Here is a 72,089-nt window from a genome sequence, read left to right as displayed (position 1 = left end):
ATATGGAATGCAGAACACAGAATTTAGAATATAGAACACAGAATAATGAATATAGAATTTAGAACATAGAATGCAGAACACAGAATTTAGAATATAGAATGTAGAACACAGAATATAGAATATAGCATAGAGTATATAGAATTCAGAATTTAGAACATGGAATGCATAACACAGAATTAAGAATATTGAATACAGAATCCTGAATATTGAATTAAGAACATATAATGCAGAACACAGAATTTAGAATATAGAATACTGAATACTGAATATAGAATTAGAATAAAGAATGTAGAGCACATATTATGGAATATAGAATACGGAAGGCAGAATATAGTAAGTAGAATATAGAATGGAAAACACAAAATATAGAATAGAGTAGAGAATATAGAACTCAGAATTTAGAACATGGAATGCAGAACACAGAATTTAGAATATAGAATACGGAATACTGAATATAGAATTTAGAATATATAATGAAGAAAACAAAATATAGAATATAGAATACGGAATGAAGAATATGGAATACAGTATACAGAATTTAGAACACAGAATATAGAACATGGAAAAGAGAATACAGAACCCAAAATTTAGAACATGGAATTCAGAACACAGAATTTAAATTATAGAATACAGAATACTGAATATAGAATTTAGAATATAGAATGTACAACACAGAATATAGAATATAGTATACGGAATGCAGAATATAGAATGTGGAAAATAGAATGAAGAAAACAGAATATAGAATATAGAAAGAGAATATAGAACCCAGAATTTAGATCATGGAATGCAGAACACAGAATTTAGAATATAGAATACAGAATAGAGAATATAGAATTTAGAATATAGAATGAAGAACACATAATATAGAATATAGAATACGGAATGCAGACTATAATATGTAGAATATAGAATGAAAAACACACAATATAGAATAGATTAGAGAATATAGAACCCGGAATTTAGAACATGGAATGCAGAATACAGAGTTTATGTTATAGAATACAGAATACTGAATATAGAATTTCGAATATAGAATGTAAAACACAGAATATTCAATATAGAGAACCGTATGCAGAATATAGAATGTGGAATATAGAATGAAGAACACAAAATATAGAATATATAATAGAGAATATAGAAGCCAAAATTTAGATCATGGAATGCCGAACACAGAATTTAGAATATAGAATACAGCATACTGAATTTAGAATTTTGAATATAGAATGTAGAACACCGAATTCAGATTATAGAATACAGAATCCTGAATATAGGAATTAGAATACAGAATATAGAACACAGAACATAGAATATGGAAAATGAATGCTGAATATAAAATGTACAATATAGAATTAAGAACACAAAATATTGAATATATAAAAGAGAATATAGAACCTAGAATTTAGTAATGGAATGCAGAACACAGAATTTAAATATATAATACAAAATACTGAATATAGAATTTAGAATATAGAATGTAGAACACAAAATAGAGAATATGGAAAACAGAATACAGAACCCAAAATTTAGAACATGGAATGCAGAACACAGAATTTAGATTATAGAATACAGAATACTGAATATAGAATTAAGAATACAGAATATAGAACACAGAACATAGAACATAGAAAATGAATGCAGAATATAGAATGCAGAACACAATATAAATAATATAAAATAGAGAATATAGAACTTAGAATTTAGTAATGGAATGCCGAACCCAGAATTTAGAATACAGAATACGGAATAGTGAATATAGTATTTAGAATATATAATGAAGAACACAGAATATACAATATAGAATACGGAATGCAGAATATAGAATACAGTATATAGAATGTAGAACACAGAATATAGAATATGGAAAACAGAATACACAACCCAGAATTTAGAACATGGGATGCAGAACACAGAATTTAGAATATAGAATGTAGAACACAGAATATAGAATATAGCATAGAGTATATAGAATTCAGAATATAGAACATGGAATGCATAACACAGAATTAAGAATATAGAATACAGAATCCTGAATATTGAATTTAGAACATATAATGCAGAACACAGAATTTAGAATATAGAATACTGAATACTGAATATAGAATTTAGAATATAGAATGTAGAACACAGAATATAGAATATAAAATACAGAATTTAGAATATGATATGCCGAACACTGAATATTGAAAATAGAATACAGAATACTGAATATAGAATTTAGAACATATAATGCAGAACACAGAATTTAGAATATAGAATACAGAATACTGAATATAGAATATAGAACATGGAATGCAGAACACCGAATTTAGTATATAGAATATAGAATACTGAATATAGAAATTAGAATTAAAAATTTAGAACAAAGAATATATACTATAGACTACGGAATGCAAAATATAGTATGTAGAGTATAGAATGAAGAACACATTATATAGAATATACAATAGACAATGTACAACACAGAATGTAGAACATGTAATGCAGAACACAGAATTTAGAACTTACAATACAGAATACTGAATATAGAAATTAGAATATAGAATGTAGAACACAGAACATAGAATACAGATTATAGAATACAGAATTAAGCACATGGAATGCAGAACACAGAATTTAGAAAATAGTATATGAATACTGAATATAGAATTTAGCATATAGAATGTAGAACACAGAATATACAATGTAGAATTCGGAATGCAGAATATAGAATACAGAATATAGAATATAGAACACAGAATATAGACTATGGAAAACAGAATACAGAACCCAGAATTTAGAATATGGAATGCAAAACACAGAATTTAGAATATAGAACACAGAATAATGAATATAGAATTTAGAACATAGAATGCAGAACACAGAATTTAGAATATAAAATGTAGAACACAGAATATAGAATATAGCATAGAGTATATAGAATTCAGAATATAGAACATGGAATGCATAACACAGAATTAAGAATATAGAATACAGAATCCTGAATATTGAATTTAGAACATATAATGCAGAACACAGAATTTAGAATATAGAATACTGAATACTGAATATAGAATTAGAATACAGAATGTAGAGCACATAGTATGGAATATAGAATACGGAATGCAGAATATAGTATGTAGAATATAGAATGAAAAACACAAAATATAGAATACAGTAGAGAATATAGAACTCAGAATTTAGAACATGGAATGCAGAACACAGAATTTAGAATATAGAATACACAATTCTTAATATAGAATTTAGAATATAGAATGTAAAACACAGAATATAGAATATGGAATACGGAATGCAGAATATAGAATGTGGAATATAGAATGTAGAACACAAAATATAGAATATATAAAAGAGAATATAAAACCCAGAATTTAGAAATGGAATGCAGAACACAGAATTTAGAATATATAATACATAATACTGAATACAGAATTTAGAACATATGATGTAGAACACAGAATTTAGAATACAGAAAGCAGAATACTGAATATAGAAATTAGAACATGAAATGCAGAACATAGAACTTAGAATATAGAATAAAAAATACTGAATATAGAATTTAGAAAATAGAATGTAGAACACAGAATATAGAATAGAGAATATAGAACCCAGAATTTAGAACATGGAATGTAGAACACAGAATTTAGAAAATAGAATAGAGAATGATAAAAATAGAATTTAGAATATAGAATGTAGGACACAGAATATAGAATATAGAATACAGGATACTAAATATAGAATATAGAACATGCAATGCAGAACACAGAATTTAGAATATAGAATACAGAATACTGAATATAGAATTTAGAATATAGAATGTAAAACACAGAATATAGTATATAGTATACGGAATGCAGAATATAGAATGTGGAAAATAGAATGAAGAAAACAGAATATAGAATATAGAAAGAGAATATAGAACCCAGAATTTAGATCATGGAATGCAGAACACAGAATTTAGAATATAGAATACAGAATAGAGAATATAGAATTTAGAATATAGAATGAAGAACACATAATATAGAATATAGAATACGGAATGCAGACTATAATATGTAGAATATAGAATGAAAAACACACAATATAGAATAGATTAGAGAATATAGAACCCGGAATTTAGAACATGGAATGCAGAATACAGAGTTAATGTTATAGAATACAGAATACTGAATATAGAATTTCGAATATAGTATGTAAAACACAGAATATTCAATATAGAAAACCGTATGCAGAATATAGAATGTGGAATATAGAAAAACAACACAAAATATAGAATATATAAAAGAGAATATAGAAGCCAAAATTTAGATCATGGAATGCAGAACACAGAATTTAGAATATAGAATACAGAACACTGAATTTAGAATTTTGAATATAGAATGTAGAACACCGAATTCAAAATATAGAATACAGAATACTGAATATAGGAATTAGAATACAGAATATAGAACACAGAACATAGAATATGGAAAATGAATGCAGAATATAGAATGTAGAATATAGAATTAAGAACACAAAATATTGAATATATAAAAGAGAATATAGAACCTAGAATTTAGTAATGGAATTCAGAACACAGAATTAAAATATATAATACAAAATACTGAATACTGAATTTAGAATATAGAATGTAGAACACAAAATATAGAATATTGAAAACAGAATACAGAACCCAAAATTTAGAACATGGAATGCAGAACACCGAATTTAGATTATAGAATACAGAATACTGAATATAGAATTTAGAATATAGACTGTAAAACACACAATATAGAATATAGTATACGGATCAGAATATAGAATGTGGAATATAGAATGAAGAACACAAAATATAGAATATATAATAGAGAATATAGAAGCCAAAATTTAGATCATGGAATGCCGAACACAGAATTTAGAATATAGAATACAGCATACTGAATTTAGAATTTTGAATATAGAATGTAGAACACCGAATTCAGAATATAGAATACAGAATACTGAATATAGGAATTAGAATACAGAATATAGAACACAGAACATAGAATATGGAAAATGAATGCTGAATATAAAATGTAGAATATAGAATTAAGAACACAAAATATTGAATATATAAAAGAGAATATAGAACCTAGAATTTAGTAATGGAATGCAGAACACAGAATTTAAATATATAATACAAAATACTGAATATAGAATTTAGAATATAGAATGTAGAACACAAAATAGAGAATATGGAAAACAGAATACAGAACCCAAAATTTAGAACATGGAATGCAGAACACAGAATTTAGATTATAGAATACAGAATACTGAATATAGAATTAAGAATACAGAATATAGAACACAGAACATAGAACATAGAAAATGAATGCAGAATATAGAATGCAGAACACAATATAAATAATATAAAATAGAGAATATAGAACTTAGAATTTAGTAATGGAATGCCGAACCCAGAATTTAGAATACAGAATACGGAATAGTGAATATAGGATTTAGAATATATAATGAAGAACACAGAATATACAATATAGAATACGGAATGCAGAATATAGAATACAGTATATAGAATGTAGAACACAGAATATAGAATATGGAAAACAGAATACACAACCCAGAATTTAGAACATGGGATGCAGAACACAGAATTTAGAATATAGAACACAGAATAATGAATATAGAATTTAGAACATAGAATGCAGAACACAGAATTTAGAATATAGAATGTAGAACACAGAATATAGAATATAGCATAGAGTATATAGAATTCAGAATTTAGAACATGGAATGCATAACACAGAATTAAGAATATTGAATACAGAATCCTGAATATTGAATTTAGAACATATAATGCAGAACACAGAATTTAGAATATAGAATACTGAATACTGAATATAGAATTAGAATAAAGAATGTAGAGCACATATTATGGAATATAGAATACGGAAGGCAGAATATAGTAAGTAGAATATAGAATGGAAAACACAAAATATAGAATAGAGTAGAGAATATAGAACTCAGAATTTAGAACATGGAATGCAGAACACAGAATTTAGAATATAGAATACGGAATACTGAATATAGAATTTAGAATATATAATGAAGAAAACAAAATATAGAATATAGAATACGGAATGAAGAATATGGAATACAGTATACAGAATTTAGAACACAGAATATAGAACATGGAAAAGAGAATACAGAACCCAAAATTTAGAACATGGAATTCAGAACACAGAATTTAAATTATAGAATACAGAATACTGAATATAGAATTTAGAATATAGAATGTACAACACAGAATATAGAATATAGTATACGGAATGCAGAATATAGAATGTGGAAAATAGAATGAAGAAAACAGAATATAGAATATAGAAAGAGAATATAGAACCCAGAATTTAGATCATGGAATGCAGAACACAGAATTTAGAATATAGAATACAGAATAGAGAATATAGAATTTAGAATATAGAATGAAGAACACATAATATAGAATATAGAATACGGAATGCAGACTATAATATGTAGAATATAGAATGAAAAACACACAATATAGAATAGATTAGAGAATATAGAACCCGGAATTTAGAACATGGAATGCAGAATACAGAGTTTATGTTATAGAATACAGAATACTGAATATAGAATTTCGAATATAGAATGTAAAACACAGAATATTCAATATAGAAAACCGTATGCAGAATATAGAATGTGGAATATAGAAAAACAACACAAAATATAGAATATATAAAAGAGAATATAGAAGCCAAAATTTAGATCATGGAATGCAGAACACAGAATTTAGAATATAGAATACAGAACACTGAATTTAGAATTTTGAATATAGAATGTAGAACACCGAATTCAAAATATAGAATACAGAATACTGAATATAGGAATTAGAATACAGAATATAGAACACAGAACATAGAATATGGAAAATGAATGCAGAATATAGAATGTAGAATATAGAATTAAGAACACAAAATATTGAATATATAAAAGAGAATATAGAACCTAGAATTTAGTAATGGAATTCAGAACACAGAATTAAAATATATAATACAAAATACTGAATACTGAATTTAGAATATAGAATGTAGAACACAAAATATAGAATATTGAAAACAGAATACAGAACCCAAAATTTAGAACATGGAATGCAGAACACCGAATTTAGATTATAGAATACAGAATACTGAATATAGAATTTAGAATATAGACTGTAAAACACACAATATAGAATATAGTATACGGATCAGAATATAGAATGTGGAATATAGAATGAAGAACACAAAATATAGAATATATAATAGAGAATATAGAAGCCAAAATTTAGATCATGGAATGCCGAACACAGAATTTAGAATATAGAATACAGCATACTGAATTTAGAATTTTGAATATAGAATGTAGAACACCGAATTCAGAATATAGAATACAGAATACTGAATATAGGAATTAGAATACAGAATATAGAACACAGAACATAGAATATGGAAAATGAATGCTGAATATAAAATGTAGAATATAGAATTAAGAACACAAAATATTGAATATATAAAAGAGAATATAGAACCTAGAATTTAGTAATGGAATGCAGAACACAGAATTTAAATATATAATACAAAATACTGAATATAGAATTTAGAATATAGAATGTAGAACACAAAATAGAGAATATGGAAAACAGAATACAGAACCCAAAATTTAGAACATGGAATGCAGAACACAGAATTTAGATTATAGAATACAGAATACTGAATATAGAATTAAGAATACAGAATATAGAACACAGAACATAGAACATAGAAAATGAATGCAGAATATAGAATGCAGAACACAATATAAATAATATAAAATAGAGAATATAGAACTTAGAATTTAGTAATGGAATGCCGAACCCAGAATTTAGAATACAGAATACGGAATAGTGAATATAGGATTTAGAATATATAATGAAGAACACAGAATATACAATATAGAATACGGAATGCAGAATATAGAATACAGTATATAGAATGTAGAACACAGAATATAGAATATGGAAAACAGAATACACAACCCAGAATTTAGAACATGGGATGCAGAACACAGAATTTAGAATATAGAACACAGAATAATGAATATAGAATTTAGAACATAGAATGCAGAACACAGAATTTAGAATATAGAATGTAGAACACAGAATATAGAATATAGCATAGAGTATATAGAATTCAGAATTTAGAACATGGAATGCATAACACAGAATTAAGAATATTGAATACAGAATCCTGAATATTGAATTTAGAACATATAATGCAGAACACAGAATTTAGAATATAGAATACTGAATACTGAATATAGAATTAGAATAAAGAATGTAGAGCACATATTATGGAATATAGAATACGGAAGGCAGAATATAGTAAGTAGAATATAGAATGGAAAACACAAAATATAGAATAGAGTAGAGAATATAGAACTCAGAATTTAGAACATGGAATGCAGAACACAGAATTTAGAATATAGAATACGGAATACTGAATATAGAATTTAGAATATATAATGAAGAAAACAAAATATAGAATATAGAATACGGAATGAAGAATATGGAATACAGTATACAGAATTTAGAACACAGAATATAGAACATGGAAAAGAGAATACAGAACCCAAAATTTAGAACATGGAATTCAGAACACAGAATTTAAATTATAGAATACAGAATACTGAATATAGAATTTAGAATATAGAATGTACAACACAGAATATAGAATATAGTATACGGAATGCAGAATATAGAATGTGGAAAATAGAATGAAGAAAACAGAATATAGAATATAGAAAGAGAATATAGAACCCAGAATTTAGATCATGGAATGCAGAACACAGAATTTAGAATATAGAATACAGAATAGAGAATATAGAATTTAGAATATAGAATGAAGAACACATAATATAGAATATAGAATACGGAATGCAGACTATAATATGTAGAATATAGAATGAAAAACACACAATATAGAATAGATTAGAGAATATAGAACCCGGAATTTAGAACATGGAATGCAGAATACAGAGTTTATGTTATAGAATACAGAATACTGAATATAGAATTTCGAATATAGAATGTAAAACACAGAATATTCAATATAGAAAACCGTATGCAGAATATAGAATGTGGAATATAGAAAAACAACACAAAATATAGAATATATAAAAGAGAATATAGAAGCCAAAATTTAGATCATGGAATGCAGAACACAGAATTTAGAATATAGAATACAGAACACTGAATTTAGAATTTTGAATATAGAATGTAGAACACCGAATTCAAAATATAGAATACAGAATACTGAATATAGGAATTAGAATACAGAATATAGAACACAGAACATAGAATATGGAAAATGAATGCAGAATATAGAATGTAGAATATAGAATTAAGAACACAAAATATTGAATATATAAAAGAGAATATAGAACCTAGAATTTAGTAATGGAATTCAGAACACAGAATTAAAATATATAATACAAAATACTGAATACTGAATTTAGAATATAGAATGTAGAACACAAAATATAGAATATTGAAAACAGAATACAGAACCCAAAATTTAGAACATGGAATGCAGAACACCGAATTTAGATTATAGAATACAGAATACTGAATATAGAATTTAGAATATAGACTGTAAAACACACAATATAGAATATAGTATACGGATCAGAATATAGAATGTGGAATATAGAATGAAGAACACAAAATATAGAATATATAATAGAGAATATAGAAGCCAAAATTTAGATCATGGAATGCCGAACACAGAATTTAGAATATAGAATACAGCATACTGAATTTAGAATTTTGAATATAGAATGTAGAACACCGAATTCAGAATATAGAATACAGAATACTGAATATAGGAATTAGAATACAGAATATAGAACACAGAACATAGAATATGGAAAATGAATGCTGAATATAAAATGTACAATATAGAATTAAGAACACAAAATATTGAATATATAAAAGAGAATATAGAACCTAGAATTTAGTAATGGAATGCAGAACACAGAATTTAAATATATAATACAAAATACTGAATATAGAATTTAGAATATAGAATGTAGAACACAAAATAGAGAATATGGAAAACAGAATACAGAACCCAAAATTTAGAACATGGAATGCAGAACACAGAATTTAGATTATAGAATACAGAATACTGAATATAGAATTAAGAATACAGAATATAGAACACAGAACATAGAACATAGAAAATGAATGCAGAATATAGAATGCAGAACACAATATAAATAATATAAAATAGAGAATATAGAACTTAGAATTTAGTAATGGAATGCCGAACCCAGAATTTAGAATACAGAATACGGAATAGTGAATATAGGATTTAGAATATATAATGAAGAACACAGAATATACAATATAGAATACGGAATGCAGAATATAGAATACAGTATATAGAATGTAGAACACAGAATATAGAATATGGAAAACAGAATACACAACCCAGAATTTAGAACATGGGATGCAGAACACAGAATTTAGAATATAGAATGTAGAACACAGAATATAGAATATAGCATAGAGTATATAGAATTCAGAATATAGAACATGGAATGCATAACACAGAATTAAGAATATAGAATACAGAATCCTGAATATTGAATTTAGAACATATAATGCAGAACACAGAATTTAGAATATAGAATACAGAATACTGAATATAGAATATAGAACATGGAATGCAGAACACCAAATTTAGTATATAGAATATAGAATACTGAATATAGAATTTAGAATTAAAAATTTAGAACAAAGAATATATAATATAGACTACGGAATGCAAAATATAGTATGTAGAGTATAGAATAAAGAACACATTATATAGAATATACAAAAGACAATGTAGAACACAGAATGTAGAACATGTAATGCAGAACACAGAATTTAGAACTTACAAAACAGAATACTGAATATAGAATTTAGAATATAGAATGTAGAACACAGAACATAAAATACAGATTATAGAATACAGAATTTAGCACATGGAATGCAGAACACAGAATTTAGAAAATAGAATATGAATACTGAATATAGAATTTAGCATATAGAATGTAGAACACAGAATATACAATGTAGAATTCGGGATACAGAATATAGAATACAGAATATAGAATGTAGAACACAGAATATGGACTATGGAAAACAGAATACAGAACCCAGAATTTAGAATATGGAATGCAGAACACAGAATTTAGAATATAGAACACAGAATAATGAATATAGAATTTAGAACATAGAATGCAGAACACAGAATTTAGAATATAGAATGTAGAACACAGAATATAGAATATAGCATAGAGTATATAGAATTCAGAATTTAGAACATGGAATGCATAACACAGAATTAAGAATATTGAATACAGAATCCTGAATATTGAATTTAGAACATATAATGCAGAACACAGAATTTAGAATATAGAATACTGAATACTGAATATAGAATTAGAATAAAGAATGTAGAGCACATATTATGGAATATAGAATACGGAAGGCAGAATATAGTAAGTAGAATATAGAATGGAAAACACAAAATATAGAATAGAGTAGAGAATATAGAACTCAGAATTTAGAACATGGAATGCAGAACACAGAATTTAGAATATAGAATACGGAATACTGAATATAGAATTTAGAATATATAATGAAGAAAACAAAATATAGAATATAGAATACGGAATGAAGAATATGGAATACAGTATACAGAATTTAGAACACAGAATATAGAACATGGAAAAGAGAATACAGAACCCAAAATTTAGAACATGGAATTCAGAACACAGAATTTAAATTATAGAATACAGAATACTGAATATAGAATTTAGAATATAGAATGTACAACACAGAATATAGAATATAGTATACGGAATGCAGAATATAGAATGTGGAAAATAGAATGAAGAAAACAGAATATAGAATATAGAAAGAGAATATAGAACCCAGAATTTAGATCATGGAATGCAGAACACAGAATTTAGAATATAGAATACAGAATAGAGAATATAGAATTTAGAATATAGAATGAAGAACACATAATATAGAATATAGAATACGGAATGCAGACTATAATATGTAGAATATAGAATGAAAAACACACAATATAGAATAGATTAGAGAATATAGAACCCGGAATTTAGAACATGGAATGCAGAATACAGAGTTTATGTTATAGAATACAGAATACTGAATATAGAATTTCGAATATAGAATGTAAAACACAGAATATTCAATATAGAGAACCGTATGCAGAATATAGAATGTGGAATATAGAATGAAGAACACAAAATATAGAATATATAATAGAGAATATAGAAGCCAAAATTTAGATCATGGAATGCCGAACACAGAATTTAGAATATAGAATACAGCATACTGAATTTAGAATTTTGAATATAGAATGTAGAACACCGAATTCAGAATATAGAATACAGAATCCTGAATATAGGAATTAGAATACAGAATATAGAACACAGAACATAGAATATGGAAAATGAATGCTGAATATAAAATGTACAATATAGAATTAAGAACACAAAATATTGAATATATAAAAGAGAATATAGAACCTAGAATTTAGTAATGGAATGCAGAACACAGAATTTAAATATATAATACAAAATACTGAATATAGAATTTAGAATATAGAATGTAGAACACAAAATAGAGAATATGGAAAACAGAATACAGAACCCAAAATTTAGAACATGGAATGCAGAACACAGAATTTAGATTATAGAATACAGAATACTGAATATAGAATTAAGAATACAGAATATAGAACACAGAACATAGAACATAGAAAATGAATGCAGAATATAGAATGCAGAACACAATATAAATTATATAAAATAGAGAATATAGAACTTAGAATTTAGTAATGGAATGCCGAACCCAGAATTTAGAATACAGAATACGGAATAGTGAATATAGGATTTAGAATATATAATGAAGAACACAGAATATACAATATAGAATACGGAATGCAGAATATAGAATACAGTATATAGAATGTAGAACACAGAATATAGAATATGGAAAACAGAATACACAACCCAGAATTTAGAACATGGGATGCAGAACACAGAATTTAGAATATAGAATGTAGAACACAGAATATAGAATATAGCATAGAGTATATAGAATTCAGAATATAGAACATGGAATGCATAACACAGAATTAAGAATATAGAATACAGAATCCTGAATATTGAATATAGAACATATAATGCAGAACACAGAATTTAGAATATAGAATACTGAATACTGAATATAGAATTTAGAATATAGAATGTAGAACACAGAATATAGAATATAAAATACAGAATTTAGAATATGATATGCCGAACACTGAATATTGAAAATAGAATACAGAATACTGAATATAGAATTTAGAACATATAATGCAGAACACAGAATTTAGAATATAGAATACAGAATACTGAATATAGAATATAGAACATGGAATGCAGAACACCGAATTTAGTATATAGAATATAGAATACTGAATATAGAAATTAGAATTAAAAATTTAGAACAAAGAATATATATTATAGACTACGGAATGCAAAATATAGTATGTAGAGTATAGAATGAAGAACACATTATATAGAATATACAATAGACAATGTACAACACAGAATGTAGAACATGTAATGCAGAACACAGAATTTAGAACTTACAATACAGAATACTGAATATAGAAATTAGAATATAGAATGTAGAACACAGAACATAGAATACAGATTATAGAATACAGAATTAAGCACATGGAATGCAGAACACAGAATTTAGAAAATAGTATATGAATACTGAATATAGAATTTAGCATATAGAATGTAGAACACAGAATATACAATGTAGAATTCGGAATGCAGAATATAGAATACAGAATATAGAATATAGAACACAGAATATAGACTATGGAAAACAGAATACAGAACCCAGAATTTAGAATATGGAATGCAAAACACAGAATTTAGAATATAGAACACAGAATAATGAATATAGAATTTAGAACATAGAATGCAGAACACAGAATTTAGAATATAAAATGTAGAACACAGAATATAGAATATAGCATAGAGTATATAGAATTCAGAATATAGAACATGGAATGCATAACACAGAATTAAGAATATAGAATACAGAATCCTGAATATTGAATTTAGAACATATAATGCAGAACACAGAATTTAGAATATAGAATACTGAATACTGAATATAGAATTAGAATACAGAATGTAGAGCACATAGTATGGAATATAGAATACGGAATGCAGAATATAGTATGTAGAATATAGAATGAAAAACACAAAATATAGAATACAGTAGAGAATATAGAACTCAGAATTTAGAACATGGAATGCAGAACACAGAATTTAGAATATAGAATACACAATTCTTAATATAGAATTTAGAATATAGAATGTAAAACACAGAATATAGAATATGGAATACGGAATGCAGAATATAGAATGTGGAATATAGAATGTAGAACACAAAATATAGAATATATAAAAGAGAATATAAAACCCAGAATTTAGAAATGGAATGCAGAACACAGAATTTAGAATATATAATACATAATACTGAATACAGAATTTAGAACATATGATGTAGAACACAGAATTTAGAATACAGAAAGCAGAATACTGAATATAGAAATTAGAACATGAAATGCAGAACATAGAACTTAGAATATAGAATAAAAAATACTGAATATAGAATTTAGAAAATAGAATGTAGAACACAGAATATAGAATAGAGAATATAGAACCCAGAATTTAGAACATGGAATGTAGAACACAGAATTTAGAAAATAGAATAGAGAATGATAAAAATAGAATTTAGAATATAGAATGTAGGACACAGAATATAGAATATAGAATACAGGATACTAAATATAGAATATAGAACATGCAATGCAGAACACAGAATTTAGAATATAGAATACAGAATACTGAATATAGAATTTAGAATATAGAATGTAAAACACAGAATATAGAATATAGTATACGGAATGCAGAATATAGAATGTGGAAAATAGAATGAAGAAAACAGAATATAGAATATAGAAAGAGAATATAGAACCCAGAATTTAGATCATGGAATGCAGAACACAGAATTTAGAATATAGAATACAGAATAGAGAATATAGAATTTAGAATATAGAATGAAGAACACATAATATAGAATATAGAATACGGAATGCAGACTATAATATGTAGAATATAGAATGAAAAACACACAATATAGAATAGATTAGAGAATATAGAACCCGGAATTTAGAACATGGAATGCAGAATACAGAGTTTATGTTATAGAATACAGAATACTGAATATAGAATTTCGAATATAGAATGTAAAACACAGAATATTCAATATAGAAAACCGTATGCAGAATATAGAATGTGGAATATAGAAAAACAACACAAAATATAGAATATATAAAAGAGAATATAGAAGCCAAAATTTAGATCATGGAATGCAGAACACAGAATTTAGAATATAGAATACAGAACACTGAATTTAGAATTTTGAATATAGAATGTAGAACACCGAATTCAAAATATAGAATACAGAATACTGAATATAGGAATTAGAATACAGAATATAGAACACAGAACATAGAATATGGAAAATGAATGCAGAATATAGAATGTAGAATATAGAATTAAGAACACAAAATATTGAATATATAAAAGAGAATATAGAACCTAGAATTTAGTAATGGAATTCAGAACACAGAATTAAAATATATAATACAAAATACTGAATACTGAATTTAGAATATAGAATGTAGAACACAAAATATAGAATATTGAAAACAGAATACAGAACCCAAAATTTAGAACATGGAATGCAGAACACCGAATTTAGATTATAGAATACAGAATACTGAATATAGAATTTAGAATATAGACTGTAAAACACACAATATAGAATATAGTATACGGATCAGAATATAGAATGTGGAATATAGAATGAAGAACACAAAATATAGAATATATAATAGAGAATATAGAAGCCAAAATTTAGATCATGGAATGCCGAACACAGAATTTAGAATATAGAATACAGCATACTGAATTTAGAATTTTGAATATAGAATGTAGAACACCGAATTCAGAATATAGAATACAGAATCCTGAATATAGGAATTAGAATACAGAATATAGAACACAGAACATAGAATATGGAAAATGAATGCTGAATATAAAATGTACAATATAGAATTAAGAACACAAAATATTGAATATATAAAAGAGAATATAGAACCTAGAATTTAGTAATGGAATGCAGAACACAGAATTTAAATATATAATACAAAATACTGAATATAGAATTTAGAATATAGAATGTAGAACACAAAATAGAGAATATGGAAAACAGAATACAGAACCCAAAATTTAGAACATGGAATGCAGAACACAGAATTTAGATTATAGAATACAGAATACTGAATATAGAATTAAGAATACAGAATATAGAACACAGAACATAGAACATAGAAAATGAATGCAGAATATAGAATGCAGAACACAATATAAATAATATAAAATAGAGAATATAGAACTTAGAATTTAGTAATGGAATGCCGAACCCAGAATTTAGAATACAGAATACGGAATAGTGAATATAGGATTTAGAATATATAATGAAGAACACAGAATATACAATATAGAATACGGAATGCAGAATATAGAATACAGTATATAGAATGTAGAACACAGAATATAGAATATGGAAAACAGAATACACAACCCAGAATTTAGAACATGGGATGCAGAACACAGAATTTAGAATATAGAACACAGAATAATGAATATAGAATTTAGAACATAGAATGCAGAACACAGAATTTAGAATATAGAATGTAGAACACAGAATATAGAATATAGCATAGAGTATATAGAATTCAGAATTTAGAACATGGAATGCATAACACAGAATTAAGAATATTGAATACAGAATCCTGAATATTGAATTTAGAACATATAATGCAGAACACAGAATTTAGAATATAGAATACTGAATACTGAATATAGAATTAGAATAAAGAATGTAGAGCACATATTATGGAATATAGAATACGGAAGGCAGAATATAGTAAGTAGAATATAGAATGGAAAACACAAAATATAGAATAGAGTAGAGAATATAGAACTCAGAATTTAGAACATGGAATGCAGAACACAGAATTTAGAATATAGAATACGGAATACTGAATATAGAATTTAGAATATATAATGAAGAAAACAAAATATAGAATATAGAATACGGAATGAAGAATATGGAATACAGTATACAGAATTTAGAACACAGAATATAGAACATGGAAAAGAGAATACAGAACCCAAAATTTAGAACATGGAATTCAGAACACAGAATTTAAATTATAGAATACAGAATACTGAATATAGAATTTAGAATATAGAATGTACAACACAGAATATAGAATATAGTATACGGAATGCAGAATATAGAATGTGGAAAATAGAATGAAGAAAACAGAATATAGAATATAGAAAGAGAATATAGAACCCAGAATTTAGATCATGGAATGCAGAACACAGAATTTAGAATATAGAATACAGAATAGAGAATATAGAATTTAGAATATAGAATGAAGAACACATAATATAGAATATAGAATACGGAATGCAGACTATAATATGTAGAATATAGAATGAAAAACACACAATATAGAATAGATTAGAGAATATAGAACCCGGAATTTAGAACATGGAATGCAGAATACAGAGTTTATGTTATAGAATACAGAATACTGAATATAGAATTTCGAATATAGAATGTAAAACACAGAATATTCAATATAGAAAACCGTATGCAGAATATAGAATGTGGAATATAGAAAAACAACACAAAATATAGAATATATAAAAGAGAATATAGAAGCCAAAATTTAGATCATGGAATGCAGAACACAGAATTTAGAATATAGAATACAGAACACTGAATTTAGAATTTTGAATATAGAATGTAGAACACCGAATTCAAAATATAGAATACAGAATACTGAATATAGGAATTAGAATACAGAATATAGAACACAGAACATAGAATATGGAAAATGAATGCAGAATATAGAATGTAGAATATAGAATTAAGAACACAAAATATTGAATATATAAAAGAGAATATAGAACCTAGAATTTAGTAATGGAATTCAGAACACAGAATTAAAATATATAATACAAAATACTGAATACTGAATTTAGAATATAGAATGTAGAACACAAAATATAGAATATTGAAAACAGAATACAGAACCCAAAATTTAGAACATGGAATGCAGAACACCGAATTTAGATTATAGAATACAGAATACTGAATATAGAATTTAGAATATAGACTGTAAAACACACAATATAGAATATAGTATACGGATCAGAATATAGAATGTGGAATATAGAATGAAGAACACAAAATATAGAATATATAATAGAGAATATAGAAGCCAAAATTTAGATCATGGAATGCCGAACACAGAATTTAGAATATAGAATACAGCATACTGAATTTAGAATTTTGAATATAGAATGTAGAACACCGAATTCAGAATATAGAATACAGAATCCTGAATATAGGAATTAGAATACAGAATATAGAACACAGAACATAGAATATGGAAAATGAATGCTGAATATAAAATGTAGAATATAGAATTAAGAACACAAAATATTGAATATATAAAAGAGAATATAGAACCTAGAATTTAGTAATGGAATGCAGAACACAGAATTTAAATATATAATACAAAATACTGAATATAGAATTTAGAATATAGAATGTAGAACACAAAATAGAGAATATGGAAAACAGAATACAGAACCCAAAATTTAGAACATGGAATGCAGAACACAGAATTTAGATTATAGAATACAGAATACTGAATATAGAATTAAGAATACAGAATATAGAACACAGAACATAGAACATAGAAAATGAATGCAGAATATAGAATGCAGAACACAATATAAATAATATAAAATAGAGAATATAGAACTTAGAATTTAGTAATGGAATGCCGAACCCAGAATTTAGAATACAGAATACGGAATAGTGAATATAGGATTTAGAATATATAATGAAGAACACAGAATATACAATATAGAATACGGAATGCAGAATATAGAATACAGTATATAGAATGTAGAACACAGAATATAGAATATGGAAAACAGAATACACAACCCAGAATTTAGAACATGGGATGCAGAACACAGAATTTAGAATATAGAATGTAGAACACAGAATATAGAATATAGCATAGAGTATATAGAATTCAGAATATAGAACATGGAATGCATAACACAGAATTAAGAATATAGAATACAGAATCCTGAATATTGAATTTAGAACATATAATGCAGAACACAGAATTTAGAATATAGAATACTGAATACTGAATATAGAATTTAGAATATAGAATGTAGAACACAGAATATAGAATATAAAATACAGAATTTAGAATATGATATGCCGAACACTGAATATTGAAAATAGAATACAGAATACTGAATATAGAATTTAGAACATATAATGCAGAACACAGAATTTAGAATATAGAATACAGAATACTGAATATAGAATATAGAACATGGAATGCAGAACACCGAATTTAGTATATAGAATATAGAATACTGAATATAGAAATTAGAATTAAAAATTTAGAACAAAGAATATATACTATAGACTACGGAATGCAAAATATAGTATGTAGAGTATAGAATGAAGAACACATTATATAGAATATACAATAGACAATGTACAACACAGAATGTAGAACATGTAATGCAGAACACAGAATTTAGAACTTACAATACAGAATACTGAATATAGAAATTAGAATATAGAATGTAGAACACAGAACTTAGAATACAGATTATAGAATACAGAATTAAGCACATGGAATGCAGAACACAGAATTTAGAAAATAGTATATGAATACTGAATATAGAATTTAGCATATAGAATGTAGAACACAGAATATACAATGTAGAATTCGGAATGCAGAATATAGAATACAGAATATAGAATATAGAACACAGAATATAGACTATGGAAAACAGAATACAGAACCCAGAATTTAGAATATGGAATGCAAAACACAGAATTTAGAATATAGAACACAGAATAATGAATATAGAATTTAGAACATAGAATGCAGAACACAGAATATAGAATATAAAATGTAGAACACAGAATATAGAATATAGCATAGAGTATATAGAATTCAGAATATAGAACATGGAATGCATAACACAGAATTAAGAATATAGAATACAGAATCCTGAATATTGAATTTAGAACATATAATGCAGAACACAGAATTTAGAATATAGAATACTGAATACTGAATATAGAATTAGAATACAGAATGTAGAGCACATAGTATGGAATATAGAATACGGAATGCAGAATATAGTATGTAGAATATAGAATGAAAAACACAAAATATAGAATACAGTAGAGAATATAGAACTCAGAATTTAGAAGATGGAATGCAGAACACAGAATTTAGAATATAGAATACACAATTCTTAATATAGAATTTAGAATATAGAATGTAAAACACAGAATATAGAATATGGAATACGGAATGCAGAATATAGAATGTGGAATATAGAATGTAGAACACAAAATATAGAATATATAAAAGAGAATATAAAACCCAGAATTTAGAAATGGAATGCAGAACACATAATTTAGAATATATAATACATAATACTGAATACAGAATTTAGAACATATGATGTAGAACACAGAATTTAGAATACAGAAAGCAGAATACTGAATATAGAAATTAGAACATGAAATGCAGAACATAGAACTTAGAATATAGAATAAAAAATACTGAATATAGAATTTAGAAAATAGAATGTAGAACACAGAATATAGAATAGAGAATATAGAACCCAGAATTTAGAACATGGAATGTAGAACACAGAATTTAGAAAATAGAATAGAGAATGATAAAAATAGAATTTAGAATATAGAATGTAGGACACAGAATATAGAATATAGAATACAGGATACTAAATATAGAATATAGAACATGCAATGCAGAACACAGAATTTAGAATATAGAATACAGAATACTGAATATAGAATTTAGAATATAGAATGTAAAACACAGAATATAGAATATAGTATACGGAATGCAGAATATAGAATGTGGAAAATAGAATGAAGAAAACAGAATATAGAATATAGAAAGAGAATATAGAACCCAGAATTTAGATCATGGAATGCAGAACACAGAATTTAGAATATAGAATACAGAATAGAGAATATAGAATTTAGAATATAGAATGAAGAACACATAATATAGAATATAGAATACGGAATGCAGACTATAATATGTAGAATATAGAATGAAAAACACACAATATAGAATAGATTAGAGAATATAGAACCCGGAATTTAGAACATGGAATGCAGAATACAGAGTTTATGTTATAGAATACAGAATACTGAATATAGAATTTCGAATATAGAATGTAAAACACAGAATATTCAATATAGAAAACCGTATGCAGAATATAGAATGTGGAATATAGAAAAACAACACAAAATATAGAATATATAAAAGAGAATATAGAAGCCAAAATTTAGATCATGGAATGCAGAACACAGAATTTAGAATATAGAATACAGAACACTGAATTTAGAATTTTGAATATAGAATGTAGAACACCGAATTCAAAATATAGAATACAGAATACTGAATATAGGAATTAGAATACAGAATATAGAACACAGAACATAGAATATGGAAAATGAATGCAGAATATAGAATGTAGAATATAGAATTAAGAACACAAAATATTGAATATATAAAAGAGAATATAGAACCTAGAATTTAGTAATGGAATTCAGAACACAGAATTAAAATATATAATACAAAATACTGAATACTGAATTTAGAATATAGAATGTAGAACACAAAATATAGAATATTGAAAACAGAATACAGAACCCAAAATTTAGAACATGGAATGCAGAACACCGAATTTAGATTATAGAATACAGAATACTGAATATAGAATTTAGAATATAGACTGTAAAACACACAATATAGAATATAGTATACGGATCAGAATATAGAATGTGGAATATAGAATGAAGAACACAAAATATAGAATATATAATAGAGAATATAGAAGCCAAAATTTAGATCATGGAATGCCGAACACAGAATTTAGAATATAGAATACAGCATACTGAATTTAGAATTTTGAATATAGAATGTAGAACACCGAATTCAGAATATAGAATACAGAATCCTGAATATAGGAATTAGAATACAGAATATAGAACACAGAACATAGAATATGGAAAATGAATGCTGAATATAAAATGTAGAATATAGAATTAAGAACACAAAATATTGAATATATAAAAGAGAATATAGAACCTAGAATTTAGTAATGGAATGCAGAACACAGAATTTAAATATATAATACAAAATACTGAATATAGAATTTAGAATATAGAATGTAGAACACAAAATAGAGAATATGGAAAACAGAATACAGAACCCAAAATTTAGAACATGGAATGCAGAACACAGAATTTAGATTATAGAATACAGAATACTGAATATAGAATTAAGAATACAGAATATAGAACACAGAACATAGAACATAGAAAATGAATGCAGAATATAGAATGCAGAACACAATAAAAATAATATAAAATAGAGAATATAGAACTTAGAATTTAGTAATGGAATGCCGAACCCAGAATTTAGAATACAGAATACGGAATAGTGAATATAGTATTTAGAATATATAATGAAGAACACAGAATATACAATATAGAATACGGAATGCAGAATATAGAATACAGTATATAGAATGTAGAACACAGAATATAGAATATGGAAAACAGAATACACAACCCAGAATTTAGAACATGGGATGCAGAACACAGAATTTAGAATATAGAATGTAGAACACAGAATATAGAATATAGCATAGAGTATATAGAATTCAGAATATAGAACATGGAATGCATAACACAGAATTAAGAATATAGAATACAGAATCCTGAATATTGAATTTAGAACATATAATGCAGAACACAGAATTTAGAATATAGAATACTGAATACTGAATATAGAATTTAGAATATAGAATGTAGAACACAGAATATAGAATATAAAATACAGAATTTAGAATATGATATGCCGAACACTGAATATTGAAAATAGAATACAGAATACTGAATATAGAATTTAGAACATATAATGCAGAACACAGAATTTAGAATATAGAATACAGAATACTGAATATAGAATATAGAACATGGAATGCAGAACACCGAATTTAGTATATAGAATATAGAATACTGAATATAGAAATTAGAATTAAAAATTTAGAACAAAGAATATATACTATAGACTACGGAATGCAAAATATAGTATGTAGAGTATAGAATGAAGAACACATTATATAGAATATACAATAGACAATGTACAACACAGAATGTAGAACATGTAATGCAGAACACAGAATTTAGAACTTACAATACAGAATACTGAATATAGAAATTAGAATATAGAATGTAGAACACAGAACATAGAATACAGATTATAGAATACAGAATTAAGCACATGGAATGCAGAACACAGAATTTAGAAAATAGTATATGAATACTGAATATAGAATTTAGCATATAGAATGTAGAACACAGAATATACAATGTAGAATTCGGAATGCAGAATATAGAATACAGAATATAGAATATAGAACACAGAATATAGACTATGGAAAACAGAATACAGAACCCAGAATTTAGAGTATGGAATGCAAAACACAGAATTTAGAATATAGAACACAGAATAATGAATATAGAATTTAGAACATAGAATGCAGAACACAGAATTTAGAATATAAAATGTAGAACACAGAATATAGAATATAGCATAGAGTATATAGAATTCAGAATATAGAACATGGAATGCATAACACAGAATTAAGAATATAGAATACAGAATCCTGAATATTGAATTTAGAACATATAATGCAGAACACAGAATTTAGAATATAGAATACTGAATACTGAATATAGAATTAGAATACAGAATGTAGAGCACATAGTATGGAATATAGAATACGGAATGCAGAATATAGTATGTAGAATATAGAATGAAAAACACAAAATATAGAATACAGTAGAGAATATAGAACTCAGAATTTAGAACATGGAATGCAGAACACAGAATTTAGAATATAGAATACACAATTCTTAATATAGAATTTAGAATATAGAATGTAAAACACAGAATATAGAATATGGAATACGGAATGCAGAATATAGAATGTGGAATATAGAATGAAGAACACAAAATATAGAATATATAAAAGAGAATATAAAACCCAGAATTTAGAAATGGAATGCAGAACACAGAATTTAGAATATATAATACATAATACTGAATACAGAATTTAGAACATATGATGTAGAACACAGAATTTAGAATACAGAAAGCAGAATACTGAATATAGAAATTAGAACATGAAATGCAGAACATAGAACTTAGAATATAGAATAAAAAATACTGAATATAGAATTTAGAAAATAGAATGTAGAACACAGAATATAGAATAGAGAATATAGAACCCAGAATTTAGAACATGGAATGTAGAACACAGAATTTAGAAAATAGAATAGAGAATGATAAAAATAGAATTTAGAATATAGAATGTAGGACACAGAATATAGAATATAGAATACAGGATACTAAATATAGAATATAGAACATGCAATGCAGAACACAGAATTTAGAATATAGAATACAGAATACTGAATATAGAATTTAGAATATAGAATCTGTAACACAGAATATAGAATAGAGAATAGAGAATATAGAACCCAGAATTAAGAGCATGGAATGCAGAAAATAGAATTTAGAATATAGAATACAGAATACTGAATATAGAATTTGGAATATAGAATGTAGAACACAAAATATAGAATATAGAATAGAGAATATAGAACCCAGAATTTAGAACATGGAATGCAGAACACATAGTTTAGATTATAGAATACAGAATACTGAATATAGAATTTCGAAAATAAAATGTAAAACACAGGATATAGAATATAGTATACGGAATGCAGAATATAGAATGTGGAAAATAGAATGAATAAAACAGAATATAGAATATAGAAAGAGAATATAGAACCCAGAATTTAGATCATGGAATGCAGAACACAGAATTTAGAATATAGAATACAGAATAGAGAATATAGAATTTAGAATATAGAATGAAGAAAACATAATATAGAATATAGAATACGGAATGCAGACTATAATATGTAGAATATAGAATGAAAAACACACAATATAGAATAGATTAGAGAATATATAACCCAGAATTTAGAACATGGAATGAAGAATGCAGAGTTTAGGTTATAGAATACAGAATACTGAATATAGAATTTCGAATATAGAATGTAAAACACAGAATATTCAATATAGAATACCTTATGCAGAATATAGAATGTGGAATATAGAAAGAACAACACAAAATATAGAATATATAAAAGAGAATATAGAAGCCAGAATTTAGAAATGGAATGCAGAACACAGAATTTAGAATACAGAATACATAATACTGAATACAAAATTTAGAACATATGATGCAGAACACAGAATTTAGAATACAGAAAGCAGAATACTGAATATAGAAATTAGAACATGAAATGCAGAACATAGAACTTAGAATATAGAATAAAAAATACTGAACATAGAATTTAGAAAATAGAATGTAGAACACAGTATATAGAATAGAGAATATAGAACCCAGAATTTAGAACATGGAATGTAGAACACAGAATTTTGAAAATAGAATACAGAATAATAAAAATAGAATTCAGAATATAGAACGTAGGACACAGAATATAGAATATAGAATAAGGAAAGCAGAATATAGATTACAGAATATAGAATGTAGAACACAGAATATTGAATATGGAAAACAGAATACAGAACCCAGAATTTTGAACATGGAATTCAGAACACAGAATTTAGAATATAGAACACAGAATAATGAATATAGAATTTAGAACATAGAATGCAGAACTCAGAATTTTGAAAATAGAATACAGAATAATGAATACAGAATTTAGAATATTGAATGAAGAACACAGATTATAGAATATAGAATACAAAGTATAGAATCCAGAATTTAGAACATTGAATGCAAACACAGAATTTAGAATATATAATACAGAATAGTGAATATAGAATTTAGAACATAATATGCAGAACACATAATTTAGAATATAGAATATAAAACACTGAAAATAGAATATAGAACATGGAATGCTGAACACAGTATTTAGAATATAGAATACAGAATACTGGATATAGAATTTAGAACATAGAATGTAGAACACAGAATAGAGAATATAGAATCCAGAATTTAGAACATGATATGCAGAACACTGAATTTAGAAAATAGAATACAGTATACTGAATATAGAATTTAGAACATAGAAAGCAGAACACAGAATTTAGTATATAGAATATGGATTACTGAATATAGAATTTAGAATTAAGAATTTAGAACTCAGAATTTAGAATATAGACAACGGAAAGCAAAATATAGTATGTAGAGTATAGAATGAAGAACTCACAATATAGAATATAGAACAGACAATATAGAACCCAGAATTTAGAACATGGAAAGCAGAACAGAGAATTTAGAATATAGAATACAGAATACTGAATATAGAATTTAGAATTTCGAATGTAGAACACAGAATATTGAATATAGAATAGAGAATATAGAATTCAGAATTTAGAATATGGAATGCAGAACACAGAATTTAGAATATAGAATAGGTAATAATGAATATAGAATTTAGAATATTGAATGCAGAAAACAGAATTTAGACAATAGAATACATAATACTGAATATAGAATTTAGAATATAGAATGTAGAAGACAGAATATAGAATATAGAATCCAGAATTTAGAAAATGAAATTCAGAACACTGAATCTGGAAAGTAGAATGCAGAATACTGAATATAGAATTTAGAATATAGAATGCAGAACACAGAATTTATTATATAGACTATAGAATACTGAATATAGAATTTAGAATTTAGAACTTAGAACTCAGAATTTAGAATATAGAATACGGAATGCAAAATATTGTATGTAGAGTATAGAATGAAGAACACACAATATCGAATATAGAATACAGGATATAGAACACAGAATTTAGAACATGGAACGCTGAACACAGAATATAGAAAATAGAATTCAGAATTCTCAAAATAGAATTTAGAATATAGAATGTAGAACACAGAATATAGAATATAGAATACAGGATACTAAATATAGAATATAGAACATGCAATGCAGAACACAGAATTTAGAATATAGAATACAGAATACTGAATATAGAATTTAGAATATAAAATCTGTAACACAGAATATAGAATATAGAATAGAGAATATAGAACCCAGAATTAAGAGCATGGAATGCAGAAAATAGAATTTAGAATATAGAATACAGAATACTGAATATAGAATTTAGAATATAGAATGTAGAACACAAAATATAGAATATAGAATAGAGAATATAGAACCCAGAATTTAGAACATTGAATGCAGAACACATAGTTTAGATTATAGAATACAGAATACTGAATATAGAATTTCGAACATAAAATGTAAAACACAGGATATAGAATATAGTATACGGAATGCAGAATATAGAATGTGGAAAATAGAATGAATAAAACAGAATATAGAATATAGAAAGAGAATATAGGACCCAGAATTTAGATCATGGAATGCAGAACACAGAATTTAGAAAATAGAATACAGAATAGAGAATATAGAATTTAGAATATAGAATGAAGAACACATAATATAGAATATAGAATACGGAATGCAGACTATAATATGTAGAATATAGAATGAAAAACACACAATATAGAATAGATTAGAGAATATAGAACCCAGAATTTAGAACATGGAATGAAGAATACAGAGTTTAGGTTATAGAATACAGAATACTGAATATAGAATTTCGAATATAGAATGTAAAACACAGAATATTCAATATAGAATACCTTATGCAGAATATAGAATGTGGAATATAGAAAGAACAACACAAAATATAGAATATATAAAAGAGAATATAGAAGCCAGAATTTAGAAATGGAATGCAGAACACAGAATTTAGAATACAGAATACATAATACTGAATACAGAATTTAGAAAATATGATGCAGAACACAGAATTTAGAATACAGAAAGCAGAATACAGAATATAGAAATCAGAACATGAAATGCAGAACATAGAACTTAGAATATAGAATAAAAAATACTGAACATAGAATTTAGAAAATAGAATGTAGAACACAGTATATAGAATAGAGAATATAGAACCCAGAATTTAGAACATGGAATGTAGAACACAGAATTTTGAAAATAGAATACAGAATAATAAAAATAGAATTCAGAATATAGAACGTAGGACACAGAATATAGAATATAGAATAAGGAAAGCAGAATATAGATTACAGAATATAGAATGTAGAACACAGAATATAGAATATGGAAAACAGAATACAGAAACCAGAATTTTGAACATGGAATTCAGAACACAGAATTTAGAATATAGAACACAGAATAATGAATATAGAATTTAGAACATAGAATGCAGAACTCAGAATTTTGACAATAGAATACAGAATAATGAATACAGAATTTAGAATATTGAATGAACAACACAGATTATAGAATAAAGAATACAAAGTATAGAATCCAGAATTTAGAACATTGAATGAAACACAGAATTTAGAATATATAATACAGAATAGTGAATATAGAATTTAGAACATAATATGCAGAACACATAATTTAGAATATAGAATATAAAACACTGAAAATAGAATATAGAACATGGAATGCTGAACACAGAATTTAGAATATAGAATACAGAATACTGGATATAGAATTTAGAACATAGAATGTAGAACACAGAATAGAGAATATAGAATCCAGAATTTAGAACATGATATGCAGAACACTGAATTTAGAAAATAGAATACAGTATACTGAATATAGAATTTAGAACATAGAAAGCAGAACACAGAATTTAGTATATAGAATATGGATTACTGAATATAGAATTTAGAATTAAGAATTTAGAACTCAGAATTTAGAATATAGACAACGGAATGCAAAATATAGTATATAGAGTAAAGAATGAACAACTCACAATATAGAATATAGAACAGACAATATAGAACCCAGAATTTAAAACATGGAAAGCAGAACAGAGAATTTAGAATATAGAATACAGAATACTGAATATAGAATTTAGAATTTCGAATGTATAACACAGAATATTGAATATAGAATAGAGAATATAGAATTCAGAATTTAGAATATGGAATGCAGAACACAGAATTTAGAATATAGAATAGGTAATAATGAATATAGAATTTAGAATATTGAATGCAGAAAACAGAATTTAGACAATAGAATACATAATACTGAATATAGAATTTAGAATATAGAATGTAGAACACAGAATATAGAATATAGAATCCAGAATTTAGAAAATGAAATTCAGAACACTGAATCTGGAAAGTAGAATGCAGAATACTGAATATAGAATTTAGAATAAAGAATGCAGAACACAGAATTTATTATATAGACTATAGAATACTGAATATAGAATTTAGAATTTAGAACTTAGAACTCAGAATTTAGAATATAGAATACGGAATGCAAATTATTGTATGTAGAGAATAGAATGAAGAACACACAATATCGAATATAGAATAGAGGATATAGAACACAGAATTTAGAACATGGAACGCTGAACACAGAATATAGAAAATAGAAAACAGAATTCTGAATATAGAATTTAGAATATAGAATGTAGAACACAGAATATAGAATATAGAATACAGGATACTAAATATAGAATATAGAACATGCAATGCAGAACACAGAATTTAGAATATAGAATACAGAATACTGAATATAGAATTTAGAATATAGAATCTGTAACACAGAATATAGAATATAGAATAGAGAATATAGAACCCAGAATTAAGAGCATGGAATGCAGAAAATAGAATTTAGAATATAGAATACACAATACTGAATATAGAATTTAGAATATAGAATGTAGAACACAGAATATAGAATATACAATAGAGAATATACAACACAAAATTTAGAACATGGAATGCAGAACACAGAAATTAGAACTTGGATTGCAGAACACAGAATTTTGAATTTACAATACAGATTACAGAATATACAATTTAGAACATAGAATGCAGAGCACAGAATGTAGAATACAGAAAACAGAATACTGAATATAGAATTTAGATCATGGAATTCAGAACATAGAATTTAGAATTGAGAAAAAAATATACTGAATATAGAATTTAGAATATAGAATGTAGAACACAGAATATATAATAGAGAATATAGAATCCACAATTTAGAACATGGAATGTAGAACACAGAATTTAGAAAATAGAATACAGAATACTGAAAATAGAATTTAGAATATAGAATATAGGACACAGCATATAGAATATAGAATACGGGAAGCAGAATATAGAATACAGAATATAGAATGTAGAACACAGAATATAGAATATGGAAAACAGAATACAGAATCCAGAATTTTGAACATGGAATTCAGAACACAGATTTTTGAATATAGAACACAGAAAAATGAATATAGGATTTAGAACATAGAAAGCAGAACACAGAATTTAGACCATATAATACAGAATACTGAATATAGAATTTCGAATATAGAATGTAAAACACAGAATATATAAAATAGAATTCGGAATGCAGAATATAGAATGTAGAACACAGAGTATAGAATATGGAAAACATAATACAGAACCCAGAATTTATAACATGGAATGCAGTACACAAAATATAGACTATAGAATACAGAATACTGAATATAGAATTTAGAACATATAATGCAGACCACAGAATTTAGAATATAGAATACAGAATACTGAGTATAGAATATAGAACATGGAATGCAGAACACCGAATTTAGTATATAGAATATAGAATACTGAATATAGAATTTAGAATTAAAAATTTAGAACAAAGAATATATAATATAGACTACGGAATGCAAAATATAGTATGTAGAGTATAGAATAAAGAACACATTATATAGAATATACAAAAGACAATGTAGAACACAGAATGTAGAACATGTAATGCAGAACACAGAATTTAGAACTTACAAAACAGAATACTGAATATAGAATTTAGAATATAGAATGTAGAACACAGAACATAAAATACAGATTATAGAATACAGAATTTAGCACATGGAATGCAGAACACAGAATTTAGAAAATAGAATATGAATACTGAATATAGAATTTAGCATATAGAATGTAGAACACAGAATATACAATGTAGAATTCGGGATACAGAATATAGAATACAGAATATAGAATGTAGAACACAGAATATGGACTATGGAAAACAGAATACAGAACCCAGAATTTAGAATATGGAATGCAGAACACAGAATTTAGAATATAGAACACAGAATAATGAATATAGAATTTAGAACATAGAATGCAGAACACAGAATTTAGAATATAGAATGTAGAACACAGAATATAGAATATAGCATAGAGTATATAGAATTCAGAATTTAGAACATGGAATGCATAACACAGAATTAAGAATATTGAATACAGAATCCTGAATATTGAATTTAGAACATATAATGCAGAACACAGAATTTAGAATATAGAATACTGAATACTGAATATAGAATTAGAATAAAGAATGTAGAGCACATATTATGGAATATAGAATACGGAAGGCAGAATATAGTAAGTAGAATATAGAATGGAAAACACAAAATATAGAATAGAGTAGAGAATATAGAACTCAGAATTTAGAACATGGAATGCAGAACACAGAATTTAGAATATAGAATACGGAATACTGAATATAGAATTTAGAATATATAATGAAGAAAACAAAATATAGAATATAGAATACGGAATGAAGAATATGGAATACAGTATACAGAATTTAGAACACAGAATATAGAACATGGAAAAGAGAATACAGAACCCAAAATTTAGAACATGGAATTCAGAACACAGAATTTAAATTATAGAATACAGAATACTGAATATAGAATTTAGAATATAGAATGTACAACACAGAATATAGAATATAGTATACGGAATGCAGAATATAGAATGTGGAAAATAGAATGAAGAAAACAGAATATAGAATATAGAAAGAGAATATAGAACCCAGAATTTAGATCATGGAATGCAGAACACAGAATTTAGAATATAGAATACAGAATAGAGAATATAGAATTTAGAATATAGAATGAAGAACACATAATATAGAATATAGAATACGGAATGCAGACTATAATATGTAGAATATAGAATGGAAAACACACAATATAGAATAGATTAGAGAATATAGAACCCGGAATTTAGAACATGGAATGCAGAATACAGAGTTTATGTTATAGAATACAGAATACTGAATATAGAATTTCGAATATAGAATGTAAAACACAGAATATTCAATATAGAAAACCGTATGCAGAATATAGAATGTGGAATATAGAAAAACAACACAAAATATAGAATATATAAAAGAGAATATAGAAGCCAAAATTTAGATCATGGAATGCAGAACACAGAATTTAGAATATAGAATACAGAACACTGAATTTAGAATTTTGAATATAGAATGTAGAACACCGAATTCAAAATATAGAATACAGAATACTGAATATAGGAATTAGAATACAGAATATAGAACACAGAACATAGAATATGGAAAATGAATGCAGAATATAGAATGTAGAATATAGAATTAAGAACACAAAATATTGAATATATAAAAGAGAATATAGAACCTAGAATTTAGTAATGGAATTCAGAACACAGAATTAAAATATATAATACAAAATACTGAATACTGAATTTAGAATATAGAATGTAGAACACAAAATATAGAATATTGAAAACAGAATACAGAACCCAAAATTTAGAACATGGAATGCAGAACACCGAATTTAGATTATAGAATACAGAATACTGAATATAGAATTTAGAATATAGACTGTAAAACACACAATATAGAATATAGTATACGGATCAGAATATAGAATGTGGAATATAGAATGAAGAACACAAAATATAGAATATATAATAGAGAATATAGAAGCCAAAATTTAGATCATGGAATGCCGAACACAGAATTTAGAATATAGAATACAGCATACTGAATTTAGAATTTTGAATATAGAATGTAGAACACCGAATTCAGAATATAGAATACAGAATCCTGAATATAGGAATTAGAATACAGAATATAGAACACAGAACATAGAATATGGAAAATGAATGCTGAATATAAAATGTAGAATATAGAATTAAGAACACAAAATATTGAATATATAAAAGAGAATATAGAACCTAGAATTTAGTAATGGAATGCAGAACACAGAATTTAAATATATAATACAAAATACTGAATATAGAATTTAGAATATAGAATGTAGAACACAAAATAGAGAATATGGAAAACAGAATACAGAACCCAAAATTTAGAACATGGAATGCAGAACACAGAATTTAGATTATAGAATACAGAATACTGAATATAGAATTAAGAATATAGAATATAGAACACAGAACATAGAACATAGAAAATGAATGCAGAATATAGAATGCAGAACACAATAAAAATAATATAAAATAGAGAATATAGAACTTAGAATTTAGTAATGGAATGCCGAACCCAGAATTTAGAATACAGAATACGGAATAGTGAATATAGGATTTAGAATATATAATGAAGAACACAGAATATACAATATAGAATACGGAATGCAGAATATAGAATACAGTATATAGAATGTAGAACACAGAATATAGAATATGGAAAACAGAATACACAACCCAGAATTTAGAACATGGGATGCAGAACACAGAATTTAGAATATAGAATGTAGAACACAGAATATAGAATATAGCATAGAGTATATAGAATTCAGAATATAGAACATGGAATGCATAACACAGAATTAAGAATATAGAATACAGAATCCTGAATATTGAATTTAGAACATATAATGCAGAACACAGAATTTAGAATATAGAATACTGAATACTGAATATAGAATTTAGAATATAGAATGTAGAACACAGAATATAGAATATAAAATACAGAATTTAGAATATGATATGCCGAACACTGAATATTGAAAATAGAATACAGAATACTGAATATAGAATTTAGAACATATAATGCAGAACACAGAATTTAGAATATAGAATACAGAATACTGAATATAGAATATAGAACATGGAATGCAGAACACCGAATTTAGTATATAGAATATAGAATACTGAATATAGAAATTAGAATTAAAAATTTAGAACAAAGAATATATACTATAGACTACGGAATGCAAAATATAGTATGTAGAGTATAGAATGAAGAACACATTATATAGAATATACAATAGACAATGTACAACACAGAATGTAGAACATGTAATGCAGAACACAGAATTTAGAACTTACAATACAGAATACTGAATATAGAAATTAGAATATAGAATGTAGAACACAGAACATAGAATACAGATTATAGAATACAGAATTAAGCACATGGAATGCAGAACACAGAATTTAGAAAATAGTATATGAATACTGAATATAGAATTTAGCATATAGAATGTAGAACACAGAATATACAATGTAGAATTCGGAATGCAGAATATAGAATACAGAATATAGAATATAGAACACAGAATATAGACTATGGAAAACAGAATACAGAACCCAGAATTTAGAGTATGGAATGCAAAACACAGAATTTAGAATATAGAACACAGAATAATGAATATAGAATTTAGAACATAGAATGCAGAACACAGAATTTAGAATATAAAATGTAGAACACAGAATATAGAATATAGCATAGAGTATATAGAATTCAGAATATAGAACATGGAATGCATAACACAGAATTAAGAATATAGAATACAGAATCCTGAATATTGAATTTAGAACATATAATGCAGAACACAGAATTTAGAATATAGAATACTGAATACTGAATATAGAATTAGAATACAGAATGTAGAGCACATAGTATGGAATATAGAATACGGAATGCAGAATATAGTATGTAGAATATAGAATGAAAAACACAAAATATAGAATACAGTAGAGAATATAGAACTCAGAATTTAGAACATGGAATGCAGAACACAGAATTTAGAATATAGAATACACAATTCTTAATATAGAATTTAGAATATAGAATGTAAAACACAGAATATAGAATATGGAATACGGAATGCAGAATATAGAATGTGGAATATAGAATGAAGAACACAAAATATAGAATATATAAAAGAGAATATAAAACCCAGAATTTAGAAATGGAATGCAGAACACAGAATTTAGAATATATAATACATAATACTGAATACAGAATTTAGAACATATGATGTAGAACACAGAATTTAGAATACAGAAAGCAGAATACTGAATATAGAAATTAGAACATGAAATGCAGAACATAGAACTTAGAATATAGAATAAAAAATACTGAATATAGAATTTAGAAAATAGAATGTAGAACACAGAATATAGAATAGAGAATATAGAACCCAGAATTTAGAACATGGAATGTAGAACACAGAATTTAGAAAATAGAATAGAGAATGATAAAAATAGAATTTAGAATATAGAATGTAGGACACAGAATATAGAATATAGAATACAGGATACTAAATATAGAATATAGAACATGCAATGCAGAACACAGAATTTAGAATATAGAATACAGAATACTGAATATAGAATTTAGAATATAGAATCTGTAACACAGAATATAGAATAGAGAATAGAGAATATAGAACCCAGAATTAAGAGCATGGAATGCAGAAAATAGAATTTAGAATATAGAATACAGAATACTGAATATAGAATTTGGAATATAGAATGTAGAACACAAAATATAGAATATAGAATAGAGAATATAGAACCCAGAATTTAGAACATGGAATGCAGAACACATAGTTTAGATTATAGAATACAGAATACTGAATATAGAATTTCGAAAATAAAATGTAAAACACAGGATATAGAATATAGTATACGGAATGCAGAATATAGAATGTGGAAAATAGAATGAATAAAACAGAATATAGAATATAGAAAGAGAATATAGAACCCAGAATTTAGATCATGGAATGCAGAACACAGAATTTAGAATATAGAATACAGAATAGAGAATATAGAATTTAGAATATAGAATGAAGAAAACATAATATAGAATATAGAATACGGAATGCAGACTATAATATGTAGAATATAGAATGAAAAACACACAATATAGAATAGATTAGAGAATATATAACCCAGAATTTAGAACATGGAATGAAGAATGCAGAGTTTAGGTTATAGAATACAGAATACTGAATATAGAATTTCGAATATAGAATGTAAAACACAGAATATTCAATATAGAATACCTTATGCAGAATATAGAATGTGGAATATAGAAAGAACAACACAAAATATAGAATATATAAAAGAGAATATAGAAGCCAGAATTTAGAAATGGAATGCAGAACACAGAATTTAGAATACAGAATACATAATACTGAATACAAAATTTAGAACATATGATGCAGAACACAGAATTTAGAATACAGAAAGCAGAATACTGAATATAGAAATTAGAACATGAAATGCAGAACATAGAACTTAGAATATAGAATAAAAAATACTGAACATAGAATTTAGAAAATAGAATGTAGAACACAGTATATAGAATAGAGAATATAGAACCCAGAATTTAGAACATGGAATGTAGAACACAGAATTTTGAAAATAGAATACAGAATAATAAAAATAGAATTCAGAATATAGAACGTAGGACACAGAATATAGAATATAGAATAAGGAAAGCAGAATATAGATTACAGAATATAGAATGTAGAACACAGAATATTGAATATGGAAAACAGAATACAGAACCCAGAATTTTGAACATGGAATTCAGAACACAGAATTTAGAATATAGAACACAGAATAATGAATATAGAATTTAGAACATAGAATGCAGAACTCAGAATTTTGAAAATAGAATACAGAATAATGAATACAGAATTTAGAATATTGAATGAAGAACACAGATTATAGAATATAGAATACAAAGTATAGAATCCAGAATTTAGAACATTGAATGCAAACACAGAATTTAGAATATATAATACAGAATAGTGAATATAGAATTTAGAACATAATATGCAGAACACATAATTTAGAATATAGAATATAAAACACTGAAAATAGAATATAGAACATGGAATGCTGAACACAGTATTTAGAATATAGAATACAGAATACTGGATATAGAATTTAGAACATAGAATGTAGAACACAGAATAGAGAATATAGAATCCAGAATTTAGAACATGATATGCAGAACACTGAATTTAGAAAATAGAATACAGTATACTGAATATAGAATTTAGAACATAGAAAGCAGAACACAGAATTTAGTATATAGAATATGGATTACTGAATATAGAATTTAGAATTAAGAATTTAGAACTCAGAATTTAGAATATAGACAACGGAAAGCAAAATATAGTATGTAGAGTATAGAATGAAGAACTCACAATATAGAATATAGAACAGACAATATAGAACCCAGAATTTAGAACATGGAAAGCAGAACAGAGAATTTAGAATATAGAATACAGAATACTGAATATAGAATTTAGAATTTCGAATGTAGAACACAGAATATTGAATATAGAATAGAGAATATAGAATTCAGAATTTAGAATATGGAATGCAGAACACAGAATTTAGAATATAGAATAGGTAATAATGAATATAGAATTTAGAATATTGAATGCAGAAAACAGAATTTAGACAATAGAATACATAATACTGAATATAGAATTTAGAATATAGAATGTAGAAGACAGAATATAGAATATAGAATCCAGAATTTAGAAAATGAAATTCAGAACACTGAATCTGGAAAGTAGAATGCAGAATACTGAATATAGAATTTAGAATATAGAATGCAGAACACAGAATTTATTATATAGACTATAGAATACTGAATATAGAATTTAGAATTTAGAACTTAGAACTCAGAATTTAGAATATAGAATACGGAATGCAAAATATTGTATGTAGAGTATAGAATGAAGAACACACAATATCGAATATAGAATACAGGATATAGAACACAGAATTTAGAACATGGAACGCTGAACACAGAATATAGAAAATAGAATTCAGAATTCTCAAAATAGAATTTAGAATATAGAATGTAGAACACAGAATATAGAATATAGAATACAGGATACTAAATATAGAATATAGAACATGCAATGCAGAACACAGAATTTAGAATATAGAATACAGAATACTGAATATAGAATTTAGAATATAAAATCTGTAACACAGAATATAGAATATAGAATAGAGAATATAGAACCCAGAATTAAGAGCATGGAATGCAGAAAATAGAATTTAGAATATAGAATACAGAATACTGAATATAGAATTTAGAATATAGAATGTAGAACACAAAATATAGAATATAGAATAGAGAATATAGAACCCAGAATTTAGAACATTGAATGCAGAACACATAGTTTAGATTATAGAATACAGAATACTGAATATAGAATTTCGAACATAAAATGTAAAACACAGGATATAGAATATAGTATACGGAATGCAGAATATAGAATGTGGAAAATAGAATGAATAAAACAGAATATAGAATATAGAAAGAGAATATAGGACCCAGAATTTAGATCATGGAATGCAGAACACAGAATTTAGAAAATAGAATACAGAATAGAGAATATAGAATTTAGAATATAGAATGAAGAACACATAATATAGAATATAGAATACGGAATGCAGACTATAATATGTAGAATATAGAATGAAAAACACACAATATAGAATAGATTAGAGAATATAGAACCCAGAATTTAGAACATGGAATGAAGAATACAGAGTTTAGGTTATAGAATACAGAATACTGAATATAGAATTTCGAATATAGAATGTAAAACACAGAATATTCAATATAGAATACCTTATGCAGAATATAGAATGTGGAATATAGAAAGAACAACACAAAATATAGAATATATAAAAGAGAATATAGAAGCCAGAATTTAGAAATGGAATGCAGAACACAGAATTTAGAATACAGAATACATAATACTGAATACAGAATTTAGAAAATATGATGCAGAACACAGAATTTAGAATACAGAAAGCAGAATACAGAATATAGAAATCAGAACATGAAATGCAGAACATAGAACTTAGAATATAGAATAAAAAATACTGAACATAGAATTTAGAAAATAGAATGTAGAACACAGTATATAGAATAGAGAATATAGAACCCAGAATTTAGAACATGGAATGTAGAACACAGAATTTTGAAAATAGAATACAGAATAATAAAAATAGAATTCAGAATATAGAACGTAGGACACAGAATATAGAATATAGAATAAGGAAAGCAGAATATAGATTACAGAATATAGAATGTAGAACACAGAATATAGAATATGGAAAACAGAATACAGAAACCAGAATTTTGAACATGGAATTCAGAACACAGAATTTAGAATATAGAACACAGAATAATGAATATAGAATTTAGAACATAGAATGCAGAACTCAGAATTTTGACAATAGAATACAGAATAATGAATACAGAATTTAGAATATTGAATGAACAACACAGATTATAGAATAAAGAATACAAAGTATAGAATCCAGAATTTAGAACATTGAATGAAACACAGAATTTAGAATATATAATACAGAATAGTGAATATAGAATTTAGAACATAATATGCAGAACACATAATTTAGAATATAGAATATAAAACACTGAAAATAGAATATAGAACATGGAATGCTGAACACAGAATTTAGAATATAGAATACAGAATACTGGATATAGAATTTAGAACATAGAATGTAGAACACAGAATAGAGAATATAGAATCCAGAATTTAGAACATGATATGCAGAACACTGAATTTAGAAAATAGAATACAGTATACTGAATATAGAATTTAGAACATAGAAAGCAGAACACAGAATTTAGTATATAGAATATGGATTACTGAATATAGAATTTAGAATTAAGAATTTAGAACTCAGAATTTAGAATATAGACAACGGAATGCAAAATATAGTATATAGAGTAAAGAATGAACAACTCACAATATAGAATATAGAACAGACAATATAGAACCCAGAATTTAAAACATGGAAAGCAGAACAGAGAATTTAGAATATAGAATACAGAATACTGAATATAGAATTTAGAATTTCGAATGTATAACACAGAATATTGAATATAGAATAGAGAATATAGAATTCAGAATTTAGAATATGGAATGCAGAACACAGAATTTAGAATATAGAATAGGTAATAATGAATATAGAATTTAGAATATTGAATGCAGAAAACAGAATTTAGACAATAGAATACATAATACTGAATATAGAATTTAGAATATAGAATGTAGAACACAGAATATAGAATATAGAATCCAGAATTTAGAAAATGAAATTCAGAACACTGAATCTGGAAAGTAGAATGCAGAATACTGAATATAGAATTTAGAATAAAGAATGCAGAACACAGAATTTATTATATAGACTATAGAATACTGAATATAGAATTTAGAATTTAGAACTTAGAACTCAGAATTTAGAATATAGAATACGGAATGCAAATTATTGTATGTAGAGAATAGAATGAAGAACACACAATATCGAATATAGAATAGAGGATATAGAACACAGAATTTAGAACATGGAACGCTGAACACAGAATATAGAAAATAGAAAACAGAATTCTGAATATAGAATTTAGAATATAGAATGTAGAACACAGAATATAGAATATAGAATACAGGATACTAAATATAGAATATAGAACATGCAATGCAGAACACAGAATTTAGAATATAGAATACAGAATACTGAATATAGAATTTAGAATATAGAATCTGTAACACAGAATATAGAATATAGAATAGAGAATATAGAACCCAGAATTAAGAGCATGGAATGCAGAAAATAGAATTTAGAATATAGAATACACAATACTGAATATAGAATTTAGAATATAGAATGTAGAACACAGAATATAGAATATACAATAGAGAATATACAACACAAAATTTAGAACATGGAATGCAGAACACAGAAATTAGAACTTGGATTGCAGAACACAGAATTTTGAATTTACAATACAGAATACAGAATATACAATTTAGAACATAGAATGCAGAGCACAGAATGTAGAATACAGAAAACAGAATACTGAATATAGAATTTAGATCATGGAATTCAGAACATAGAATTTAGAATTGAGAAAAAAATATACTGAATATAGAATTTAGAATATAGAATGTAGAACACAGAATATATAATAGAGAATATAGAATCCACAATTTAGAACATGGAATGTAGAACACAGAATTTAGAAAATAGAATACAGAATACTGAAAATAGAATTTAGAATATAGAATATAGGACACAGCATATAGAATATAGAATACGGGAAGCAGAATATAGAATACAGAATATAGAATGTAGAACACAGAATATAGAATATGGAAAACAGAATACAGAATCCAGAATTTTGAACATGGAATTCAGAACACAGATTTTTGAATATAGAACACAGAAAAATGAATATAGGATTTAGAACATAGAAAGCAGAACACAGAATTTAGACCATATAATACAGAATACTGAATATAGAATTTCGAATATAGAATGTAAAACACAGAATATATAAAATAGAATTCGGAATGCAGAATATAGAATGTAGAACACAGAGTATAGAATATGGAAAACATAATACAGAACCCAGAATTTATAACATGGAATGCAGTACACAAAATATAGACTATAGAATACAGAATACTGAATATAGAATTTAGAACATATAATGCAGACCACAGAATTTAGAATATAGAATACAGAATACTGAGTATAGAATATAGAACATGGAATGCAGAACACCGAATTTAGTATATAGAATATAGAATACTGAATATAGAATTTAGAATTAAAAATTTAGAACAAAGAATATATAATATAGACTACGGAATGCAAAATATAGTATGTAGAGTATAGAATAAAGAACACATTATATAGAATATACAAAAGACAATGTAGAACACAGAATGTAGAACATGTAATGCAGAACACAGAATTTAGAACTTACAAAACAGAATACTGAATATAGAATTTAGAATATAGAATGTAGAACACAGAACATAAAATACAGATTATAGAATACAGAATTTAGCACATGGAATGCAGAACACAGAATTTAGAAAATAGAATATGAATACTGAATATAGAATTTAGCATATAGAATGTAGAACACAGAATATACAATGTAGAATTCGGGATACAGAATATAGAATACAGAATATAGAATGTAGAACACAGAATATGGACTATGGAAAACAGAATACAGAACCCAGAATTTAGAATATGGAATGCAGAACACAGAATTTAGAATATAGAACACAGAATAATGAATATAGAATTTAGAACATAGAATGCAGAACACAGAATTTAGAATATAGAATGTAGAACACAGAATATAGAATATAGCATAGAGTATATAGAATTCAGAATTTAGAACATGGAATGCATAACACAGAATTAAGAATATTGAATACAGAATCCTGAATATTGAATTTAGAACATATAATGCAGAACACAGAATTTAGAATATAGAATACTGAATACTGAATATAGAATTAGAATAAAGAATGTAGAGCACATATTATGGAATATAGAATACGGAAGGCAGAATATAGTAAGTAGAATATAGAATGGAAAACACAAAATATAGAATAGAGTAGAGAATATAGAACTCAGAATTTAGAACATGGAATGCAGAACACAGAATTTAGAATATAGAATACGGAATACTGAATATAGAATTTAGAATATATAATGAAGAAAACAAAATATAGAATATAGAATACGGAATGAAGAATATGGAATACAGTATACAGAATTTAGAACACAGAATATAGAACATGGAAAAGAGAATACAGAACCCAAAATTTAGAACATGGAATTCAGAACACAGAATTTAAATTATAGAATACAGAATACTGAATATAGAATTTAGAATATAGAATGTACAACACAGAATATAGAATATAGTATACGGAATGCAGAATATAGAATGTGGAAAATAGAATGAAGAAAACAGAATATAGAATATAGAAAGAGAATATAGAACCCAGAATTTAGATCATGGAATGCAGAACACAGAATTTAGAATATAGAATACAGAATAGAGAATATAGAATTTAGAATATAGAATGAAGAACACATAATATAGAATATAGAATACGGAATGCAGACTATAATATGTAGAATATAGAATGGAAAACACACAATATAGAATAGATTAGAGAATATAGAACCCGGAATTTAGAACATGGAATGCAGAATACAGAGTTTATGTTATAGAATACAGAATACTGAATATAGAATTTCGAATATAGAATGTAAAACACAGAATATTCAATATAGAAAACCGTATGCAGAATATAGAATGTGGAATATAGAAAAACAACACAAAATATAGAATATATAAAAGAGAATATAGAAGCCAAAATTTAGATCATGGAATGCAGAACACAGAATTTAGAATATAGAATACAGAACACTGAATTTAGAATTTTGAATATAGAATGTAGAACACCGAATTCAAAATATAGAATACAGAATACTGAATATAGGAATTAGAATACAGAATATAGAACACAGAACATAGAATATGGAAAATGAATGCAGAATATAGAATGTAGAATATAGAATTAAGAACACAAAATATTGAATATATAAAAGAGAATATAGAACCTAGAATTTAGTAATGGAATTCAGAACACAGAATTAAAATATATAATACAAAATACTGAATACTGAATTTAGAATATAGAATGTAGAACACAAAATATAGAATATTGAAAACAGAATACAGAACCCAAAATTTAGAACATGGAATGCAGAACACCGAATTTAGATTATAGAATACAGAATACTGAATATAGAATTTAGAATATAGAATGTAAAACACACAATATAGAATATAGTATACGGATCAGAATATAGAATGTGGAATATAGAATGAAGAACACAAAATATAGAATATATAATAGAGAATATAGAAGCCAAAATTTAGATCATGGAATGCCGAACACAGAATTTAGAATATAGAATACAGCATACTGAATTTAGAATTTTGAATATAGAATGTAGAACACCGAATTCAGAATATAGAATACAGAATACTGAATATAGGAATTAGAATACAGAATATAGAACACAGAACATAGAATATGGAAAATGAATGCTGAATATAAAATGTAGAATATAGAATTAAGAACACAAAATATTGAATATATAAAAGAGAATATAGAACCTAGAATTTAGTAATGGAATGCAGAACACAGAATTTAAATATATAATACAAAATACTGAATATAGAATTTAGAATATAGAATGTAGAACACAAAATAGAGAATATGGAAAACAGAATACAGAACCCAAAATTTAGAACATGGAATGCAGAACACAGAATTTAGATTATAGAATACAGAATACTGAATATAGAATTAAGAATATAGAATATAGAACACAGAACATAGAACATAGAAAATGAATGCAGAATATAGAATGCAGAACACAATATAAATAATATAAAATAGAGAATATAGAACTTAGAATTTAGTAATGGAATGCCGAACCCAGAATTTAGAATACAGAATACGGAATAGTGAATATAGGATTTAGAATATATAATGAAGAACACAGAATATACAATATAGAATACGGAATGCAGAATATAGAATACAGTATATAGAATGTAGAACACAGAATATAGAATATGGAAAACAGAATACACAACCCAGAATTTAGAACATGGGATGCAGAACACAGAATTTAGAATATAGAATGTAGAACACAGAATATAGAATATAGCATAGAGTATATAGAATTCAGAATATAGAACATGGAATGCATAACACAGAATTAAGAATATAGAATACAGAATCCTGAATATTGAATTTAGAACATATAATGCAGAACACAGAATTTAGAATATAGAATACTGAATACTGAATATAGAATTTAGAATATAGAATGTAGAACACAGAATATAGAATATAAAATACAGAATTTAGAATATGATATGCCGAACACTGAATATTGAAAATAGAATACAGAATACTGAATATAGAATTTAGAACATATAATGCAGAACACAGAATTTAGAATATAGAATACAGAATACTGAATATAGAATATAGAACATGGAATGCAGAACACCGAATTTAGTATATAGAATATAGAATACTGAATATAGAAATTAGAATTAAAAATTTAGAACAAAGAATATATACTATAGACTACGGAATGCAAAATATAGTATGTAGAGTATAGAATGAAGAACACATTATATAGAATATACAATAGACAATGTACAACACAGAATGTAGAACATGTAATGCAGAACACAGAATTTAGAACTTACAATACAGAATACTGAATATAGAAATTAGAATATAGAATGTAGAACACAGAACATAGAATACAGATTATAGAATACAGAATTAAGCACATGGAATGCAGAACACAGAATTTAGAAAATAGTATATGAATACTGAATATAGAATTTAGCATATAGAATGTAGAACACAGAATATACAATGTAGAATTCGGAATGCAGAATATAGAATACAGAATATAGAATATAGAACACAGAATATAGACTATGGAAAACAGAATACAGAACCCAGAATTTAGAATATGGAATGCAAAACACAGAATTTAGAATATAGAACACAGAATAATGAATATAGAATTTAGAACATAGAATGCAGAACACAGAATTTAGAATATAAAATGTAGAACACAGAATATAGAATATAGCATAGAGTATATAGAATTCAGAATATAGAACATGGAATGCATAACACAGAATTAAGAATATAGAATACAGAATCCTGAATATTGAATTTAGAACATATAATGCAGAACACAGAATTTAGAATATAGAATACTGAATACTGAATATAGAATTAGAATACAGAATGTAGAGCACATAGTATGGAATATAGAATACGGAATGCAGAATATAGTATGTAGAATATAGAATGAAAAACACAAAATATAGAATACAGTAGAGAATATAGAACTCAGAATTTAGAACATGGAATGCAGAACACAGAATTTAGAATATAGAATACACAATTCTTAATATAGAATTTAGAATATAGAATGTAAAACACAGAATATAGAATATGGAATACGGAATGCAGAATATAGAATGTGGAATATAGAATGTAGAACACAAAATATAGAATATATAAAAGAGAATATAAAACCCAGAATTTAGAAATGGAATGCAGAACACAGAATTTAGAATATATAATACATAATACTGAATACAGAATTTAGAACATATGATGTAGAACACAGAATTTAGAATACAGAAAGCAGAATACTGAATATAGAAATTAGAACATGAAATGCAGAACATAGAACTTAGAATATAGAATAAAAAATACTGAATATAGAATTTAGAAAATAGAATGTAGAACACAGAATATAGAATAGAGAATATAGAACCCAGAATTTAGAACATGGAATGTAGAACACAGAATTTAGAAAATAGAATAGAGAATGATAAAAATAGAATTTAGAATATAGAATGTAGGACACAGAATATAGAATATAGAATACAGGATACTAAATATAGAATATAGAACATGCAATGCAGAACACAGAATTTAGAATATAGAATACAGAATACTGAATATAGAATTTAGAATATAGAATCTGTAACACAGAATATAGAATAGAGAATAGAGAATATAGAACCCAGAATTAAGAGCATGGAATGCAGAAAATAGAATTTAGAATATAGAATACAGAATACTGAATATAGAATTTAGAATATAGAATGTAGAACACAAAATATAGAATATAGAATAGAGAATATAGAACCCAGAATTTAGAACATGGAATGCAGAACACATAGTTTAGATTATAGAATACAGAATACTGAATATAGAATTTCGAAAATAAAATGTAAAACACAGGATATAGAATATAGTATACGGAATGCAGAATATAGAATGTGGAAAATAGAATGAATAAAACAGAATATAGAATATAGAAAGAGAATATAGAACCCAGAATTTAGATCATGGAATGCAGAACACAGAATTTAGAATATAGAATACAGAATAGAGAATATAGAATATAGAATATAGAATGAAGAAAACATAATATAGAATATAGAATACGGAATGCAGACTATAATATGTAGAATATAGAATGAAAAACACACAATATAGAATAGATTAGAGAATATATAACCCAGAATTTAGAACATGGAATGAAGAATGCAGAGTTTAGGTTATAGAATACAGAATACTGAATATAGAATTTCGAATATAGAATGTAAAACACAGAATATTCAATATAGAATACCTTATGCAGAATATAGAATGTGGAATATAGAAAGAACAACACAAAATATAGAATATATAAAAGAGAATATAGAAGCCAGAATTTAGAAATGGAATGCAGAACACAGAATTTAGAATACAGAATACATAATACTGAATACAAAATTTAGAACATATGATGCAGAACACAGAATTTAGAATACAGAAAGCAGAATACTGAATATAGAAATTAGAACATGAAATGCAGAACATAGAACTTAGAATATAGAATAAAAAATACTGAACATAGAATTTAGAAAATAGAATGTAGAACACAGTATATAGAATAGAGAATATAGAAACCAGAATTAAGAACATGGAATGTAGAACACAGAATTTTGAAAATAGAATACAGAATAATAAAAATAGAATTCAGAATATAGAACGTAGGACACAGAATATAGAATATAGAATAAGGAAAGCAGAATATAGATTACAGAATATAGAATGTAGAACACAGAATATTGAATATGGAAAACAGAATACAGAACCCAGAATTTTGAACATGGAATTCAGAACACAGAATTTAGAATATAGAACACAGAATAATGAATATAGAATTTAGAACATAGAATGCAGAACTCAGAATTTTGACATTAGAATACAGAATAATGAATACAGGATTTAGAATAATGAATGAAGAACACAGATTATAGAATATAGAATACAAAGTATAGAATCCAGAATTTAGAACATTGAATGCAAACACAGAATTTAGAATATATAATACAGAATAGTGAATATAGAATTTAGAACATAAAATGCAGAACACATAATTTAGAATATAGAATATAAAACACTGAAAATAGAATATAGAACATGGAATGCTGAACACAGTATTTAGAATATAGAATACAGAATACTGGATATAGAATTTAGAACATAGAATGTAGAACACAGAATAGAGAATATAGAATCCAGAATTTAGAACATGATATGCAGAACACTGAATTTAGAAAATAGAATACAGTATAATGAATATAGAATTTAGAACATAGAAAGCAGAACACAGAATTTAGTATATAGAATATGGATTACTGAATATAGAATTTAGAATTAAGAATTTAGAACTCAGAATTTAGAATATAGACAACGGAAAGCAAAATATAGTATGTAGAGTATAGAATGAAGAACTCACAATATAGAATATAGAACAGACAATATAGAACCCAGAATTTAGAACATGGAAAGCAGAACAGAGAATTTAGAATATAGAATACAGAATACTGAATATAGAATTTAGAATTTCGAATGTAGAACACAGAATATTGAATATAGAATAGAGAATATAGAATTCAGAATTTAGAATATGGAATGCAGAACACAGAATTTAGAATATAGAATAGGTAATAATGAATATAGAATTTAGAATATTGAATGCAGAAAACAGAATTTAGACAATAGAATACATAATACTGAATATAGAATTTAGAATATAGAATGTAGAACACAGAATATAGAATATAGAATCCAGAATTTAGAAAATGAAATTCAGAACACTGAATCTGGAAAGTAGAATGCAGAATACTGAATATAGAATTTAGAATAAAGAATGCAGAACACAGAATTTATTATATAGACTATAGAATACTGAATATAGAATTTAGAATTTAGAACTTAGAACTCAGAATTTAGAATATAGAATACGGAATGCAAATTATTGTATGTAGAGAATAGAATGAAGAACACACAATATCGAATATAGAATAGAGGATATAGAACACAGAATTTAGAACATGGAACGCTGAACACAGAATATAGAAAATAGAAAACAGAATTCTGAATATAGAATTTAGAATATAGAATGTAGAACACAGAATATAGAATATAGAATACAGGATACTAAATATAGAATATAGAACATGCAATGCAGAACACAGAATTTAGAACATAGAATACAGAATACTGAATATAGAATTTAGAATATAGAATCTGTAACACAGAATATAGAATATAGAATAGAGAATATAGAACCCAGAATTAAGAGCATGGAATGCAGAAAATAGAATTTAGAATATAGAATACACAATACTGAATATAGAATTTAGAATATAGAATGTAGAACACAGAATATAGAATATACAATAGAGAATATAGAACACAGAATTTAGAACATGGAATGCAGAACACAGAAATTAGAACTTGGATTGCAGAACACAGAATTTTGAATTTACAATACAGAATACAGAATATACAATTTAGAACATAGAATGCAGAACACAGAATGTAGAATACAGAAAACAGAATACTGAATATAGAATTTAGATCATGGAATTCAGAACATAGAATTTAGAATTGAGAAAAAAATATACTGAATATAGAATTTAGAATATAGAATGTAGAACACAGAATATATAATAGAGAATATAGAATCCACAATTTAGAACATGGAATGTAGAACACAGAATTTAGAAAATAGAATACAGAATACTGAAAATAGAATTTAGAATATAGAATATAGGACACAGCATATAGAATATAGTATACGGGAAGCAGAATATAGAATACAGAATATAGAATGTAGAACACAGAATATAGAATATGGAAAACAGAATACAGAATCCAGAATTTGGACATGGAATTCAGAACACAGATTTTTGAATATAGAACACAGAAAAATGAATATAGGGTTTAGAACATAGAAAGCAGAACACAGAATTTAGACCATATAATACAGAATACTGAATATAGAATTTCGAATATAGAATGTAAAACACAGAATATATAAAATAGAATTCGGAATGCAGAATATAGAATGTAGAACACAGAGTAAAGAATATGGAAAACATAATACAGAACCCAGAATTTATAACATGGAATGCAGTACACAAAATATAGACTATAGAATACAGAATACTGAATATAGAATTTAGAACATATAATGCAGAACACAGAATTTAGAATATAGAATACAGAATACTGAGTATAGAATATAGAACATGGAATGCAGAACACCGAATTTAGTATATAGAATATAGAATACTGAATATAGAATTTAGAATTAAAAATTTAGAACAAAGAATATATAATATAGACTACGGAATGCAAAATATAGTATGTAGAGTATAGAATAAAGAACACATTATATAGAATATACAAAAGACAATGTAGAACACAGAATGTAGAACATGTAATGCAGAACACAGAATTTAGAACTTACAAAACAGAATACTGAATATAGAATTTAGAATATAGAATGTAGAACACAGAACATAAAATACAGATTATAGAATACAGAATTTAGCACATGGAATGCAGAACACAGAATTTAGAAAATAGAATATGAATACTGAATATAAAATTTAGCATATAGAATGTAGAACACAGAATATACAATGTAGAATTCGGGATGCAGAATATAGAATACAGAATATAGAATGTAGAACACAGAATATGGACTATGGAAAACAGAATACAGAACCCAGAATTTAGAATATGGAATGCAGAACACAGAATTTAGAATATAGAACACAGAATAATGAATATAGAATTTAGAACATAGAATGCAGAACACAGAATTTAGAATATAGAATGTAGAACACAGAATATAGAATATAGCATAGAGTATATAGAATTCAGAATTTAGAACATGGAATGCATAACACAGAATTAAGAATATAGAATACAGAATCCTGAATATTGAATTTAGAACATATAATGCAGAACACAGAATTTAGAATATAGAATACTGAATACTGAATATAGAATTAGAATAAAGAATGTAGAGCACATATTATGGAATATAGAATACGGAAGGCAGAATATAGTAAGTAGAATATAGAATGGAAAACACAAAATATAGAATAGAGTAGAGAATATAGAACTCAGAATTTAGAACATGGAATGCAGAACACAGAATTTAGAATATAGAATACGGAATACTGAATATAGAATTTAGAATATATAATGAAGAAAACAAAATATAGAATATAGAATACGGAATGAAGAATATGGAATACAGTATACAGAATTTAGAACACAGAATATAGAACATGGAAAAGAGAATACAGAACCCAAAATTTAGAACATGGAATTCAGAACACAGAATTTAAATTATAGAATACAGAATACTGAATATAGAATTTAGAATATAGAATGTAAAACACAGAATATAGAATATAGTATACGGAATGCAGAATATAGAATGTGGAAAATAGAATGAAGAAAACAGAATATAGAATATAGAAAGAGAATATAGAACCCAGAATTTAGATCATGGAATGCAGAACACATAATTTAGAATATAGAATACAGAAGAGAGAATATAGAATTTAGAATATAGAATGAAGAACACATAATATAGAATATAGAATACGGAATGCAGACTATAATATGTAGAATATAGAATGAAAAACACACAATATAGAATAGATTAGAGAATATAGAACCCGGAATTTAGAACATGGAATGCAGAATACAGAGTTTATGTTATAGAATACAGAATACTGAATATAGAATTTCGAATATAGAATGTAAAACACAGAATATTCAATATAGAGAACCGTATGCAGAATATAGAATGTGGAATATAGAAAAACAACACAAAATATAGAATATATAAAAGAGAATATAGAAGCCAAAATTTAGATCATGGAATGCAGAACACAGAATTTAGAATATAGAATACAGAACACTGAATTTAGAATTTTGAATATAGAATGTAGAACACCGAATTCAAAATATAGAATACAGAATACTGAATATAGGAATTAGAATACAGAATATAGAACACAGAACATAGAATATGGAAAATGAATGCAGAATATAGAATGTAGAATATAGAATTAAGAACACAAAATATTGAATATATAAAAGAGAATATAGAACCTAGAATTTAGTAATGGAATTCAGAACACAGAATTAAAATATATAATACAAAATACTGAATACTGAATTTAGAATATAGAATGTAGAACACAAAATATAGAATATTGAAAACAGAATACAGAACCCAAAATTTAGAACATGGAATGCAGAACACCGAATTTAGATTATAGAATACAGAATACTGAATATAGAATTTAGAATATAGAATGTAAAACACACAATATAGAATATAGTATACGGATCACAATATAGAATGTGGAATATAGAATGAAGAACACAAAATATAGAATATATAATAGAGAATATAGAAGCCAAAATTTAGATCATGAAATGCCGAACACAGAATTTAGAATATAGAATACAGCATACTGAATTTAGAATTTTGAATATAGAATGTAGAACACCGAATTCAGAATATAGAATACAGAATACTGAATATAGGAATTAGAATACAGAATATAGAACACAGAACATAGAATATGGAAAATGAATGCTGAATATAAAATGTAGAATATAGAATTAAGAACACAAAATATTGAATATATAAAAGAGAATATAGAACCTAGAATTTAGTAATGGAATGCAGAACACAGAATTTAAATATATAATACAAAATACTGAATATAGAATTTAGAATATAGAATGTAGAACACAAAATAGAGAATATGGAAAACAGAATACAGAACCCAAAATTTAGAACATGGAATGCAGAACACAGAATTTAGATTATAGAATACAGAATACTGAATATAGAATTAAGAATACAGAATATAGAACACAGAACATAGAACATAGAAAATGAATGCAGAATATAGAATGCAGAACACAATATAAATAATATAAAATAGAGAATATAGAACTTAGAATTTAGTAATGGAATGCCGAACCCAGAATTTAGAATACAGAATACGGAATAGTGAATATAGGATTTAAAATATATAATGAAGAACACAGAATATACAATATAGAATACGGAATGCAGAATATAGAATACAGTATATAGAATGTAGAACACAGAATATAGAATATGGAAAACAGAATACACAACCCAGAATTTAGAACATGGGATGCAGAACACAGAATTTAGAATATAGAATGTAGAACACAGAATATAGAATATAGCATAGAGTATATAGAATTCAGAATATAGAACATGGAATGCATAACACAGAATTAAGAATATAGAATACAGAATCCTGAATATTGAATTTAGAACATATAATGCAGAACACAGAATTTAGAATATAGAATACTGAATACTGAATATAGAATTTAGAATATAGAATGTAGAACACAGAATATAGAATATAAAATACAGAATTTAGAATATGATATGCCGAACACTGAATATTGAAAATAGAATACAGAATACTGAATATAGAATTTAGAACATATAATGCAGAACACAGAATTTAGAATATAGAATACAGAATACTGAATATAGAATATAGAACATGGAATGCAGAACACCGAATTTAGTATATAGAATATAGAATACTGAATATAGAAATTAGAATTAAAAATTTAGAACAAAAAATATATACTATAGACTACGGAATGCAAAATATAGTATGTAGAGTATAGAATGAAGAACACATTATATAGAATATACAATAGACAATGTACAACACAGAATGTAGAACATGTAATGCAGAACACAGAATTTAGAACTTACAATACAGAATACTGAATATAGAAATTAGAATATAGAATGTAGAACACAGAACATAGAATACAGATTATAGAATACAGAATTAAGCACATGGAATGCAGAACACAGAATTTAGAAAATAGTATATGAATACTGAATATAGAATTTAGCATATAGAATGTAGAACACAGAATATACAATGTAGAATTCGGAATGCAGAATATAGAATACAGAATTTAGAATATAGAACACAGAATATAGACTATGGAAAACAGAATACAGAACCCAGAATTTAGAATATGGAATGCAAAACACAGAATTTAGAATATAGAACACAGAATAATGAATATAGAATTTAGAACATAGAATGCAGAACACAGAATTTAGAATATAAAATGTAGAACACAGAATATAGAATATAGCATAGAGTATATAGAATTCAGAATATAGAACATGGAATGCATAACACAGAATTAAGAATATAGAATACAGAATCCTGAATATTGAATTTAGAACATATAATGCAGAACACAGAATTTAGAATATAGAATACTGAATACTGAATATAGAATTAGAATACAGAATGTAGAGCACATAGTATGGAATATAGAATACGGAATGCAGAATATAGTATGTAGAATATAGAATGAAAAACACAAAATATAGAATACAGTAGAGAATATAGAACTCAGAATTTAGAACATGGAATGCAGAACACAGAATTTAGAATATAGAATACACAATTCTTAATATAGAATTTAGAATATAGAATGTAAATCACAGAATATAGAATATGGAATACGGAATGCAGAATATAGAATGTGGAATATAGAATGAAGAACACAAAATATAGAATATATAAAAGAGAATATAAAACCCAGAATTTAGAAATGGAATGCAGAACACAGAATTTAGAATATATAATACATAATACTGAATACAGAATTTAGAACATATGATGTAGAACACAGAATTTAGAATACAGAAAGCAGAATACTGAATATAGAAATTAGAACATGAAATGCAGAACATAGAACTTAGAATATAGAATAAAAAATACTGAATATAGAATTTAGAAAATAGAATGTAGAACACAGAATATAGAATAGAGAATATAGAACCCAGAATTTAGAACATGGAATGTAGAACACAGAATTTAGAAAATAGAATAGAGAATGATAAAAATAGAATTTAGAATATAGAATGTAGGACACAGAATATAGAATATAGAATACAGGATACTAAATATAGAATATAGAACATGCAATGCAGAACACAGAATTTAGAATATAGAATACAGAATACTGAATATAGAATTTAGAATATAGAATCTGTAACACAGAATATAGAATAGAGAATAGAGAATATAGAACCCAGAATTAAGAGCATGGAATGCAGAAAATAGAATTTAGAATATAGAATACAGAATACTGAATATAGAATTTAGAATATAGAATGTAGAACACAAAATATAGAATATAGAATAGAGAATATAGAACCCAGAATTTAGAACATGGAATGCAGAACACATAGTTTAGATTATAGAATACAGAATACTGAATATAGAATTTCGAAAATAAAATGTAAAACACAGGATATAGAATATAGTATACGGAATGCAGAATATAGAATGTGGAAAATAGAATGAATAAAACAGAATATAGAATATAGAAAGCGAATATAGAACCCAGAATTTAGATCATGGAATGCAGAACACAGAATTTAGAATATAGAATACAGAATAGAGAATATAGAATATAGAATATAGAATGAAGAAAACATAATATAGAATATAGAATACGGAATGCAGACTATAATATGTAGAATATAGAATGAAAAACACACAATATAGAATAGATTAGAGAATATATAACCCAGAATTTAGAACATGGAATGAAGAATGCAGAGTTTAGGTTATAGAATACAGAATACTGAATATAGAATTTCGAATATAGAATGTAAAACACAGAATATTCAATATAGAATACCTTATGCAGAATATAGAATGTGGAATATAGAAAGAACAACACAAAATATAGAATATATAAAAGAGAATATAGAAGCCAGAATTTAGAAATGGAATGCAGAACACAGAATTTAGAATACAGAATACATAATACTGAATACAAAATTTAGAACATATGATGCAGAACACAGAATTTAGAATACAGAAAGCAGAATACTGAATATAGAAATTAGAACATGAAATGCAGAACATAGAACTTAGAATATAGAATAAAAAATACTGAACATAGAATTTAGAAAATAGAATGTAGAACACAGTATATAGAATAGAGAATATAGAAACCAGAATTAAGAACATGGAATGTAGAACACAGAATTTTGAAAATAGAATACAGAATAATAAAAATAGAATTCAGAATATAGAACGTAGGACACAGAATATAGAATATAGAATAAGGAAAGCAGAATATAGATTACAGAATATAGAATGTAGAACACAGAATATTGAATATGGAAAACAGAATACAGAACCCAGAATTTTGAACATGGAATTCAGAACACAGAATTTAGAATATAGAACACAGAATAATGAATATAGAATTTAGAACATAGAATGCAGAACTCAGAATTTTGACATTAGAATACAGAATAATGAATACAGAATTTAGAATATTGAATGAAGAACACAGATTATAGAATATAGAATACAAAGTATAGAATCCAGAATTTAGAACATTGAATGCAAACACAGAATTTAGAATATATAATACAGAATAGTGAATATAGAATTTAGAACATAATATGCAGAACACATAATTTAGAATATAGAATATAAAACACTGAAAATAGAATATAGAACATGGAATGCTGAACACAGTATTTAGAATATAGAATACAGAATACTGGATATAGAATTTAGAACATAGAATGTAGAACACAGAATAGAGAATATAGAATCCAGAATTTAGAACATGATATGCAGAACACTGAATTTAGAAAATAGAATACAGTATACTGAATATAGAATTTAGAACATAGAAAGCAGAACACAGAATTTAGTATATAGAATATGGATTACTGAATATAGAATTTAGAATTAAGAATTTAGAACTCAGAATTTAGAATATAGACAACGGAAAGCAAAATATAGTATGTAGAGTATAGAATGAAGAACTCACAATATAGAATATAGAACAGACAATATAGAACCCAGAATTTAGAACATGGAAAGCAGAACAGAGAATTTAGAATATAGAATACAGAATACTGAATATAGAATTTAGAATTTCGAATGTAGAACACAGAATATTGAATATAGAATAGAGAATATAGAATTCAGAATTTAGAATATGGAATGCAGAACACAGAATTTAGAATATAGAATAGGTAATAATGAATATAGAATTTAGAATATTGAATGCAGAAAACAGAATTTAGACAATAGAATACATAATACTGAATATAGAATTTAGAATATAGAATGTAGAAGACAGAATATAGAATATAGAATCCAGAATTTAGAAAATGAAATTCAGAACACTGAATCTGGAAAGTAGAATGCAGAATACTGAATATAGAATTTAGAATATAGAATGCAGAACACAGAATTTATTATATAGACTATAGAATACTGAATATAGAATTTAGAATTTAGAACTTAGAACTCAGAATTTAGAATATAGAATACGGAATGCAAAATATTGTATGTAGAGTATAGAATGAAGAACACACAATATCGAATATAGAATAGAGGATATAGAACACAGAATTTAGAACATGGAACGCTGAACACAGAATATAGAAAATAGAATTCAGAATTCTCAAAATAGAATTTAGAATATAGAATGTAGAACACAGAATATAGAATATAGAATACAGGATACTAAATATAGAATATACAACATGCAATGCAGAACACAGAATTTAGAATATAGAATACAGAATACTGAATATAGAATTTAGAATATAGAATCTGTAACACAGAATATAGAATATAGAATAGAGAATATAGAACCCAGAATTAAGAGCATGGAATGCAGAAAATAGAATTTAGAATATAGAATACAGAATACTGAATATAGAATTTAGAATATAGAATGTAGAACACAAAATATAGAATATAGAATAGAGAATATAGAACCCAGAATTTAGAACATTGAATGCAGAACACATAGTTTAGATTATAGAATACAGAATACTGAATATAGAATTTCGAACATAAAATGTAAAACACAGGATATAGAATATAGTATACGGAATGCAGAATATAGAATGTGGAAAATAGAATGAATAAAACAGAATATAGAATATAGAAAGAGAATATAGGACCCAGAATTTAGATCATGGAATGCAGAACACAGAATTTAGAATATAGAATACAGAATAGAGAATATAGAATTTAGAATATAGAATGAAGAACACATAATATAGAATATAGAATACGGAATGCAGACTATAATATGTAGAATATAGAATGAAAAACACACAATATAGAATAGATTAGAGAATATAGAACCCAGAATTTAGAACATGGAATGAAGAATACAGAGTTTAGGTTATAGAATACAGAATACTGAATATAGAATTTCGAATATAGAATGTAAAACACAGAATATTCAATATAGAATACCTTATGCAGAATATAGAATGTGGAATATAGAAAGAACAACACAAAATATAGAATATATAGAAGAGAATATAGAAGCCAGAATTTAGAAATGGAATGCAGAACACAGAATTTAGAATACAGAATACATAATACTGAATACAGAATTTAGAACATATGATGCAGAACACAGAATTTAGAATACAGAAAGCAGAATACAGAATATAGAAATCAGAACATGAAATGCAGAACATAGAACTTAGAATATAGAATAAAAAATACTGAACATAGAATTTAGAAAATAGAATGTAGAACACAGTATATAGAATAGAGAATATAGAACCCAGAATTTAGAACATGGAATGTAGAACACAGAATTTTGAAAATAGAATACAGAATAATAAAAATAGAATTCAGAATATAGAACGTAGGACACAGAATATAGAATATAGAATAAGGAAAGCAGAATATAGATTACAGAATATAGAATGTAGAACACAGAATATAGAATATGGAAAACAGAATACAGAACCCAGAATTTTGAACATGGAATTCAGAACACAGAATTTAGAATATAGAACACAGAATAATGAATATAGAATTTAGAACATAGAATGCAGAACTCAGAATTTTGACAATAGAATACAGAATAATGAATACAGAATTTAGAATATTGAATGAACAACACAGATTATAGAATAAAGAATACAAAGTATAGAATCCAGAATTTAGAACATTGAATGAAACACAGAATTTAGAATATATAATACAGAATAGTGAATATAGAATTTAGAACATAGAATGCAGAACACATAATTTAGAATATAGAATATAAAACACTGAAAATAGAATATAGAACATGGAATGCTGAACACAGAATTTAGAATATAGAATACAGAATACTGGATATAGAATTTAGAACATAGAATGTAGAACACAGAATAGAGAATATAGAATCCAGAATTTAGAACATGATATGCAGAACACTGAATTTAGAAAATAGAATACAGTATACTGAATATAGAATTTAGAACATAGAAAGCAGAACACAGAATTTAGTATATAGAATATGGATTACTGAATATAGAATTTAGAATTAAGAATTTAGAACTCAGAATTTAGAATATAGACAACGGAATGCAAAATATAGTATGTAGAGTATAGAATGAAGAACTCACAATATAGAATATAGAACAGACAATATAGAACCCAGAATTTAAAACATGGAAAGCAGAACAGAGAATTTAGAATATAGAATACAGAATACTGAATATAGAATTTTGAATATAGAATGTAGAACACCGAATTCAAAATATAGAATACAGAATACTGAATATAGGAATTAGAATACAGAATATAGAACACAGAACATAGAATATGGAAAATGAATGCAGAATATAGAATGTAGAATATAGAAGTAAGAACACAAAATATTGAATATATAAAAGAGAATATAGAACCTAGAATTTAGTAATGGAATTCAGAACACAGAATTAAAATATATAATACAAAATACTGAATACTGAATTTAGAATATAGAATGTAGAACACAAAATATAGAATATTGAAAACAGAATACAGAACCCAAAATTTAGAACATGGAATGCAGAACACCGAATTTAGATTATAGAATACAGAATACTGAATATAGAATTTAGAATATAGAATGTAAAACACACAATATAGAATATAGTATACGGATCAGAATATAGAATGTGGAATATAGAATGAAGAACACAAAATATAGAATATATAATAGAGAATATAGAAGCCAAAATTTAGATCATGGAATGCCGAACACAGAATTTAGAATATAGAATACAGCATACTGAATTTAGAATTTTGAATATAGAATGTAGAACACCGAATTCAGAATATAGAATACAGAATCCTGAATATAGGAATTAGAATACAGAATATAGAACACAGAACATAGAATATGGAAAATGAATGCTGAATATAAAATGTACAATATAGAATTAAGAACACAAAATATTGAATATATAAAAGAGAATATAGAACCTAGAATTTAGTAATGGAATGCAGAACACAGAATTTAAATATATAATACAAAATACTGAATATAGAATTTAGAATATAGAATGTAGAACACAAAATAGAGAATATGGAAAACAGAATACAGAACCCAAAATTTAGAACATGGAATGCAGAACACAGAATTTAGATTATAGAATACAGAATACTGAATATAGAATTAAGAATACAGAATATAGAACACAGAACATAGAACATAGAAAATGAATGCAGAATATAGAATGCAGAACACAATATAAATAATATAAAATAGAGAATATAGAACTTAGAATTTAGTAATGGAATGCCGAACCCAGAATTTAGAATACAGAATACGGAATAGTGAATATAGGATTTAGAATATATAATGAAGAACACAGAATATACAATATAGAATACGGAATGCAGAATATAGAATACAGTATATAGAATGTAGAACACAGAATATAGAATATGGAAAACAGAATACACAACCCAGAATTTAGAACATGGGATGCAGAACACAGAATTTAGAATATAGAATGTAGAACACAGAATATATAATAGAGAATATAGAATCCACAATTTAGAACATGGAATGTAGAACACAGAATTTAGAAAATAGAATACAGAATACTGAAAATAGAATTTAGAATATAGAATATAGGACACAGCATATAGAATATAGTATACGGGAAGCAGAATATAGAATACAGAATATAGAATGTAGAACACAGAATATAGAATATGGAAAACAGAATACAGAATCCAGAATTTTGAACATGGAATTCAGAACACAGATTTTTGAATATAGAACACAGAAAAATGAATATAGGGTTTAGAACATAGAAAGCAGAACACAGAATTTAGACCATATAATACAGAATACTGAATATAGAATTTCGAATATAGAATGTAAAACACAGAATATATAAAATAGAATTCGGAATGCAGAATATAGAATGTAGAACACAGAGTAAAGAATATGGAAAACATAATACAGAACCCAGAATTTATAACATGGAATGCAGTACACAAAATATAGACTATAGAATACAGAATACTGAATATAGAATTTAGAACATATAATGCAGAACACAGAATTTAGAATATAGAATACAGAATACTGAGTATAGAATATAGAACATGGAATGCAGAACACCGAATTTAGTATATAGAATATAGAATACTGAATATAGAATTTAGAATTAAAAATTTAGAACAAAGAATATATAATATAGACTACGGAATGCAAAATATAGTATGTAGAGTATAGAATAAAGAACACATTATATAGAATATACAAAAGACAATGTAGAACACAGAATGTAGAACATGTAATGCAGAACACAGAATTTAGAACTTACAAAACAGAATACTGAATATAGAATTTAGAATATAGAATGTAGAACACAGAACATAAAATACAGATTATAGAATACAGAATTTAGCACATGGAATGCAGAACACAGAATTTAGAAAATAGAATATGAATACTGAATATAAAATTTAGCATATAGAATGTAGAACACAGAATATACAATGTAGAATTCGGGATGCAGAATATAGAATACAGAATATAGAATGTAGAACACAGAATATGGACTATGGAAAACAGAATACAGAACCCAGAATTTAGAATATGGAATGCAGAACACAGAATTTAGAATATAGAACACAGAATAATGAATATAGAATTTTGAACATAGAATGCAGAACACAGAATTTAGAATATAGAATGTAGAACACAGAATATAGAATATAGCATAGAGTATATAGAATTCAGAATTTAGAACATGGAATGCATAACACAGAATTAAGAATATAGAATACAGAATCCTGAATATTGAATTTAGAACATATAATGCAGAACACAGAATTTAGAATATAGAATACTGAATACTGAATATAGAATTAGAATAAAGAATGTAGAGCACATATTATGGAATATAGAATACGGAAGGCAGAATATAGTAAGTAGAATATAGAATGGAAAACACAAAATATAGAATAGAGTAGAGAATATAGAACTCAGAATTTAGAACATGGAATGCAGAACACAGAATTTAGAATATAGAATACGGAATACTGAATACAGAATTTAGAATATATAATGAAGAAAACAAAATATAGAATATAGAATACGGAATGAAGAATATGGAATACAGTATACAGAATTTAGAACACAGAATATAGAACATGGAAAAGAGAATACAGAACCCAAAATTTAGAACATGGAATTCAGAACACAGAATTTAAATTATAGAATACAGAATACTGAATATAGAATTTAGAATATAGAATGTAAAACACAGAATATAGAATATAGTATACGGAATGCAGAATATAGAATGTGGAAAATAGAATGAAGAAAACAGAATATAGAATATAGAAAGAGAATATAGAACCCAGAATTTAGATCATGGAATGCAGAACACAGAAATTAGAATATAGAATACAGAATAGAGAATATAGAATTTAGAATATAGAATGAAGAACACATAATATAGAATATAGAATACGGAATGCAGACTATAATATGTAGAATATAGAATGAAAAACACACAATATAGAATAGATTAGAGAATATAGAACCCGGAATTTAGAACATGGAATGCAGAATACAGAGTTTATGTTATAGAATACAGAATACTGAATATAGAATTTCGAATATAGAATGTAAAACACAGAATATTCAATATAGAAAACCGTATGCAGAATATAGAATGTGGAATATAGAAAAACAACACAAAATATAGAATATATAAAAGAGAATATAGAAGCCAAAATTTAGATCATGGAAGGCAGAACACAGAATTTAGAATATAGAATACAGAACACTGAATTTAGAATTTTGAATATAGAATGTAGAACACCGAATTCAAAATATAGAATACAGAATACTGAATATAGGAATTAGAATACAGAATATAGAACACAGAACATAGAATATGGAAAATGAATGCAGAATATAGAATGTAGAATATAGAATTAAGAACACAAAATATTGAATATATAAAAGAGAATATAGAACCTAGAATTTAGTAATGGAATTCAGAACACAGAATTAAAATATATAATACAAAATACTGAATACTGAATTTAGAATATAGAATGTAGAACACAAAATATAGAATATTGAAAACAGAATACAGAACCCAAAATTTAGAACATGGAATGCAGAACACCGAATTTAGATTATAGAATACAGAATACTGAATATAGAATTTAGAATATAGAATGTAAAACACACAATATAGAATATAGTATACGGATCAGAATATAGAATGTGGAATATAGAATGAAGAACACAAAATATAGAATATATAATAGAGAATATAGAAGCCAAAATTTAGATCATGAAATGCCGAACACAGAATTTAGAATATAGAATACAGCATACTGAATTTAGAATTTTGAATATAGAATGTAGAACACCGAATTCAGAATATAGAATACAGAATACTGAATATAGGAATTAGAATACAGAATATAGAACACAGAACATAGAATATGGAAAATGAATGCTGAATATAAAATGTAGAATATAGAATTAAGAACACAAAATATTGAATATATAAAAGAGAATATAGAACCTAGAATTTAGTAATGGAATGCAGAACACAGAATTTAAATATATAATACAAAATACTGAATATAGAATTTAGAATATAGAATGTAGAACACAAAATAGAGAATATGGAAAACAGAATACAGAACCCAAAATTTAGAACATGGAATGCAGAACACAGAATTTAGATTATAGAATACAGAATACTGAATATAGAATTAAGAATACAGAATATAGAACACAGAACATAGAACATAGAAAATGAATGCAGAATATAGAATGCAGAACACAATATAAATAATATAAAATAGAGAATATAGAACTTAGAATTTAGTAATGGAATGCCGAACCCAGAATTTAGAATACAGAATACGGAATAGTGAATATAGGATTTAGAATATATAATGAAGAACACAGAATATACAATATAGAATACGGAATGCAGAATATAGAATACAGTATATAGAATGTAGAACACAGAATATAGAATATGGAAAACAGAATACACAACCCAGAATTTAGAACATGGGATGCAGAACACAGAATTTAGAATATAGAATGTAGAACACAGAATATAGAATATAGCATAGAGTATATAGAATTCAGAATATAGAACATGGAATGCATAACACAGAATTAAGAATATAGAATACAGAATCCTGAATATTGAATTTAGAACATATAATGCAGAACACAGAATTTAGAATATAGAATACTGAATACTGAATATAGAATTTAGAATATAGAATGTAGAACACAGAATATAGAATATAAAATACAGAATTTAGAATATGATATGCCGAACACTGAATATTGAAAATAGAATACAGAATACTGAATATAGAATTTAGAACATATAATGCAGAACACAGAATTTAGAATATAGAATACAGAATACTGAATATAGAATATAGAACATGGAATGCAGAACACCGAATTTAGTATATAGAATATAGAATACTGAATATAGAAATTAGAATTAAAAATTTAGAACAAAGAATATATACTATAGACTACGGAATGCAAAATATAGTATGTAGAGTATAGAATGAAGAACACATTATATAGAATATACAATAGACAATGTACAACACAGAATGTAGAACATGTAATGCAGAACACAGAATTTAGAACTTACAATACAGAATACTGAATATAGAAATTAGAATATAGAATGTAGAACACAGAACATAGAATACAGATTATAGAATACAGAATTAAGCACATGGAATGCAGAACACAGAATTTAGAAAATAGTATATGAATACTGAATATAGAATTTAGCATATAGAATGTAGAACACAGAATATACAATGTAGAATTCGGAATGCAGAATATAGAATACAGAATATAGAATATAGAACACAGAATATAGACTATGGAAAACAGAATACAGAACCCAGAATTTAGAATATGGAATGCAAAACACAGAATTTAGAATATAGAACACAGAATAATGAATATAGAATTTAGAACATAGAATGCAGAACACAGAATTTAGAATATAAAATGTAGAACACAGAATATAGAATATAGCATAGAGTATATAGAATTCAGAATATAGAACATGGAATGCATAACACAGAATTAAGAATATAGAATACAGAATCCTGAATATTGAATTTAGAACATATAATGCAGAACACAGAATTTAGAATATAGAATACTGAATACTGAATATAGAATTAGAATACAGAATGTAGAGCACATAGTATGGAATATAGAATACGGAATGCAGAATATAGTATGTAGAATATAGAATGAAAAACACAAAATATAGAATACAGTAGAGAATATAGAACTCAGAATTTAGAACATGGAATGCAGAACACAGAATTTAGAATATAGAATACACAATTCTTAATATAGAATTTAGAATATAGAATGTAAATCACAGAATATAGAATATGGAATACGGAATGCAGAATATAGAATGTGGAATATAGAATGAAGAACACAAAATATAGAATATATAAAAGAGAATATAAAACCCAGAATTTAGAAATGGAATGCAGAACACAGAATTTAGAATATATAATACATAATACTGAATACAGAATTTAGAACATATGATGTAGAACACAGAATTTAGAATACAGAAAGCAGAATACTGAATATAGAAATTAGAACATGAAATGCAGAACATAGAACTTAGAATATAGAATAAAAAATACTGAATATAGAATTTAGAAAATAGAATGTAGAACACAGAATATAGAATAGAGAATATAGAACCCAGAATTTAGAACATGGAATGTAGAACACAGAATTTAGAAAATAGAATAGAGAATGATAAAAATAGAATTTAGAATATAGAATGTAGGACACAGAATATAGAATATAGAATACAGGATACTAAATATAGAATATAGAACATGCAATGCAGAACACAGAATTTAGAATATAGAATACAGAATACTGAATATAGAATTTAGAATATAGAATCTGTAACACAGAATATAGAATAGAGAATAGAGAATATAGAACCCAGAATTAAGAGCATGGAATGCAGAAAATAGAATTTAGAATATAGAATACAGAATACTGAATATAGAATTTAGAATATAGAATGTAGAACACAAAATATAGAATATAGAATAGAGAATATAGAACCCAGAATTTAGAACATGGAATGCAGAACACATAGTTTAGATTATAGAATACAGAATACTGAATATAGAATTTCGAAAATAAAATGTAAAACACAGGATATAGAATATAGTATACGGAATGCAGAATATAGAATGTGGAAAATAGAATGAATAAAACAGAATATAGAATATAGAAAGAGAATATAGGACCCAGAATTTAGATCATGGAATGCAGAACACAGAATTTAGAATATAGAATACAGAATAGAGAATATAGAATATAGAATATAGAATGAAGAAAACATAATATAGAATATAGAATACGGAATGCAGACTATAATATGTAGAATATAGAATGAAAAACACACAATATAGAATAGATTAGAGAATATATAACCCAGAATTTAGAACATGGAATGAAGAATGCAGAGTTTAGGTTATACAATACAGAATACTGAATATAGAATTTCGAATATAGAATGTAAAACACAGAATATTCAATATAGAATACCTTATGCAGAATATAGAATGTGGAATATAGAAAGAACAACACAAAATATAGAATATATAAAAGAGAATATAGAAGCCAGAATTTAGAAATGGAATGCAGAACACAGAATTTAGAATACAGAATACATAATACTGAATACAAAATTTAGAACATATGATGCAGAACACAGAATTTAGAATACAGAAAGCAGAATACTGAATATAGAAATTAGAACATGAAATGCAGAACATAGAACTTAGAATATAGAATAAAAAATACTGAACATAGAATTTAGAAAATAGAATGTAGAACACAGTATATAGAATAGAGAATATAGAAACCAGAATTAAGAACATGGAATGTAGAACACAGAATTTTGAAAATAGAATACAGAATAATAAAAATAGAATTCAGAATATAGAACGTAGGACACAGAATATAGAATATAGAATAAGGAAAGCAGAATATAGATTACAGAATATAGAATGTAGAACACAGAATATTGAATATGGAAAACAGAATACAGAACCCAGAATTTTGAACATGGAATTCAGAACACAGAATTTAGAATATAGAACACAGAATAATGAATATAGAATTTAGAACATAGAATGCAGAACTCAGAATTTTGACATTAGAATACAGAATAATGAATACAGAATTTAGAATATTGAATGAAGAACACAGATTATAGAATATAGAATACAAAGTATAGAATCCAGAATTTAGAACATTGAATGCAAACACAGAATTTAGAATATATAATACAGAATAGTGAATATAGAATTTAGAACATAATATGCAGAACACATAATTTAGAATATAGAATATAAAACACTGAAAATAGAATATAGAACATGGAATGCTGAACACAGTATTTAGAATATAGAATACAGAATACTGGATATAGAATTTAGAACATAGAATGTAGAACACAGAATAGAGAATATAGAATCCAGAATTTAGAACATGATATGCAGAACACTGAATTTAGAAAATAGAATACAGTATACTGAATATAGAATTTAGAACATAGAAAGCAGAACACAGAATTTAGTATATAGAATATGGATTACTGAATATAGAATTTAGAATTAAGAATTTAGAACTCAGAATTTAGAATATAGACAACGGAAAGCAAAATATAGTATGTAGAGTATAGAATGAAGAACTCACAATATAGAATATAGAACAGACAATATAGAACCCAGAATTTAGAACATGGAAAGCAGAACAGAGAATTTAGAATATAGAATACAGAATACTGAATATAGAATTTAGAATTTCGAATGTAGAACACAGAATATTGAATATAGAATAGAGAATATAGAATTCAGAATTTAGAATATGGAATGCAGAACACAGAATTTAGAATATAGAATAGGTAATAATGAATATAGAATTTAGAATATTGAATGCAGAAAACAGAATTTAGACAATAGAATACATAATACTGAATATAGAATTTAGAATATAGAATGTAGAAGACAGAATATAGAATATAGAATCCAGAATTTAGAAAATGAAATTCAGAACACTGAATCTGGAAAGTAGAATGCAGAATACTGAATATAGAATTTAGAATATAGAATGCAGAACACAGAATTTATTATATAGACTATAGAATACTGAATATAGAATTTAGAATTTAGAACTTAGAACTCAGAATTTAGAATATAGAATACGGAATGCAAAATATTGTATGTAGAGTATAGAATGAAGAACACACAATATCGAATATAGAATAGAGGATATAGAACACAGAATTTAGAACATGGAACGCTGAACACAGAATATAGAAAATAGAATTCAGAATTCTCAAAATAGAATTTAGAATATAGAATGTAGAACACAGAATATAGAATATAGAATACAGGATACTAAATATAGAATATACAACATGCAATGCAGAACACAGAATTTAGAATATAGAATACAGAATACTGAATATAGAATTTAGAATATAGAATCTGTAACACAGAATATAGAATATAGAATAGAGAATATAGAACCCAGAATTAAGAGCATGGAATGCAGAAAATAGAATTTAGAATATAGAATACAGAATACTGAATATAGAATTTAGAATATAGAATGTAGAACACAAAATATAGAATATAGAATAGAGAATATAGAACCCAGAATTTAGAACATTGAATGCAGAACACATAGTTTAGATTATAGAATACAGAATACTGAATATAGAATTTCGAACATAAAATGTAAAACACAGGATATAGAATATAGTATACGGAATGCAGAATATAGAATGTGGAAAATAGAATGAATAAAACAGAATATAGAATATAGAAAGAGAATATAGGACCCAGAATTTAGATCATGGAATGCAGAACACAGAATTTAGAATATAGAATACAGAATAGAGAATATAGAATTTAGAATATAGAATGAAGAACACATAATATAGAATATAGAATACGGAATGCAGACTATAATATGTAGAATATAGAATGAAAAACACACAATATAGAATAGATTAGAGAATATAGAACCCAGAATTTAGAACATGGAATGAAGAATACAGAGTTTAGGTTATAGAATACAGAATACTGAATATAGAATTTCGAATATAGAATGTAAAACACAGAATATTCAATATAGAATACCTTATGCAGAATATAGAATGTGGAATATAGAAAGAACAACACAAAATATAGAATATATAAAAGAGAATATAGAAGCCAGAATTTAGAAATGGAATGCAGAACACAGAATTTAGAATACAGAATACATAATACTGAATACAGAATTTAGAACATATGATGCAGAACACAGAATTTAGAATACAGAAAGCAGAATACAGAATATAGAAATCAGAACATGAAATGCAGAACATAGAACTTAGAATATAGAATAAAAAATACTGAACATAGAATTTAGAAAATAGAATGTAGAACACAGTATATAGAATAGAGAATATAGAACCCAGAATTTAGAACATGGAATGTAGAACACAGAATTTTGAAAATAGAATACAGAATAATAAAAATAGAATTCAGAATATAGAACGTAGGACACAGAATATAGAATATAGAATAAGGAAAGCAGAATATAGATTACAGAATATAGAATGTAGAACACAGAATATAGAATATGGAAAACAGAATACAGAACCCAGAATTTTGAACATGGAATTCAGAACACAGAATTTAGAATATAGAACACAGAATAATGAATATAGAATTTAGAACATAGAATGCAGAACTCAGAATTTTGACAATAGAATACAGAATAATGAATACAGAATTTAGAATATTGAATGAACAACACAGATTATAGAATAAAGAATACAAAGTATAGAATCCAGAATTTAGAACATTGAATGAAACACAGAATTTAGAATATATAATACAGAATAGTGAATATAGAATTTAGAACATAGAATGCAGAACACATAATTTAGAATATAGAATATAAAACACTGAAAATAGAATATAGAACATGGAATGCTGAACACAGAATTTAGAATATAGAATACAGAATACTGGATATAGAATTTAGAACATAGAATGTAGAACACAGAATAGAGAATATAGAATCCAGAATTTAGAACATGATATGCAGAACACTGAATTTAGAAAATAGAATACAGTATACTGAATATAGAATTTAGAACATAGAAAGCAGAACACAGAATTTAGTATATAGAATATGGATTACTGAATATAGAATTTAGAATTAAGAATTTAGAACTCAGAATTTAGAATATAGACAACGGAATGCAAAATATAGTATGTAGAGTATAGAATGAAGAACTCACAATATAGAATATAGAACAGACAATATAGAACCCAGAATTTAAAACATGGAAAGCAGAACAGAGAATTTAGAATATAGAATACAGAATACTGAATATAGAATTTTGAATATAGAATGTAGAACACCGAATTCAAAATATAGAATACAGAATACTGAATATAGGAATTAGAATACAGAATATAGAACACAGAACATAGAATATGGAAAATGAATGCAGAATATAGAATGTAGAATATAGAAGTAAGAACACAAAATATTGAATATATAAAAGAGAATATAGAACCTAGAATTTAGTAATGGAATTCAGAACACAGAATTAAAATATATAATACAAAATACTGAATACTGAATTTAGAATATAGAATGTAGAACACAAAATATAGAATATTGAAAACAGAATACAGAACCCAAAATTTAGAACATGGAATGCAGAACACCGAATTTAGATTATAGAATACAGAATACTGAATATAGAATTTAGAATATAGAATGTAAAACACACAATATAGAATATAGTATACGGATCAGAATATAGAATGTGGAATATAGAATGAAGAACACAAAATATAGAATATATAATAGAGAATATAGAAGCCAAAATTTAGATCATGGAATGCCGAACACAGAATTTAGAATATAGAATACAGCATACTGAATTTAGAATTTTGAATATAGAATGTAGAACACCGAATTCAGAATATAGAATACAGAATACTGAATATAGGAATTAGAATACAGAATATAGAACACAGAACATAGAATATGGAAAATGAATGCTGAATATAAAATGTAGAATATAGAATTAAGAACACAAAATATTGAATA

This window comes from Vicugna pacos, unplaced genomic scaffold (assembly GCF_048564905.1).
Source record: "Vicugna pacos unplaced genomic scaffold, VicPac4 scaffold_14, whole genome shotgun sequence".
NCBI lineage: Eukaryota > Metazoa > Chordata > Mammalia > Artiodactyla > Camelidae > Vicugna > Vicugna pacos.
This window is presented reverse-complemented; position numbering follows the sequence as displayed.